This window comes from Felis catus, chromosome A3 (assembly GCF_018350175.1).
Source record: "Felis catus isolate Fca126 chromosome A3, F.catus_Fca126_mat1.0, whole genome shotgun sequence".
Classification (NCBI taxonomy): domain Eukaryota; kingdom Metazoa; phylum Chordata; class Mammalia; order Carnivora; family Felidae; genus Felis; species Felis catus.
In genome coordinates, this window is record NC_058370.1 from 53,472,996 (window position 1) to 53,545,084 (window position 72,089).

The following is a 72,089-nucleotide window of genomic DNA, read 5'->3' on the forward strand; positions in this document are numbered from 1 at the left end:
CTAGCCAGAACAATTAGGTGAAAAGAAAAGAAGGGAAAATAAAGGAAAGAGAAGAGAAGGGAAAGGAAGGGAAGGGAAGGGAAGGGAAAAGAAGAGAAGAGAAGAGAAGAGAAGAGAAGAGAAGAGAAGAGAAGAGAAAGAAGGGAAGAGAAGAAAAGTCATCCAAATCAGAAGGTAAGGAGTTAAACTGCCATTATAGATAATATGATGTGATATACAGAAAACCCTGAGACTTCATCAAAAAACTGTTAGAACTAATACATTCAGAAAGTTTTGGGATATAAAATCAATACACAAATAGCTGTTGTGTTGTTTTACACTAATAATGTACTCCCAGGAGGAGAATAAAATAAAATATTCCCAGTAACAACTGAATCAAAAAGAATGAAATACCTAGGAATAAATTTAACCAAAGAGGTGAAAGATCTGTACTCTTGAAAATAACAAGATATTAATGAAAAAAATTGAAGAATACACAAAGACATAAAAAGATATTCTGTGTTCATGGAGTGAATTAATATTTTTAAAATGTCCATAAACCCAAAACAATCCGAAAACTCAGTGCACTCCATGTCAAAACTCCAATGACATTTTTCACAGAAATGGAATAGTCTTAAAATTTGTGTGGAAACACAAAAGACCCTGAATAGCCAAAGTAATCTTGAGAAAGAAAAACAAAACTGAGGACATCACACTCCCTGATATCAAGCTGAATTACAAGACTATAATAATTATAGTATCAACATAAAAACAGACACAGACATCAATGGAGCAGAATAGAGGACCCAGAAATAAACCCATACATATTTGGTCAATTACTTTACAACAAAGGAGTCAAGAATATACAATGGGGAAAGAAGAATCTCTTCAATAAATGGTTCTGGGAAAACTAGATAGCTGCATGCAAAAGAATGAAACTGGACCACTACCTTACCCTATAGACAAAAATTAACTCAAAATTGTAAAAACCTGAATGTAAGACCAGAAACCATAAAATTTCTAGAAGAAAACATAGGTGATAAGCTCTTGGTGATAAGTGTTTGAATCTGACACAAAAAAGTAAAAGCAACAAAATAAAAAATTAATAAATGGGACTACATCAAACTAAGAAGCTTTAACACAGCAATGGAAAAACAACAACAAAATTAAAAGGCAGATCACTGAATGGGAGAAAATATTTGAAAATAATATGGCCAATGATGGGCTAGCATCCAAAATATATAAAGAACTTATACAACACAATAGAAAAAAAATGGGCAGAAGAGTTGAATAGACATTTTTTCAAAGAAGACATACAAATGGCCAACAGGTACATGGAAAGATGGTCAATATCACTAATCATCAGGGAAATGTAAATCAAACCACAAGGAGATATCCTCTCCCAGCTGTCAGAACAGCTAATATCAAAAAGACAAGAAATAACAAGTGTTGTTGAGGATGCAGAGAAAAGGAAATACTTATGCACTGTTGGTAAGAATGTAATTAGCACAGTCATTGTAGAAAACAGTATGGGGATTCCTCAAAAAGTTAAAAATAGAGTATATATATATATGTATATATATATATATATATATATACATATATATATATGTCCTTCCTCATGTTCATTGCAGCATTATTCACAATAATCAAGATAACAAGATAACCTAAATATCCAGTGATAAATTGATAAATGCATGAAGAAATTTTGGTTCACACACAGGAATATTATTTAGCCATAAAAAATTAAAATCTTGCCATTTATAACAACACGGATGTATATTTAAGGCATTATGCTATGTGAAATGATATCTTTCTCATCTTAACAAGATTATCTCTGAATACTTATCATCAGTTGAAAATATCATACATTGAAAATGTGTTGCATATACGTAAACCACCAAACATCATAGTTCAGTCCAGCCTTAAATGCGTTCAAAACACTTACATTAACCTACAGTTGAGCAAAACTGTCTAACACAAAGCCTGACAGTGAAGTGTTAAATATCTCATGTAGTTTACTGAAAACTGTACTCGAAGTGAAAGACAGAATAGTTGTATATGTACAAAATCATTGTTAAGTTCAGCGGTTGTTTACCCTCATGATTGCTTTGCTGATGGGGATTTGTGGCTCACTGCCATTGCCCAGCATCAGGAGGATATCCTAATGTATATATACCACTATCCCAGGAAAAGATGAAAACGCAAAAAAAACTAAGTTGAAGAATTGTAAGTAGGGGACCTTCCATAAGTCAGGCAGATAAAGGCAAATAATTGTATGAGCTCTCTTGTATGTGGAACAAGAAAAAGAAACACAAGCTTGTAGATACAGATAACAAGTTGGTTGTTGAAAGAGGCATGGGTTGGGGGGTGAGAGAAATGGGCAAAGTGTTGTTATTGTTTTAGTTTAAATAAGTTGAATAATAATTTAAAAATGTAGAATTATACAGATTAAAAAAAGTGTAAGTCTCCACAATTCCATCATCAACACTATTACTACCCCAGAGATTACTATTGTTTAAAATTTATTGTGTATCCTTTTAGATCTTTTTTTATATGCATTCATATATCTCTCTATATATATCCACAATATTTAGAATTGTTTAAAAATGTATCATTCTTGGGGTGCCTGGGTGGCTTAGTCAGTTAAGTGTCTGACTTTGGCCAAGGTCATGATCTCACGGTTCGGGGGTCTGAGCCCCACTTTAGGCTCTATGCTGACATCTCAGAGTCTGGAGCCTGCTTCGGATTCTGTGTCTCCATCTTTCTCTGCCCCTCCGCTGCTAGTGCTTTGCCTCTCTCTGTCTCTCAAATATGAATAAAAGCATTAAAATTTTCTAGTTGTATCATTCTGCAACCCAGAAAAAATCTCTGACCAAAAAAATAAATAATATTTTAGAAGAGACACTTTCTTGTTGTTGAAACATCACCAGAAAGGAGCTGCTATTTATGCATGTAAAGCAGTGGCCCTTCCTATAACAGATACAAAGTTTCAAATATATAAAAGTATTTTGAAGATGGGTTTGCTTTGTTAACAAAATTAACATGAATTTACTTGTTAATAAAAAATAAAATTGTAGGAGGACTCTCTAGTTCCAGTCTGGCATATAAAGAGCTTAGAAATTGTCACTTCCATCCCAAGAGAATATGCTGAACAAAATGAAAATCAACACCTTGTTGTAGAGCCAGCCAAAAATTGAGGTCATAGGCCAGTCTGCTGCCCCCCAAATTGGAGAGGCAGAGAGGCAGGTACAGAGGATCATGACTCACTTCCATAGGCTCTGGTACTGGGCTGGGGATGGGACTCTTCAACTGTAATTGTGGAGCTGCTAGAGGCTTGGTTTAACTCAAGTTTTACTCAAGTTACAAACTCCTGGAGAGGTTTCCAAACGTTAGAGAGATTTATCTCCAGGAGCCCTATTAAGTTCTCACAATGAAGACAAGACATACATCCAGCAAGAAGAGTGGAAAAGCAGTCATTTTAAAACATACTCAGAGTATTCTATTCTTAACTTGAGGCCTGCCCTCAAGGGAAATTACTCTGGCAGAGCATAACTAACTGGGGTTTCACAGCTGTGTCACCTTCTTGTTATATGTAAGGTGTGTGTATGGATGATGTGGGGGGCCGGTTCAGGGCACTGGCTCTATAAAAACATAGAACACTTCTCCCACATCCTATCCCCATGTAAATAGGGATCCTGGGTAGTAATGGGGTGATACAACCAAAAGAACTACACATCTTAGGCTTATTTGAGAAGCTCTAGAGAAACCCGAAGGAAACAGACAGAACAAGGACATCAAGGAAAATTTTTAGCTTCTGAAATCTATAGCTATAGTAAACAATAAATTCAGCCTAACAAGACAAAAAACATAAACCATCACATTAAGTTCTTATTTATCTAAATTCTGTTTACCCAGTATATATCTGGTTTTAAAAAAAATTACAAGGCACACCGAAAGACAAAGAAAAAAAAATGACTCCCCCACAGTCTGAAGAACCAAGCAAGCATCAAAATCAGATTCAGACTCAGATATGGCAGAGATAATGGAATACTCAAACCCATAATTAAAACACCAATGACCACATGCTAAAGGTAATAAAGGACTCACATAGCCAAAGCAATCCTGAAGAAGAAAAGCAAAGCTGGAGTCATCATGATTCTAAACTCAAGCTAAATTACAAAGCTGTAGTGATCAAGACAGTATGGCACTGGCACAAAACAGGCACATAGACCAATGGAACTGAATAGAAAACTCAGACAAGGACTCACAACTAATTTTCAACGTAGTAGAAAAGAATATCCAATGGAGAAAAGACAGTCTCTTCAGCAAATGGTGTTGGGAAAACCAGACAGTGACATGCAGAAGAATAATCTGGACCACTTTCTTACACCATATACAAAAATAAACTAAAAATGGATGAAAGACCTAAATGTGAGGCAGGAAACGATCAAAATCTAGAGGACAACACAGGCAGCAACCTTTTTGACCTCAGTCATAGCAACTTCTTACTAGACATGTCTTTGGAGGCAAGGGAAACAAAAGCAAAAATGAACTACCAGGACTTCATCAAGATAGAAAGCTCTGCACAGTGAAGGAAACAATAAACAAAACTAAAAAGCATCCTACAGAATGGGAGAAGGTATTTGCAAATGATGTATCTGATAAAGAGTTCATAACAAAAAATCTATAAAAAACTTATCAAACTCAACACCCAAAACCAAACAATTGAGTTAAGAAATGAACAGAATACATGAATAGACATTTTCCCAAAGACATTAAGATGGCTATCAGACACCTGAAAAGATGCTCAACACTGCTGATCATCAGGGAAATTCAAATCCAAACTGTGATTAGATGTCACCTCGCAACTGTCAAAATGGCTAAAATTAATAACACAGGAAACAACAGGTGTTGGTGAGGATGTGAAGAAAGGACAACCCTTTTGCACTGCTGGTGGGAATAAAAACTGGTGCAGCCATTCTGGAAAGAAGGTTCCTTAAAAAGTTAAAAATAAAACCCTCCTATGATCCAGGAATTGCACTGCTAGGTATTTACCCAAAGGATACAAAAATACAGATTCAAAGGGGTACCTGTACCCCAATGTTTACAGAAACATTATCAATAATAGCCATACTATGGAAAGAGCCCAAGTGTCCATTGACTGATGAATGGATAAAGAAGTGGTATACATATACAATGGAATATTACCCAGCCATCAAGAAGAATGCAATCTTATCATTTGCAATGGCATGGATGGAGCTAGAGAGTATAATGCTACATGAAATAAGTCAGTCAGAGAAAGACAAATACCATATGATTTCACTCATATGTGGAATTTAGGAAACAAATGAACATACGGGAAGGGGAAAAAAAGAGAGAGGTAAGCTAATCCTAAGAGACTCTTAATGATAGAGAACAAACTGAGGGTTGATGGAGGAGAGTTGGGCAGGAACTGGGCTAAATGGGTGATGAGTATTAAGGAGGAAATTTGTTGTGATGAGTACTGTGTATTATATATAAGTGATGAATCACCAAATTCTACCCCTGAAATCAATATCACACTATAGGTCAACTAACTAGAATTTAAATAAAATTTGGAAAAAAATTTACTTGTTTGAATTATAACCTTAAAAAATAATAGTAATGGTAATAAAGGAAAAGCCAGACAACATATAAAAGCAAATGTAAAATGTAAAGCAGAGAGATGGAAACTCTAAGAAAGAATACAAAAATTCTAGAAATGAAAATCACTGTAGAAAAATAAGAATGCTTTTGATGGGCACATAAGTAGACTGGACACAACCAAAAAATAAAAAATAAAAATCCAGAAGCCTGAAGAAATGTCAACAGAAACCTACAAAACTGAAATGCAAAGAGAAAAAGAATTAAAAAGACAAAACAGCATATCCAAGATCCATGGGACAATTACATGTAACATATACCTAACAAGTATAGTAAGTTGTTAATAATAGGGGTGTGAGGGGGTGTCACATGAGAACTCTGTACTTTCTGTTCATTTATCTGTAAATCTAAAACTGCTTAAAATATAAGGTCTATTAACTGAAACAGTCTAGAAATGAGGCGACTGGGTGGCTCAGTCAGTTAAGCGTCTGACCTCTGCTTAGGCTTACAGCTTGGGATTCAAGCCTCACTTCGAGCTCTGTGCTGACAGCTCAAAGCCTGGAGCCTGCTTCAGATTCTGTGTCTCCTTCTCTCTCTGACACTTCCCCCCCCCCAAAAAAAATGAATAAATGTTAGTTTTTAAAAAAAAAATCTAGAAGCAATGATTACAAACTGTCACATGCACAAATAAAGTTGTAAATGGAACAACAATTCATTGGCTGAAACCAGTAACAGTGAGAATCTTTATAACATTACTATGAGTCTAATATCACAAGAAGACAGAAAACAACTAAGAATATGGTCTGGATACCGTCATTAATAATGATAATTTAATTAACATATTTAAGACGTGTATCCTAGAAATGAGAATACTCATTCTTTTCAAAGGTTTATGGAATATTTACACACATAATGCATGTACCAGACTACAAAAAAAATGATTTTAATAAATTACCCAAGTTCTAGAGTTACAGGTTCTATTATTTAATTAAAAGGCAACAAAAGTGGAAATTTATAGCACATGTTTAAACTCCTCAAATTCCAACCACTTGGAAACTTTAAAACACATAAAATTCTCTTAAATATCCAAGTTTAAGGAGGAAATGTGCAACTGCAGGCTCTCAATATTGATGTGGAATGTAGACAGATCTGTACTCAGAGGGACAGTCATAATCATACTCCTAAGCTTTGACTTCTCTTCCTGCCAACAAACAGGATTTCCCAGGCTACAGTCACCACTAGAAATATGTGGATAAATCTACAGAAATAGTTTTTAGGTAAGAAGTGAAATATAATATTTTGGAAATTGGAATAGAACGATGTATGTTTCCACACATTATAGCAAATGTCTCCTTATCTAGAAATTGTGGAGAAAAAGCAGAGGTTCCAGGAGAAAAGGAAATCAGGGCCTGGCTACATGCCTCAAGAATAATTTTATTTTGAGATGAGTCCATTTGAAAGTTTAGCACTCATTTTTTTGGTTGTTTTTTGTTTGTTTGTTTGTTTGTTTGTTTGTTTGTTTGTTTTGAGAGATAGACAAGGGCAGAGGAAGAGAAAATCCCAAGCAGGCTCTGCACTGTAAGTGCAGAGTCCAATGCAGGGCTCAAACTCACAACTGAGAGATCATGATCTGAGCTGCAATCAGATGTTTAACTAACTGAAGCACCCACGTGCCCCAGCACACATGTTTTTATCTCCTTTCTCTTTTCCTGGTGAACTGGTAGTCAAATTCCTTAGAAAGCCTCAAAAGTTTTGGGGACTACTTGTACCCATATTGCAGTTGATCAGTGGTACATGGGAAGGAGGTAAGAACCAGCTGGAAGCAATAGCTCAGGCTGCGGGAACAAAACGGCAGTGGCCTCCTGTCTGGAGCTCAAAGACAACGCGGGTGAGCTATCAGAGGGTTCTCAGCTCATGCCCAGCAACAGGGCCCAGCAGGCTTTCTCAAGAAGATGAGGAGAGTTGTCCACTACAGCACCTCACTTCCACCACCCTGCCCACCCTCCAACACTGCCTATGGCAAGCAGTCCAAGACACCTGGAAAGCAGCAGCATGTTTGGGACAACAGCTTGCATGGACTGAGTAGAAATTGAGAAAAGGAGGAGGAAATTCATGGGCCGGAAGCACGAAACAAAGACTGTATGATGCACCTGGAGAGGAGTGAGAGGAACGTGCAACTTCACATGTATAATTTTGTACATGGCCCTGGGAGTCCAATTCCTATAGGGATCCTCCTCAGTCTTAGCCACATCACTGCACTCTCGATTGCCTTTTCCTGGCATGAGGGTTGTCCATTCACAAATGTTTGGTGTAGGAGACAGCATAGCCACGGGGGGGCAAGGGGGGGTCTCAAGGGCTTGTCAGGGCATACAATAGCTCTTCTTGTACAAAAAGCAAAGAGTCTCTGGGGTGAAGGATTTGAGATTTGGAAAGGAAAGTGAGAAGCTACAGAATCATGAGTAGAGGAGCTGGCTTCTTGCCTCCCACAGCCATTTTTCCTTTTTTGTTGTTGTTGTTCCCCTTTTCTTTGGGTCTGGTCCCAGCAAATCCCTTTGCCAGATAAAGCACTGAAGTAGAGAAAGCAGCATTTCAGCAGCATTATTGAAAAATGTTCTTTCTTACAGCCAAAACTGAGATAGAAATGCCAAGACGTTTACACCCAAAGAAGAACTGACCATGAGCCAAACACGTGCTGGGTTTACTTGGTGTGGGGGTGCTGAAGGGAAGAGAAAGAACATTCACACAGTGTAAGATGACACGCCAGACAACAGCATTTGCAAAGCAAAATTTGCAATATTAAGCACACTTCTTAGGACCCAAGGGAACCTTCAGAAACGGTAAGCTGCTTGGATTTTAAACAAAAAGATTAAAGTATTCCAATTGGCATTTCCCCTGAGGCCCAAGATGTCCTGTTTTCTGTGCAGCAGCTGTCCCCTCCCACAAAGGCCCAGTGACTAAGAAAAGGGAAAAACATAGTGGCTTCTTGTCAGAGTTCACTTGTGTCTTGGCTTCTCCCAATTTCTTTGGCCTTCCATATATTAAGAACCAATTTGTAATTAGCCAGGCAAAGGGAATAAAAAGGAGAGCTTTAGAAAACAAACCACATTGCTTAGCATGTCCTGACTGTGATCTCCCCAGAGTTTCCCCCATTCACTTAATGGAGAGCAAAGCCAGTGAAAATCCACTTTGATTTTAAAGAGAAATACATGTCTAGCGTCACTTGAATACTTGGAGAAAAGGAGAAGGTCTGGTGGAATCAACAAGTAACAGTGAAATATCACACGTGCTAAATGGTGAGATAATCTAAAATTCACTTGGATTGGGGTAATTTATTTATATGTACAGAAATCACTGTAAGGAGGCCATAGGAATGGAGAGAAACAAATATAACATCTGCTGTGTATGAGCAGCAAACTAAGTCGACTGTTTCTTGAGAGAGAAAAGAAGAATGAGAAGAAGCACAAGAAGGAGGAGGTGGAGAAAGAGAAGGACTAGGACAAGGAGGAGGAGAAGGAGAAGGAAAAGGAGAAGAAGGGGAAGGGGAAAAAGCAGCAGCAGAAGAAGGAGGAGAAAGAGGAAGAGGAGGAGGAAGAAGTGGACAAAGACAAGGACAAGTTGAAATAGGATAAGAAGGGGAAAAAGAAGGGGAGAGGGAAGGTGAAGGAGATGGAAAAGAAGCAGAAGAGGTAGAAGAAGAAAGAGGAGGAGGAGGATAAAGAGAAGGGGAAAAGAATAACATTTCTGAAGAATTTGAAGAATGTTTTCTCTTAGATCAACTCCCTCATAGTTGTTTACCCTCTTGGTTTGTAAATACATGAGACTTCTGTTTAAGGGTGTGGGTGCCTTTAGGTCAGACAGGCACAGTCTTGACAACATTTGATCAAATCAACGCTGGATGGAAAAAGTCTAGGAGATAATATGGCAACCCCCCTAAGGTTCCCAAAGGAAGGCCCATCAACATGGACCAGGAAGACAAAGGCTCCCCCTTGCTCCCAGCTCCAAACCTGGGATGGGAAGTAAGATACCTTCTCAAGCTCCCTTCAGTCAGAGGAAATGTGCTCCCAGCAGTTCCTTCTGGGGAAGAGCATGGCAAAAATAAGGTTTTGCAAAATAGTCTATTAGGAATATGCCAAGTGTTTTTTTTTAATATATGAAATTTATTGTCAAATTGGTTTCCATACAACACCCAGTGCTCATCTCAACAGGTGCCCTCCTCAATACCCATCACCCACCCTCCCAAGTGTGTTCTTAGAAAGTGTTCCCAAAGCAAATGTAATAAAATACAGTCAGCAACTACTTCAACCTCCTCCTTTATGCTTCTCTCTTTACCTGTCTCCCCTTTTTATTTTTTTTTATTTTATTTATTTACTTTGAAAAAGGTGGGGGAGGGGAAGAGAGAGGGAGAAAGAGAATCCCAAGCAGACCCTGTGCTGACAGTGCAGTGCCCCACACAGGGCTCAAACCCATGAACCATGAGATCATGACCTGAGCCAAAACCAAGTTGGACACTTAACTAAGCCAGGCAGGTGCCTCTCTCTCCCCTTTTTAAATCTCTCTTTCTTCGATGGCTCTGACATCATCTTTACCAGTATACTGTGGTCTCAGAAGGATCAGATTAGGGGGAAGAAAAGAACCATTTGAACAAATGAAATTCTAGAGCTTCTGGCATGATAGGCGGATCATCAAAAACGAAGCCTGTCCTACATATTCGCTCCGACTGGCCCACAAGGCTGAGCTAATTGCCTGTGAATTGCTCATTACACCTAACACCATGCTGATACACAGAACATCTTAGTTCAAAACAAAATATTTATCATTGCAGTAGTGTTGGCAAAACAGTGATAGCTTATAGAACTGAAATATTAGGATCATTTAATTTGGAATCCCATTAGAGGGCAGGTACAATGGGAATTGAAACAAGGAGGGTAGCTGAGAGATAGAGAAAAGAACATAATGGAATTTTATTTTAATGGTCAACAGTAATGCAAGTAAAGGCAAGTCCCATCCTTCAAAAGAAGGAGAGACGGCGGTACACAGACCACTTTTACCAGGCATGGCAATGATGATTTGTATGAGGAGGTTACCATATTACATGTCCTAAAAGAATCCATTGGAGTCATACCTCAATCCTAGTCACTACTGACAATGGCTGTAGACCCTACTTTAGAACTTCAGATAGAAGGTTCCTCCCCATCCTGTCCCATGCTTCCCCTTGGGGTTTCCTCCCCACCTCCTTTCCTAGCTGTGCTTGCCTCGCTGTCACCACAGGTGCATGCCTGACAATCCCTGGTGTGACAGACTATGAATACACACTGGCCAAGTAGATACATCACCTTGCCAAATTGACAACTTCAAGATGTTGCTTAAAGATGTTGCTTGAACAGTGCATTCATCCTGACTTGTTTCCATGTTCCCTGCTCAGAAAGTAAAGACTGACAGAAGAGAAGGGATAGCCTTGTGGACCTGGGAGCAGGCACACATAAATATGCTCACGTTAGAAACAGTGATTCTCAAAATGTGGTCCCTGGACCAATGGCATCGACACTGCACAGAATCTTGTTAGAAGGGCAGATTCTCAGGCCTCACTCTGGATCTGTGGAATTAGCTGCACAGAGGAGGAGACCAGCAACCTGTTTTAGCAAGCCCTCCAGCTTAAGTTCCAGAATCTCTAGTCTGAAAGATGTCTCATAGCCAGTACAGCATCTCTGACCCATTCATCTGTTTGGAATGTACTCCCCTATTACCTTCCCAGAAGATTCTCCATCTTTGGTGGACCTTCTAGCATTGTTTTTAAGGACAGTTTGAGATCTTTTGTTTTCCTTCCTGGGTGGTTCTCAGTATCTCCAAAACCTACAATGTAGATTGCTTATTTTAAAACCTGAATAGATTTGAAATAAAACAGAACTTAAAAATATGGAGGAGTTGTGTTATATTTTTATTTCTGCCATGATTGGAGTTGACACTTTTGAGATAAAGGACAAATAGAGGTAAAACAAATAAAGGAGATAAGGACAAGGTAGATAAAGGGATAAGAGACAGAAATTTGAGAATAGCACTTGATACGTTAAATTATTGAAGAGTATTTAGAAAGAACTGTTCTCACAACCAGAGTTAATAAGCTCTCTGAGAGGTAATAAGCTCATCCTCCCTAAGGTGTTCCAAGTGTGGACAGTGGATGATAAATATGAGTTGACAGTGAAGATAAAAACCAATCGATTGGAGGAAATTGCTTGGGACACTGTGTTAAGAAGCATTATAATTGGATCAAGAACTAGCTGGACAATTCCAGTATGGATTACTAATGTCTGCTTTGAGCGTAAGAGTGGGGACTAGGGTGTCATCAAATCAAATCATCTTACCTACGGCTGGTGATGCTAAGTACATACTTTATGTAGCTTGTGGTAGGAGTATATTAAATGACCTCTTAGGAGTGTGCATTTTCGGTGTCAATGACAAAAACAAGAATTTATATCTGGCAGGCACCATAGAAATACAAGGTATTATTTGTAGTATATTGTTAATGATGAGCCACCGTAGAGGAAAGACTGTGTTGGAGATGAGTGGCTTCAGCCAAAGATGGAGTAGGGCAAGTCTGGTTCACAACTGCCAGACTTATAAATAAATATTTTTTACCCTGACATACTTCACAAGGCTATGAACTAACAGTCAAACATAAAATACTTGATGAATATAAATAATTAACAGGAAAGTAATTAGAGGGTTTTTTTTTAAATCTATCTTGATTAATTGATTAATGTAAAAGAGCTTACATGAATGGTTCTCTATAAGACCAAATAGTCATTGTTTCCTTCATTGCCAATGCTAATGATGTGTTTATTCTAATTATTTACAAGCCACAGGGGGACTGGAGAGTTCTGGGTGGCTACTTGAGCTACTGATACCTTGAGTAGGTATTTTAATAAACAGTTTCCTTTCAGCTTACTTTCCTTTTTTTTGAAGGGGAAATAAAGTTGTAAAATGTCCACATCAGGGAGGAAAGTCATCATTTTGTTTTAGAGGCAGTTGTAAAATGGACACTTTCTAAAACATGAACTGGAGACCTCAAAGACCATGTTGATATATTTGGAAGATTATTTTCTGAACTGAATTTAAAACCACTCACATGGTAGTTCCCAGGATTTAAGTTACAAAATCCACCATCAATTCAATATTTACAGACACCAGGATCCCCCTGTTTCAGACACATCCCCAATCCATTCTAAACACACAAGACTTCTTTTCTGACAAATCACTTGATCAGGTTATTTTTTATTATCATTATCACCTTAATGTAACACAGATAAAAAATTCTTTGCCATAAGTCACCTATGATCAGTAGCGGAAAACATTTTAAACAATCTTTTACATACATGTACTTTCACTCTGCCATTGTTTACTATATTCTGGAAAGAATGTTTTGATAACTGGCCTGATGTCATAATAAAAAGAAGAGCTTCATTTGAGCAGAAATGGATAGAAGTGCCAAGAAATATTCATCTTTAGAAACCTGGGTACTTCTTTCTTCAGAAAGAAATATGAAGAGAGCCATTCCATTGATTTTGTGCATGCCTTTGAACTTGGGTCTAACAATGGGTTTCTTCATTGGTAAAAGGGAAAATAGCAAGTAGCTTACGAAATAGATTTAAGGATTTAATGAGGAAAGATACCAATAATTCAGGACTGTATATATAACAACGCAAATATTCAATAAATGTTTGTTATCCCCCTTAATTTCTTACTTTTACATTTGTAAGACAATGGCCACCCCACCAGGGAGGGGTGGGGCTCAGCCCTCTTCTAATCCTTAGGGAGAGAGTATAATGTGATAAGAGGCCAAAACTGAGGTTCAGCAGTCTCCCTCATTGCAAGGCCACTCCTGATTTCAAATTTCAAGACTAACAACCTGATTTCCACCTTGTTATTCAGATTCTGTCTCCCCTTTCTAACTGAAATCTGATAACCAGATTCCTGATTGGGATGCTGTCCCACAAGTGATAGCATCCATCTCTTTGGACATCAGTCCTCCATCCCTACATCATCTTACCCATTTCATCTTCATACATCCATCCTAGAGCCCTGGCTCTGAGAATTACTCAGGAGCAGGGTGGTGCTAGGTGCTATCACACCTCCTCCATACAGAGCACCTGCCTGGCTTTCTAACCATGAATGTTCCTGTGTGCTTGTCGGCAGCATTGGGCCCTTCTATGAAGACAACTCCATTACATCTGTTATATGACCTGGTGTCAACTGTCTAGTCTGTAGCTGCTATCTGTGCTCTCACTTTTAAAAAAAAATTATTTATTATTTATTTTGAGAGAGAGAGAGAGAGAGAGAGAGAGAGAGAGAGAGAGAGAGAGAGAATCCCAAGCAAGTTCTTCACAGTCAGCACAGACCCTGATGTGGGGCTCAAACTCACAAACCTGTGCTCTCACTTTTTGTTAGGCAGGTTCTAAGGAATAGATTGTTGTATTCCTAGAAACTAACACCACTTTTGTCTCTTAAGTGATTGCCTCCCTAGACTGCCTTGCTTCCCTAGTTTTACCATGCCAGTCAAACAAGTTTAATTATTTTTATTTTTTTATTTTTTTAATGTTTATTTATTTTTGAGAGACAGACAGAATGTGAAAGGGGGAGAAGCAGAGAGTGAGGCACAGAATCCAAGGCAGGCTCTAGGCTCTGAACTGTCAGCACAGAGCCTGATGCAGGGCTTGAACCCATGAACTATGAGATCATAACCTAAACCAAAGTTGGACACTCAACTGACTCAGCCACTCATGTGCCCCTAAACACATTTAATTCTTCATCAAATGTTTCTGAAGCATTTACTATATGACAGGTATTATTCAGAGGCTACAGGAAGAATAGTGAGCAAAATAAAACTGCTGCCATTAAGGTGCTTCCATTCTAGTGAAGCTGACAATGGCCAAGTATGTTGTGTATGTTCCATTAGCTCTATCAAATCTTCTCTCTCCCCCCACCCAGTCCATGACCCCAGATACTGAGCTCTGGGGACTACTCTAGTGGTGGTTCTTCACTTGCTGCCTTAGGTGCTTGGTCATGCAATGGCCACCTTTAATGCTGCCCACATACTTTAAATAGTTCCCTATTGAACTCTTTTATATTTACCTATTTGAATGTGCCATCTGTTTACTGCTGTAACCCTGACTACTACACCAGATGAAGAAATATATACCATGAGAGTGCCTGGGTAGCTAAGTTGGTTGAGCGTCTGACTCTTGATTTTGGCTCAGGTCATGATCTCTCAGTCCTAAGAAGAAGCCCTGTGTCAGGGGCTTGGGATTCTCTCTCTCCCTCTCTCTCTCTGACTCTCCCCCACTCACTGTCTCTCATGCTCTCAAAATAAATAAACATTAAAAAAGAAATATATACTATTGTGTCAAGCTGTGGCATGTATTGTGAATTCAAAAATGAAGCATAACATGGTAGACATAGTGCTAGGAAGTGCTCTTTTACATTAAGAATGGTGAGCAAAGACTTACCATAGCAGGTTACAATTGTCAAAAACATGAATGACTTAAGGTAGGGTTGTCAGAAAAATTATGGGGTGCCAGGTACTTTGAATTTCAGATAAATGACAAATAAGTTTTCAGTTTGAGTATGTCCCAAACATGGCATGGGACATATTTATATCAAAATATTATTGTTTAACTGAAATGCAAGTCTAACTGGATGTCCTGTATTTGTTATTTGCAAAATCTGGCATCCCTAATTGGAAGGCATGAACAATATGAATGAATATCTGGAGGAAGAACATTCCAGGCAGAGCAAATACCAATTACAGAGACCTGAGGAGATGGGTCCATTGTTGGTGAATTCATGGAATATTAAGAAACAGTAGCCTGTTGTCTTAGCTATTGTGTGTTGTTAATGGGCCACAGGGTATTATCAGAGGGGTAGGGGAGCTAGGTTTACAATCCTGGGCCATCCCCTGTGGCCTATGCTTTCTCTCCTCTCTCAATAGCTCAATTCAGTTTTTTATGTTAATTACAGTCATGGGGGAAAAGAAAGACAGAGAAGGAAATCAAAGTGCCATAGCTCTCAGTGCAACAATAACAAATGAACCTGAAAATTACTTGCAAGTAGCCAATATCATTTTATGAATAAATACCAACTCTTATGCAAATTACATGCAAATTACCTCCTCTAACTTGTGCAGCTGAGTATAATTCCCGGAAAACCCTGGGACAGCTGTCCTGTTTTCTGTGCTCCTGCTGGTAGGTGAACCACCAGTCAGAGGAAGTCATAACATCCATACTAACCCATAGCAGGCAAAAACTCTCCACTAATGATCAGGTTCATGGCACCCTCCTCTGGCCTAGAGCTTGACCCTGAAGACACTCTTTGCATCCCTTCTCATTCTATTCCTCCAAAGAATGTTAGGCAAGGAGGTACCACTGTCCACATTAAAAAGAAAGAACAAGGCTTTGGCCATAACATCAAGCCTATGAAGTTGATTCAGGCCAGAAGCAAACTGGTAGTTTGACTCAGTGTACTTACCGGATTTGGCAATTTAGCATGAACACTCTGACTTAGAGCCCTGTGTAAACACTTCAGAGAAATGAATTCCAAAATCAGACATTCACTACAAGGCACTCTTAATCGTGTATGTGTTTAAATGAATAAAAAAATTCATAAGATAAATCATAGGAAGAAAACCATTCCTTAAAACATACCATATTTGTAAGCAACACCTCTACTAATGTTTAAGCTCCGAATTATAATAAGTTTGCCCTTTAACATTTGTGTACACTCAGTAAGCACACCATATGGAATAAAGTATGCGAATGGGGCCCCACAAGAAAATGTCTTTGCACAATAAAATAAGATTCACTACCTACAGGTGATTACTTTTCCTAAGATATATGTAAGCATTTTCAATGTTATGTAGTAATAATTTTGAGAAAGGGTGGCTCTTTCTTGCCATTTTTCACATGTGATCCAAAATTAACACGACAAATAAACACACCAGAAGAGCAATATGAGTTGATTTCTCAGTGGTATGGTGTCCTGAATCAGCTACAGGAACAGATGTCCAGACTGAAGTTTGCAGGTAAGAAGTTTACAGTAAGAACTCTGGAGGGCAATGTGTGTGGAACAGCATTGAGCTATGGTGCCAGATGCCTTCATACCAAAGGCCTACTGGTCCCACGGGGAGCTCTGGAGCTGGAATGAGCCTGCAGAGTTGCCCATGTTGGAGCAGAGGGCTCAGGCCTTAAACCCTCCCATGAAGGAGACATCAAGTGCAGGCTGCCCACCAAAATTAGTCATAACCTTGGGCAAGGCAGCTCTTAATTGCTGTCAGAGAAGGCTCAATGTCAAACTGCCAGTTGTAATGACCCCCTTGTTGGGGAAATAAGTGCTCCCCATGTGAGGAGGAAGAGGAGAGTCTATGTGGTGCCCAACAGCATCTCCCATTCCTATACTTATGGGGGGTTAGGAAAGAGCTTCCTTTTTCTATGTCACAAGGGGAAAAAAGTGAAAGGTCTATAGTTTGCTTTTAGATAACTAATTTTTGCCCTATTTGCATTCATTTCTTTTAAAGCTTTTAAAATTGAGGTATAACTGACATATACTATTCTATTAGTTTAAGGTGAGCAACATGATGATTTGATATTTGTGAGCATTGCTAAATGATCACCACAATAAATAGAGTTAACATCCATCACCTGACAGTTACAGATTTGTTTTCTTGTGAGGAGAACATGTAAGATTTATTTTCTTAGCAATTTTCAAATATGCAACATGGTATTATTAACTATAGTTACCATGCTGAAAGTTGCATCCCCAGGACTTACTTATTTTATAACTGGAAGTTGTACCTTTTGATCACCTTCATCCATTTCTCCCACCCGCTATTGCTCCCTCTGGCAACACTAACCTATTCTCTGTATCTATGAGCTTGTTTTTGATTTTGTTTTATTTTTTTTTAGATTCCATATGTGAGATTATACCGTATTTGTCTTTTTGTGTCCGACTTATTTCACTTAGCATAATGCCTTCGAAATCTATCCACATAGTCACAAATAGCAAGATTTCATTTTTTTTATAGCTGAAAAATATTCTGTTGTATGTGTGTGTGTGTGTGTGTGTGTGTGTGTGTGTGTGTCTCACATTTCCTTTTTCCATTCATCCATCAGTGGACACTTGAGCTGTTTCCATATCTTGGCTATTGCAAATAATGATGCAATATACATAGGGGTATATACGCCCTTTTGAGCTAGTGTTTTCATTTTCTTCAGATAAACACCTGAAGAGGAATTTCTGGATCATATGGTGGTTCTACTTTTAATTTTTGAAGAACTTCCATACTGTTTTCCACAGTGGCTGCACCAGTTGGCATTCCCACCAACAGTGCATGAGGGTTCCCTTGTCTCCACATCTTCACCAACACTTGTTATTTCTTGTCTTTTTGATAATAGCCATTCTGACAAGTATGAGGTGATACCTCGTGGTTTTGATTTGTGTTTCCCTGATGTTTAATGATGTTGACCATGTTTTCCTGTACCTGTTGGTCATCTCTATGCCTTCCTTGGAAAAATGTCTCTTCAGATCTTCTTCCCATTTTCAATCATATTTTTATTCTTTATTTTATTTTATATTTTGCTATTGAGTTATATGAGTTCCTTATATATTTTGGATATTAATCCCTTCTGACATATATGATTTTCAAATATGTTCTCACATTTTGTATGTTGCCTTTTAATTTGGTTGATTTTATTTGCTGTGCAGGCTTTTTTTGTTGTTTTTTTTTTGTTGTTGTTTTTTGTAGTTTGATGTAGTCCCACATTTTTATTTTTGCTTTTGTTGCTTTTGCTTTTAGTGTCAGATTTTTAAAAACTCATCACCAAGACCTACATCAAGGAGCTTCCCACTTATGTTTTCTTCTAGGAGTTTTGTGGTTTCTGATGTGAACCAAACCTGAAGCCTATCCCTCTAAATGAAACTCTGGAACAAGTAAAAAGACCTCTTTCACAGAAGGACTGGCAGTGTGTTTCTGTTTCTGTACAGTGCCTCGATGATGGTAACTGCCAAGAACTTTCTGATTGTTACAATCCCACGGGATCCTGGAGCACAAGTTTTGCTGCCACCAGAGTCAAGCAATCAAGGGGTGTCCCTTGATTAGGAGAGGGACAGCTGGGTGGTAGCTGCAAAACTCAGGGTACCAGCAACCCATAAAACCTTTTTTCCATGAAATTGTGGTGCTCAGACGTGCAGCTGCAGGAAGCAGCAAGATGGCACCCACCTGTTTCTGTCTCAGAGACAGATCTTCCAGCAGGTTTTAAATATGTATCGTAAATAAACTGTCCCTCAGGCCAATTTTAATACCAGTAAGTGAATCTCTTTCACATAAAGTCTGAGTGTAATTGGCTGCCTCTGAGCTGAGCCTTGTGTGAGCCTGAGCACAGGAGCCTTTATAAAGTCTTTCCTCAGATTGCTATATAGTCCTGTGGGTCTCATGGGTGCAACCTTCATTGGTTTTCAAAGCTAGATGTTTGGGGCATTCATTTCTCAGGTTCTGGTCTTAAAAGTTGGGGTACATGATGGGTTCACACCCTTCACTCCTCAGGGAGAAGCTCCAGGTTTTGAATTCCTTCCAGTTGTGGGTCACCATGGGAAGTTTATGGCCAGATTGTGTCCCAGCCTCTCTTAATTAGTTCAATGTGTTTTTTTTCCTTCTCATTTTCCTGCTGTATATCATTACTCAGCCAGCCTTTAGGGTTTGTCCACAGGAAATTCTTCCATATGTACCTATAGACTTATTGGGTCCATGGGGGCCCATGGGTCCATGGGGGAGGCAATATTCCTACATTGCCTTCTTGAACCAGAGCTTCATTTATTCTATTATAAATCTAAAAGCAAACATTTTATTTTTAAAGACTTTCTTGAAATAATTTATAATTATCCTTTAAAATTGTATTTAGCAGTTTGCACTGCTGGTGGGAATGCAAATTGGTGCAGCCACTCTTGAAAATAGTATGGAGATTCCTTAGAAAGTTAAAAATAGAACTACCCTATGACCCAGCAATTGCACTCTTAGGTATCTATCCAAGGGATACATGTGTGCTATTTCGAAGGGGTACATGCACCCCAATGTTTATAGCAGCACTTTCAACAATAACCAAAGTATGGAAAGAGCCCAAATGTCCATCAGTGGATGAATGGATAGAGAAGATGTGGTATATATATGCAATGGAGTATTACTCGGCAATCAAAATGAATGAAATCTTGCCATTTGCAAGTACATGAATGGAACTAGAGGGTATTATGCTAAGTGAAATTAGTCAGAGAAAGACAAATGTCATATTACTTCACTCATATGAGGAATTTAAGATAAAAAACAGATGAACACAAGGGAAGGGAAGCAAAAATAATATAAAAACAGGAAGGGAGACAAATCATAACAGACTCTTAAATATAGAGAACAAAGGTTGCTGGAGGGGTTGTGGGGGGTAGGAGATGGACTAAATGGGTAAGGGGCATTAAGAAATTTACTCCTGAAATCACTGTTGCGCTATATGCTAACTAACGTAAATGTAAATTAAATTATGTAAATTAAAAAATAAATACATTAAAAAAAATTGGATTTAGCAGTTTCTATCAATGTACACTAACAATAACTTTTCATGTTTTTAAAGATAAATAATAGTTATAATAGTGGCTAATACTGGATAGTATTGAGGTAACTTTTACTGGTTATATTTATACGCTCCCAATTACATTTTTACATTATTACCTAAACGCTCTAGTACTTGACAGACAAAATGGAACAACATGTTAGTTTTACAGTGAATCCCTCCTATGGTGACAAGACTTCCTTCCTAGTCCTAATCAGGTCTAGTCTGGCTCCTCCAAAAACAAAATAAAACAAACAAAAGGAATATTTAAACTCAATGATCTAAGATTTCGCTTCTAAAAGCTAGAAAAAAATTGTAAATTATGCACAAAGTAAGTAGATGACAGGGAATAATATGAGTAGGAAAAGAAATCAATGAAATAAAAAAAATGAGAGACAAACAATAGCAAAATAAACACAGCCCAAGTTTGTTTCTTTGGAAAGAATAAAAAAATAATAAAAGAATGAGTAAAAGTACTTAGCTTGTTTTATGAAGATAGATAACCTCGATACAAAAGCCTGATAAGGACATTTTGAGGAAGGGCACTTTATACACCAATGTACCTCATGAAAACAAATTTGAAAATCTTCAACAAAATATTAGTAAGTAAAGTTCAGAACTTATATATTTGTATTTAATTGTATTTTTATTATGTGGACTATATACATGTTATGCTTTCATTTTTATTTGTTATGTAATAATAAATATGTGATATGCAGGCATACCTCAGAGACAATGTAGGTTTGGTTTGAGACCACCCATATAAAATCAGATACCATGATAAAGTGAATCAAGTGGCCTTTTTGGTTTCCCAAAAAGCAAAATATTTTAGAAAACAAAAATATAAATAAAGTTATATTGACACTAAACTTTGGTCTATTAAATGTGCAATAGCATTATGTGTGTGTGTGTGTGTGTGTGTGTGTGTCTTAATTTAAAAACACCTTATTGCTAAAAGTGTTAATCATCATCTGAGTTTTCACCAGGTTGTAATCCTTTTGCTGGCGTGGGGTCTTGCCCCCATGTTGATGGCTGCTGACTGATCAGGGTGGTGGTTTCTGAAGGTTGAGTGGCCACAGTAATTTCTTAAGACAAAAATGAAGTTTGTCACATCAGTTGACTCTTCCTTTCATGAACAACTTCTCTGTAGCATGTGATGCTATTTGATAGTATTTTGACTACAGTAGTTCTATCAAAATTGGAGTCAACCCTCTCAGACCCAGCCGCTGCTTTATCAACTAAGTGCATGAAACATTCTAAATCTTTTCTTATCATTTAAGTAATCTTCACAGCATCTTTACCAGGAGGAGATTTCATCTCAGGAAACCATATTCTTTGCTCATCCCTAAGAAGCAATGCCTCATCTATTCATGTTTGATCATGAGAGTGCAGCAATGCAGTCCCATCTTTAAGCCCCACTTCTAATTCTAGTTCTATTTCCACCACTTCTGCAGTTAATTCCTCCACTGCAGTCACTTCCTCCACTGCAGTCTCAAAGCCCCTTAAAGTCATCCACAAGGATGGGAATTGACGTCCAAACTTGCTAATGTTGTTATTTTGACCTCCTCCCATGAATCAGAAATGTTCTCAATGGTGGATTTTTTCCAGAAGGGACATTTGATTTTTGCCAGGTTTTTGTTTTGTTTTGTTTTGTTTTGTTGTGTTTTGTTTTGTTTTGTTTTTGTTTTGTTTTGTTTTTAATGAATAAAACCACTATGAACATTCACATACAAGTCTTTTTATGGATGTATGTTTTCATTTACCCAAGGCCTGCAAGTAAATAATTATGTATGCTTTCTAATGCTAATCCTTATCCTGATCCCCACAGAGGGGAGCCAAAAATAAGGAAGGATCACATCCACTGCCAAGATCTTGATTTCTAATAACCATTATCCAATAAAAAGAACCAAGTTTTCTTAGAGAAATGGCTGATTCTAAGATTGGAAAAGAAATATACAAGACAAGCCTGAAGCATCTTGTAATGTCAGAAGGTAAGGAAGTGTTCAATACACACGTGCAAACACACACACAGTGATTGAGATGTACCAAAGGGGCATAAAAGCCAACATAAACAGTTCCCAATACTCAAATCTGCAATAATTTGAGCAAGAAAATAAAGTAGTATTGGATTATATTCAAAAGTATGAAATAAATATTTATGAACTCATATTGATATAAACAAGTGATTGAATAAGTTGAATAAATACATAGGTGGGAAAAAGTACATCTTCCATGTAAAAGAATGCTAAATAATTTATGTAAACAGTCTCCCCTCCAGAAGGTGTAGCATTCGCTTCATGCTCTTTTTTAAAAAAAAATATTTATTAATTTTGAAAGCAAGAGAGAGCCCAAGGAGAGGAGGGGCAAAAGAGAGGGGAACAGAGGATGTGAAGCAGGCTCCATGCTGACAGCAGCAAGCTCAGTGCAGGGATGTAGGGTTCAAACTCATGAACCCATGAGATTGTGACCTGAGCCAAAGTCAGATACTCAACCTACTGAGCCATCCAGGTGCCCCATTAACATCATACTGTTAATTGTAGGCTGCACTGTTATTTCTTTCCAAAGAGTAAAATATAGGAAAGGAAAGAAAAATAAAAACTTTACAGTGAAGAAACCTGACTAGCACTGCCTAAGCCAAGTGATGAAAATTCACACAAACAGTGATAACTCATATTGATAACATGTACCTTTACTATTATGCAATGAAAATGGAACTTTACCCTTGTAGTCTTCCCTCAAAAACCCCATGATCACCCTTTAATGGTGAGGAAAACATCAGACAAATCCTAACTGGGGGACATTTTACTAAACAACTGATCAGGGGGGAGGAGTCAAGATGGTGGAACAACATGGAAGTTTTTTTGCATCTTGTGTCCATGAAATACAGCCAGATCAACACTAAACTATCCTGCACACTTAGAAAACTGATTTGAGGATCAACACAACAATCTGCACAATCTGAACCACAGAAATCAGCAGGTATGTGGCCCGGACAGGTGAACTGGGGGAGAGAGAAGCCATGGAGGGCAGGGAGCTGTTTTGATTGTATAGAGGACAGAGATGGGAGAGTACAGGAAAAGCACCCCCCCCCCAAAAGCAGCTGGAGAGAAAGTGGAAAAGTGAATAGAATTGCAGGGACTGAACTGAAAAGGGAGAAAGGAGAAAGGGTTTCAATTCCACTAAGACTCTATAAACAGGAGGAGTGCAGAGTCTGAAACTCTGCAGCTCAATACCTGGTGGGGCTCTGGTGGGAAGGACGAGTCCCCAGGAGCAGAGTGAGGTCCAGGGGTTCTCCGGTCACAGGGAAGAGGTGGTTCCCCTACTGGGAGGACATTTGGTAGAGGATGGGCAGCCACACCACAGGCAAAAGTGCCAGCAGACCCTGGAGAACAACCACATTCACTGGTGCTGGAAAAGGTCACTAAGGGTGAAGCCTAGTGCCAGATGTGTGCTGAGATTTTCTATAATCCCTGAAATGCTGCTGCTACACAGTCACGTGAGCATTTTCTGAGATGGGCTGGCACCCAGCTGCAGCCTCTGGGCATCAGCAGCAGCACAGTCCCACAAACATTCCTGGGTGCAGCCGGCATCTGGCCATTGCTTGTGAGACCCTCCCCCAGAAGGTCTGAGCAGGACAAAATCACAGTCCCTCAGCAGTGAGGAGTTGGGAAACACAGCCATATCTGAGATGAAACTCAGGAGGGAGGTGCTGCCTGGCAACCTGATGGCTTGGTCATGGTCAGTGTAAAAGCAGGTAGTGGACAGAAGCCGAAGACAAAGGATGCATGCATGATTGCTCATCCAGAACAGAGTTCTGATACTAGAGACTAGGTAGCTGGGTGACGCCATTTTCGCCCCTCTGGCGCATGCACACACACAACTACAAGCACCACAACTATCCACCCCAGTAAGCAAAGCAGCGCCATCTAGTGGACAACAGAGCCATTACACTAAGCCCTGCCCAACTAGGCCAACCTTGCTCTTCAAAAACACCACAAGTCTGTCTGCCTGCTTAGTTTATGGAGTATACATTGCTTCATAGTTTGACTTGTAGGGGAAAACATTGTAATTTAAATCATATTTCAGTCTGTTCACTGGTCCATCTATTCAATTTTCTTCTTTCTTTTTTCTCTTTTTCATTTGTTTTCTTTTTCTTGAATACAGAAAGATAAAAAATTTATTTTTATTTTCAATTTTTATTAAAAATATTTTCTTCATTTTTCTACTGTATTTTTAACTTTTTTGTAAATTTTTAAAATTCTATTTTACTTCCATCATTTCATTCTATTTCATTGTATTCATTTTTTTCAAATTTTCAAATGTTTTCCTTCCCCCTCCCCTTTTTTCTCTAATCTATCAATCTCCTTTCAACAAGCAGACCAGAACTCACTTAGGATCTAGCACGATTTATTTTATTCTTTTGTGTGTGTGTTGTTTTTAATTTTATTTTTTTACCTTATTAATTCCTTTTCTTCCTTCAAAATGATGAAACAAATGAATTCACCCCAAAAGAAAAAGCAGGAATAAATGACAGCCGGGGACTTAATCAACACAGATACAAGCAAGATGTCTGACCCATAATTCAGAATCACGATAATAAGAATACTAGCTGGGGTCAAAAATAGTTTAGAATCGTTCTCTGAGGAGATAAAAGAAGTAAAAATTAGTTAGGATGAAATAAACAATGCTATAACTGAGCTGCAATCTTGAATGGATGCCATGGCAGCAAGGATGGTTGAGGCAGAATAGAGAATCAGCGATATAGAAGACAAACTTATGGAGAATAATGAAGCAGAAAGAGGAAGACTAAGGCAAAAGAGGACGATTTAAGAATTAGAGAAATTAGTGACTCATTAAAAAGGAACAACATCAGAATCATAAGGGTCCCAGAAGTTGAAGAAAGAGAAAAAGGAGTAGAAGGGTTATGTGAGCAAATCATAGTGGAAAACTTTCCTAGCCTGGGGAAAGACACAGACATCAAAATCCAGGAAGCACAGAGGACTCCCATTAGATTCAACATAAACCGACCATTAACAAGGCATATCATAGTCAAATTCACAAAATACTCAGAAAAGGAAAGTATCATGAAAGCAGGAAGAGAAAAACAGTCCTTAACCTACAAGGGAAGACAGATCAGGTTTGCAGCAGACCTATCCACAGAAACTTGGCAGGCCAGAAAGGAGTGGCAGGATATATTCAATGTGCTGAAGCAGAAAAATATGAAGCCAAGAATTCTTTATCCAGCAAGCCTGTCATTCAGAATAGGAGAGATTAAAAGTTTCAAAGACAAACAAAAATTAGAGTCATCTGTGACCACTAAACCAGCCTTTCAAGGAATTTTAAGGGGGACTCTCTTATGGGAGAAAAGACAGAAAAGAAAACCAAAAGCAACAAAAACTGTAAAGGACCAGAGAACACCACCAGAAACTCCAACTCTACAAAAAACATAATGGCAATAAATTCATGTCTTTCAGTACTTACTCTAGATGTCAATGGACTAATTGCTCTAATCAAAAGACATAAGGTAACAGAATGGATAAGAAAACAAGATCTATCTCTATGCTGTTTACAAGAGACCCACATTAGACCTAAAGACACCTTCAGATTGAAAGTAAGGGGATGGAGAACCATCTAGCATGCTGATGGTTGACAAAAGAAAGCCAGAGTAGCCATACTTATATCAGACAATCTAGACTTTAAAATAAAGACTGTCACAAGAGATGAAGAAGGGCATTATATCATAATTAAGGGGTCTATCCACCAAGAAGAACTAACAGTTGTAAACATTTATGCTCCAAATGTGAAAGCACCCAAATATATAAATCAATTAATCACAAACATAAAGAAACTCATTGATAATAATACCATAAGAGTAGGGGACTTCAACACCCCACTTACAATGATGGACAGATCATCTAAACAGAAAATCAACAAGGAAACAATGGCATTGAATGACACACTGACCAGGTGGACTTAACAAATATATTCAGAACATTTCATCCTAAAACAGTGGAATATACATTCTTCTCCACTGCACATGGAACGTTCTCCAGAAAAGATCACATACTGGAACACAAATAATCCCTCAACAAGTACAAAAAGATCGAGATCATACCGTGCATAGTTTCAGGCCAAAACCCTGTGAAACATGAAATCAACCATAAGAAAATATTTGGAAAGATAACAAATACCTAGAGACTAAAGAACTTGGATAAGTAAAGAATGAATGGGCTAACCAAGAAGTTAAAGAGGAAATTAGAAAGTACATGGAAACCAATGAAAATGGTAACATCACAGCCCAAAATCTCTGGGACACAGCAAATGTGGTTATAAGAGGGAAGTATATACCAATCTAAGCCTTCCAGAAGAAGGAAGAAAGGTCTCAGATACACAACTTAATCTTACACCTTGAAGAGCTGGAAAAAGAACAGCAAATAAGACCCAAAACCAGCAGAAGACAGGAAATAATAAAGATTAGAAATCAATGCTATTGAAACCATAAAAAAACAAAAACAAAAACAGTAGAACAGATCAATGAAATCAGAAGGTTGTTCTTTGAAAGAATTAACAAAATTGATAAACCACTAGCCAGTCTGATCAAGAAGAAAAAGGAAAGGACCCAAATAAATAAAATCAAGAATGAAAGAGGAGAGATCACAACCAACACAGAAGAAATACAAACAATAACAAGAGAATATTATGAGCAATTATATGCCAATAAAATGGGCAATCTGGAAGAAATAGACAAATTCCTAGAAATATGTAAATTACCAAAACTGAAACAGGAAGAAACAAAAAATGTAAACAGATAAACAACCAGTAAAAAAAAAATCGAATTACTAATCCAAAATCTCCTGAAGAACGAGTCCAGGACCAGATGGCTTTCCAGGGGAATTCTACCAATCATTTAAGGAAGAGTTAACACCTATTCTCTTGAAGCTGTTCCAAAAATAGAAATGGAAGGAAAATTTCCAAGCTCTTTCTATGAAGCCTTGATTCCTAAACCAGACAGAGACCCCACTAAAAAGGAGAACTATAGACCAATATCCCTGATGAACATGGACACAAAAATCCTCAACAACATATTAGCCAATTGGATCCAACAATACATTAAAAACATTATTCACCATGACCAAGCAGGTTTTACCTGGGATACAGGGCTGGTTCAATACCACAAAACAATCAACGTGATTCATCACATCAATAAAAGAAAGGACAAGAACCATATGATCCTCTCAATAGATCCAGAGAAAGCATTTGACAAAATACAGCAGCATCCTTTCTTGATAAAAACCATTAAGAAAGTAGGGATAGAAGGATCATACCTCGAGATCATAAAAGCCATATGTGAAAGATCCAACACTAATATCATCTTCAATGGGAAAAAACTGAGAGCTTTCCCCCTAAGGTCAGGAACAAGACAGGGATGTCCACCCTTGCCACCGTTATTCAACATAGTATTGGAAGTCTTAGGCTCTGCAATCAGACAACACAAAGAAATAAAAGGCATCCATATCAGCCAGGAGGAGGTTAAACTTTCACTCTTCACACATGACATGATACTGTATTTGGAAAACCCACACAGAAATTGGTTGCATTCCTATTTGCCAACAATGAAGCAACAGAAAGAGAAATCAAGGAATTGATCCCATTTACAATTGCACCAAAAACCATAAAATACCTAGGAATAAATTTAACCAAAGAGGTGAGAAATCTATACAATGAAAACTATAGAAACCTTATGAAAGACATTGAAGAAGACACACAAAAAAATGGGAAAATATACCATGCTCATTGATAGGAAGAACAAATATTGTTAAAATGTCTATACTACCCAAAGCTATCTACATATTCAATGCAATCCTTATCAAAATAACACCAGCATTCTTCACAGAGCTAGAACAAATAATCCTAAAATGTGTATGGAACCAGAAAAGACCCTGAATAGCCAAAGCAATCTTGAAAAAGGAAACCAAAGCAGGAGGCATCACAATCCCAGACTTCAAGCTATACTACAAAGCTGTAATCATCAAGACAGTATGGTATTGGCAGAAGAACAGACACTCAGATCAATGAAACAGAATAGAGAACCCAGAAATGGACCCACAATTGTATGGGTAATTAATCTTTGACAAAACAGGAAAGAATATTCAATGGAATAAAGACAGTCTCTTCAACAAGTGGTGCTGGGAAAACTGGACAGTGGCATGCAGAAAAATGAACCTGGACCACTTTCTTACACTATACACAAAAATAAAGTCAAAATGGATGAAAGACCAATGTAAGGCCGGAAGTCATCAAATTTTTGAGGAGAAAGCACGCAAAAACCTCTCTGACCACAGCCACAGCAACTTTTTACTCCACATGTCTCAGGAAGCAAGGGAAACAAAAGCAAAAATGAAGTACTGGGACTTAATCAAAATAAAAAGCATCTGCACAGCAAAGGAAGCAATCAGCAAAACTAAAAGGCAAAGAAGATATTTGCAAATGACATATCAGATAAAGGGTTAGTATCCAAAATCTATAAAGGACTTATCAAACTCCACACCCAAAAAACAAATAATCCAGTGAAGAAATGGGCAAAAGACATGAGTAGACACTTCTCCAAAGAAGACATCCAGATGGCCAACTGACACATGAAAAAATGCTCAACATCACTCAACATCAGGGAAATACAAATCAAAACCACAAGAAGATACTACCTCACCCCTGTCAGAATGGCTAACATTAACAACTCAGGAAACAATAGATGTTGGCGAGGATGCGGAGAAAGAGGATCTCTTTTGCACTGCTGGTGGGAATGCAAGCTGGTGCAGCCACTCTGGAAAACAGAATGGAGGTTCCTCAAAAAATTAAAAATAGAACTACCCCACGGCCCAGCAATTGCACTGCTAGATATTTATCCAAGGGATACAGGTATCCTGTTTCTAAGAGACACATGCACCCCCATGTTTATAGCAGCACTATCAACAATAGCCAAAGTATGGAAAGAGCTCAAATGTCCATTGATGGATGAATGGATAAAGAAGATGTGGTATATTTATACAATGGAGTATTACTCAGCAATCAAAAAGAATCTTGCCATTTACAACTATGTGGATGGAAGTAGAGGGTATTATGCTAAGCGAAATTAGTAAAGAAAGACAAATATATGACTTCACTCATATGAGAACTTTAAGATAAAAAACTGATGAACATAAGGGAAGGGAAGCAAAAAGAATATAAAAACAAGGAAGGGGACAAAAACATAAAAGACTTAAATATGAAGAACAAACAGAGGGTTACTGGAGAGATTGTGGGATAGGGAATGGGCTAAATGGATAAGGGGCATTAAGGAATCTACTCCTGAAATCATTGTTGCAGTATATGCTAACTAATTTGGATGTAAATTTAAAAAAAATTAAATTTTAAAAAAAGAAAAAAAACTAAACAACTGATCAGTAGTTTTCAACACCAGCAAGGTCGTCAAAAACAAGGAATGTCTAAGCACCTATAACAATCTATAAAAGTTTCAGGAGACATGATACTAAATGTAAGCAGTGTCCTAAAACCAAAATTTTTCAAAAGGATAGTAGACAAACACTAAGGAAATCTGAATAAAGTATTTTAGTTAATAATATGTATCAATATTGCTTTGCTAATTGTAACAAATGTAACACAGTGATATAAAATGTTTTAATAGGGGAAACTGGGTATGGGTTTATAGAAACTCTGTACTATTTTCCCGTTTTTTTTTTCTTTAAATCTAAAATTATTCTAAAATTAAAAATTTACTTAAAACATAAAGAAGGAAAAACTGGATAAATTTAAACTCCTTCTTTACCAATATATCTTCGTCACCTAAATGATAGGATAAATTTAGAAACTTAAAAAAAGTGTCATGAATCCCTTCCATTCAAGTACTGGGTTTGATTCACTTTGGATATAACTAGATTGGGGAGCCAGGGTGGCTCAGTCAGGTAAGCGCCAGACTTTGGTTCAAGTCATGATCTCATGGTTCATGGGTTCAAACCCCACATCAAGCTTGATGCTGTCTGTCAGTGCAGAACCTGCAGCCTGCTTCAGATTCTGTGTCTCCCTCTGTCTCTCCCTCTCCCCTACTCACACTTTGTCTCTCTCTGTCTCTCAAAAAGGAATAACGATTAAAAATATGTTAAAAAAGCAAATATAACGAGATTGTAACAGAGGAAAAATATTTGTTGAATTAGTTAATTTCTTGAGTATCTGGTTTGAGGACTTGTCCCACATGCAATTCACCTTATTAAGGTTGATAGGTCCACAAAATAAGAAGCAAGTCATAAAATCAAGCTCATGTCATAAAATTGCATACAATATGGAGAAGTGTTTTGCATTGCATTTAAGCAACTTTTTAAATGCTATTTTAAACATAAGTGTTGATTATGTTGAGAGGAAGATACTAATGTTGACCAAGTTTGTAGGGCAAGTATTAGTCAAGGAGATATAACAAGACATAGATATTGAGAGATTAAAAAATTTGAGGGGCAGCTGGACAGCTCAGATGGTTGAGCATCCGACTTTTTTTTTTAAGAAAATCAACCAGTTTTCCTTCTCTTTTTATTATTTATTTTTGAGGGAGAGAGAGAAAGAGACAGAGAGCAAGTGGGGGAGGGGCAGAGAGAGAGGGGACAGGAACCTGAAGCAGGCTCCAGACTCTGAGTTGTCAGCACACAGCCTGACCCGGGGCTCAAACTCTTGAGCCACAAAATCATGACCTGAGCCAAAGTCAGACACTTAACTGACTGTACCACCCAGGGGTGCCCTGAGCATTCGATTCTTGATTTAAACTCAGGTCATGATCTCATGGTCTTGAGATTGAGCTCCGGGTCAGGCTCCATGCTCTGACAGTGCTGAGCCTGCTTGGGATTCTCTCTCTCTCTTTATGCCCCTCCCCTGCTTTCTCTCACTCTTTCTCTCTCTCTCAAAATAAACAAAAAAATTGGGGGCATCTGGGTGTCCCATCTGAGCGTCCTAGACTCTTGATTTCAGCTCAGGTCATGATCTCAGGGTTTGTGAGATCAAGCTCCATCTGTGCACTGATTGTGTGGACCCTGCTTGGGATTCTCTCTTTCTCCTTCTTTCTGCCCCTCTTTTGTGTGAGCACATGCACGTGTGCACTCCCTCTCTTTCTCTCAAAATAAATAAATAAACTTAACAAAAACTGAAAATTGGAGAAAAGGAGATTGTCCCTTCACATTGCTTGAGAATAAGCAAGAAAATAAGTATGGTCTTTCCTTGTTCAAGAAGCAGGAAAGAAAATGTGAGCCTCACGTTATGCAAACAAGTTGAAAAGAGTGAAACAGTCTAGATCTGATACAAATTAGCAGTCTAGAAATAGTATTGGTCTTGAACAGAGAAGCAGCAGCAAGGAGCTGTGTTTAGAAAAAAATCTAGAAGATGGGCATTGCGTGTAGAGTGAGACAAGGTGGAAGATATCGGGAGGTTGCTAGGATACAGGACAAGTACGAAGGGAGAGGTCGAGGCAGATCTGACAGATGGCAATGCATAACTCAAGTGGAGATCACAGTGACTTGGAGCTAGTGATGGAAATACGGATGGCAGAAGACATATATATATTTACGTATAAAATATACTGTAAGCCTCAGTAACTAGCAGAATGTTCATAACATTCTCCAATTTGTATAGTCATTGAGTTCCTCATTCAAAGCAAATTATGTCAGAAATGTGAAAAAAATGGGATGGATTGCTTCCTTAAGGGGGTAAGGTAATGAGTTCAGTTTGATTCCTTGACAAATCTTGAAAACTTAGCAAGGGTTTAAGGAAGAAGAGCTCAGAAACAGTTTTGAATCGTATAGTTTATTCCTAGAAGCTTCTTAAAGAAATACTTTGAAATGTGTAAGAAATTGTGGTTTCACTCTCTTTGGCTCATGTTCTAAGGTTTACTGAATTCCTGTAAAGTAAAATGACTCAGAAATATGTCTTCTTTAAAAGTGATTAAGGCCACTAGATAGCAATGTGAGATGAGTTAGACTAGTGCTTAGCTTATTAAATGAAATGTAAGTGAAAACATGACCTAAATCTTCTCCAAGTTCATGACTGAGTTTGTCCATGTGTTACAGTTGTTTCTTTCATCTCCTGGGGCGTTTAACCTGATTTTTCTGCCCATAGCCTTAAATTCTTTTTTTTCATTTGGATTTTTCCCCAAATTCATCACTGAGATGGCCTTAAAGGCAGGGCTTACTGTACCAGGCCATGAAGCTGGGTTATAGAATTGCAAAGAATGAGCACCTTGGGGGATATCATTCCTGACATTGTGACTCAGGGACAAGAGAAAGTATTTTTAGGCTTTTTCCTTGAAATTTATATCATCTTATGGAGGAATTAGATCAAAGACCATTAACTGAAGGAGAAATCTGAATTAGAATAAGTTGAAACAAATACTTATATATGTATACACACATATCCATAGGTAATGAGGTAATGAAACGATTTTCAGTAAGCAGAGAAAGGTATATAAATCCAAAGTGAATATTGTTGATTCGGTCCAAGGGACAGATAAAGAATCATTTTTGTAAGTTATAATGTCCCTAAACTTTCAACATGACGTCCCGCATATCCAACAGGAAAAAATAAAGTTTTGTAACTGACTGAAATTTAGTACAATGCGAAAATTGAGACGATATGAGTCAGTGATGAAGAGCGGGGAACATAATGGTAGTTCTACTTGAGAGCAGTGCACAGTTACTTCACAGGTGCAAGGAGGAGGCTGGAGAAGGAGCCAGCCCTCTCCAGGGACAGACTTAGTGGTCTGGTGCTCAGTTTCTAGAACAGAGCACTGCTTCCCACCCTGAGTGTGCCTGGGAATCACGTGGGGCACCAGAGTGTCTGTCTGGTTCCGATGGTCACTGGAGGGCCCAAACTGCATTTCTAAGTCTTCCTGCCCCCACACTTGTGTTGCAGTAGCAGTCCATCAGGGTGCCGATCTCACTTAAATAGTCCCACCCTTGCAATTTTTGACCCTGTAGAACTAGGGGCAGAGCCCAACAGTCTGTACTTCTGACATGTTTCCAGGTGATGCTGGTCCAGGAAGCACACTTCCAGAACAACTGCTTCAAATTCTTAAGCAGACTATAAATCATGCAAGTTCAGGTACATTATGTCACAATTATAAGTCTTAATTTCTCTATTGGAAAATAGGGAACATGATAGGATCTAATCTATTAGGGTTGATATGAGGATCTAGTGATCAGCTAGGAATCTGCCAACCACGGTCCACATCTGGCCCATTGCCTATTTTGGTGCCAGTGGGAGCTAACAATGGTTTCTATAGTTTTGATGGGCTGCTTATAAGAAGGAAGAAGAGGGGAAGGAGGAAGTGAAGGGGGAAGAGGGGAAGAAGGGGATAGGAAGGGGAGAGGAAGGAAGGGGAAGAAGGAGAGGGGGAGGAAGGGGAGGGGGAAAGGAGGGAAGGGAGGACAGGGAAGAAAAGAGGGGAGGAGGCGACAGGAGGAGTGAGAGGAGGAGGGAGAGGGGAGGGAGAGGAGAGGGAGAGGGGAGGGGAGGGGGGAGGGAGGAGGGAAGCAGCAGCAGCAACAGAGACTGCATGTGGCTACAGGCCAAAAATATTTACTACTTGGGATTTGGAAAAAGAAATCATTGCCTCCTGAGTTACAGCTCATAAAGAATATAGAGGCATCCATAATATTACCATCAACTCATTATCAGTGATAAATGTTTGTTGTCATTACATTGAATCCCCTTTTACTTGTCTGTTTTTCCCATGTAGCCCAAAGTGGAGTATTTCCTGCTCACTTACACAGTTCATAAAGGCAGCCTATGGAAGGGGTAAACACTGATCTGGTAATAATCATAATGATAACAATAACAACGGTAGGAGTAATAATAGACGAGGAACTGAGGTGACTTCATTACTGTCCCTTTAACTATTTGGATTAGGGAGTAAAAATATGTGTTTTTACATATCAAAAATGATGTTTCCGCTTCAAAACAATTTTATCATCCCACATTAGGAAAAGCCCTTCCAGCTCTTTGGAATTGTCCTCAGAGCCTTGGGAGAGTCTTTGAAATATCCTCCATGATGGCATGTCTCTCTTTTCTGAAGGTGGAGGCATTATCATATTTAAAACATAGGAATTGCTTAAAACCAAGTTTGTTTCCAAATATCACATGAAGAAGATAAGGGAAGATCACATTAGGAAATGTGGGATAACATCTAGAAAACCAGGCAATTCCTAAAACATTTTTAAAAATGTTTCAGGCAATGACAGCTGACTAGCACTGTGCCTGGTGTCCCACTACGATGTCTCAGGAAGGACTGCTGTGATTGCAAGACAGAGGGACACCATTCTCTCATTCACTCATGCCTTCATTTAGCAAACACTTCATTAGCGTTCTCCAGAGAAACAGAGCATTTATCTTACAGGCAGACGTTTATTTTAAAGCATTGGTTTATATGGTTATGGAGGCTGGCAAGTCCAAAATCTGCACACAGTGCACAGGCAGACTAGAGACCCAGGGAAGAGCCTAGGGTATAGTTCAAGTCTGAGTGCTATCTGCTGGCAGAATTCTTTCTCACTGGGGGAATGTCAGCCTTTTGTTCTACTCAGGCCTTCAACTGCTTAAATAAGGCCCACCCACATTAGGGAAGACAACTTGCTTTACTAAAAGTCCACCAATTTACTCATGGATCTCATCCAGATCCCCTCTCACAGAAACATCCAGAATAAAGTTTAACCAAATATCTGGGCACTAAGGTCCAGCCAAGTTGAGACATAAAACTAACCTTCATAGAGACCCGACTTTTGCCAAATGTAAGTGAATGAATAAAACAGTCTCTTTCTCTGATGAGTTCACGTCCTCAAATATTAAATTGCATTTTGTCTGAACTTTGGTGGCAGGTTTTGAACCCTTTTGACAGTCCAGGTAAAGCTATGAACTTCTTCTTTGCAGAATACGCATACATACAAACCTCTGCTTATAATTTCAGGCATGGTTATATACACAGCCATCTTAAAGGGAGCTTTCTGTGAGTCACACGTCCCCACAGGTGCACGCTGTAATATGTGTGTTTGTGTTTCTATGCTCAGAGGGTTTGCTTCCTAGCCAGCTCTTGAAGATATAATCTCAAACAGTCATGCATTTATTTTAGATACAGGCTAAACATTTCAATGACATTTATTATTGGGATTTTTAAAGGCTGTCAGATGAAGGATCTTTTAATAAATAAAGGATCTCTCTAGTAGATTTAATATTGTTAAAATCTCTGAATATCTGTCAAATGAAAAGATGTTGTGACATTTTCTAATACTCTTATTTCATTTGAAACACAGCTCAGATGTGATTGTTTCTTGGTACTTGAGTCTGCAGCCTATGTATCTATAAAGGCACTTTTAACTCTTATTATGTTTTAGTCAAATGGTTATTGTCTAATTTCTCATAAAAAAGGTTTAACTGCGTACTCCATTTAACCATGTTTTTAAAGAGCATACATATATTTATGAAATCATTGCCTCCTTAATTGATAATTATAACTATATTTCTTTTTATTATAAATATAAGAATATGTGCATGTCATTACTAACCTAAGCTTGTTGGCCAAATGGCTACTCCAGTTAAAATTCTATTCCAGTTAAAATGCTTCTCATTAGACTGTCAGCTCTGAGGTCATAACAGAGAGAGTTCTGCTCATAAAACCCCAGTAGAAACAGAAACAATTCCTTTATGAACACTTCAGTGACTTCATTCCCTAGAGAAAATGGTATTGTTTATTCCTTTCTTTTAGAAAAAAAAAAAAAAGGATACAGTATTCTCTTTTGTTGTTGTTTGGTTGGTTGGTTGGTTGGTTTGGTTTCTTAAAAGGGTACAGGTTTGTTTGCACAGTGCTTTTAACAGTCTTAGTAGACAGACGGGTTATTGCAACAAAGTATCGATTTAGACAGCAATCTGTTCTTGTTCCCTGAATTGCGCTACTTCATGGTGTGTGCTCAGGCTACATCTTTGAGTGTTACTGGGGTCTGAGTCGGGGGGGGGGCATGCAAACCCAGAAGCCCCCAGAACGACCTGCATTGTCCCTGAGACAATGCATAGTCCTTGCTCCTCTCAACAGCACCCCCCACCCCAGCGGCCAGTGAGTCTGTGTGCGCCTCCCCTGTACTCCCCCGTCCAGAGCCTTTGCTTCTGCAGCCTCTTGGCTGAGCTGCTGAGGGTTAACCCCAGGAACAGAGACGGAAGATGCCAGTTGCTGCTTTTAGCCAATCACATGTTGAATATCAACTAATTAAACGTATTCGCTGTTTTCTGAACTTGTTGCAATGAGAAGCTCACCTGACTTGTTTTGCATTCTCTGGAGCAACACTGAAGAAAGCACTCACATGGAAATACAGTCAACCTAGCTGGCTTACAGTGTATCAGCGTTTCCGGCCTGCAAACATCTGTGCCCCTGCACACCTCCACGCTTTCCTTCAGTCTCACTGCTCATTGTACTGCCTATGCCAACACATTCGAAAAAACAGTGACTCCAGTCCCGAGTAGCTGCTCTTGGAAATTGGAAGTTCTTGCCCCCAGATAAATCTGAGTCGAGACTGGCAAGTGTATTTCTTGTGCATACTCTGAAATGTGTCCGTGGCTTTGAGAGAATGAGGGAAGAAAAATCCCAGCGGATTTAGCGGATTTAGGCCGGGGACCGCGCAAGCGCCACTGAGCATGCCTTGCCCCTCAGGCTATTTTAATGGGTCAGCGGTCCTCTCTCCCTCCCAGAGGACGCTTTCCTCTGAGAAATCTGTGCCGTAGGAGCACAATGATGGCCAGCTCCTCAGGCATGCTTGGCGCCAGGGTGCAGAAGGAAACCCTGCAGACACACATTTGTGTCCTCAGCCACCTCTACATCCACCCAGGGCTCATGGGTGGGTACGGCTGCTGTAAGACCTGTCCCCAGTTCAAAGATTGGCCATGGCTTCTAGCAGTTTCTTTTTCTTTTATTTTAATTTTGAAAATGTTTTTTAATTTATTTATTTTGAGAGAGAGAGAGAGCACAGGGGAAGAGCAGAGAGAGAAAGAGGGAAAGAGCATACCAAGCAGGCTCTGTGCTGTCAACGGCAGAGCCCTATTTTGGGCTCAAATTCATGAACAGTGAGGTCATGACCTGAGCCGAAATCAAAAGTCAGAAGTTGAACAAACTGAGCCACCCAGGCGCCCCTAGAAGTTTATTTTTAGAACAGAGCTGAGGGTGTGTCTATCAAGTTGCCCTTTATCTAGCACTCTGGCAGCTTGGAGCTGTGTGCCAGTGAGGATCCCAAGAAAGGTTGCTGATGGATAAGCACATTGTGGAGAATAACGACTGGAGTCATCAGCCTCTCCCGTGAACCAAGACTGTGGCGATCCTCCAGGAACCCCTTGAACTGGGTTGTCATTTACTGTCAGTGTGCTTAGCTCTGGGCCACCACCTGTATAAGAGGCCACAGCTGACAGTGCCACACCCATAACTGTCCCAGGGAGTGGGTCGACTGTTCCTAATATTTAGATGATTGTATACTGATGATTTAAGGAATATTTGTAGTCCTACATATCATCATCCTGCCAAAGACACTAAATATGATGGATGTGTTTTTAAGTTGGCCAAGTTGGGTGTCTGTGTAGTTCAGTTAGAATTTATACCCTAGTTTGGAAAATATTTGTGTTTTTGTTTGTTTGTTTGTTTGTTTTTGGGAGGGGGGCTTTGCTTTTGCTTTATTTTTATTTGTTTGTTTGTTTGTTTGTTTGTTTGGTGGCAAACTATCTCTTCTGTATTGATAATAAGCTTTTTTATGTAGCTTGACCTGAACATAATTTTGTTCTTATAAATTTTTCTTTTTTAGTTTACAAAGTTCTGTAATTTTTGGTTGGGAAGCAATCAAGTCAAAAGAAACGTGATTAGCCAGTGAGCTCACAAGAACAGCATAGCTTTGTCAACTTCAAAGAAAAAGAGAGTGAAAGAGAAATGGCTCAAATCACATTTTAGCCTCCAGAGTATTTGAAAAGTAACAGATGGAATTTACAGGGGGAAAATACCATCAGAGGCTATTTTTCCAATCATTTATATTTGTTGCCAGTGAACTCCTGAATAAATGCAGAGCTTTTGAGATGTCATGCATGAAAGAGTAATGCTGTGTTTGGCTGAGCAGTTTGGAACAAAAGAATAGAAGAGAAAGAAGAACCCAGCAGCTGGGGTGACTGAGTTTCTGCCTGAGTTCATTCAGATGAATCACCCCATTGAGTGACATTCCTTGCCATCATGGCCACTTGCCAGGCATCCTCTTAGGACTGAACGTGGTACTTGTGAGCACTTCTCATGGAGATCTACGTAGTTTTAGGTTTCTCAACCCAGGATACAAGTAATTGAAATGCTCTCCTTCTCAGTTCTAGATCTGAATGTCAGTGACATGCACGCCTCCTGGGACAAGGTGCCCTGAGAAGATCCATGGAATCCAATACTAGCACATGATGTCCTCTTAAAGGCTTGCTCTAAGTCCATTTGCAATGCAGAAGCTTACGGGCTTCCTCCCTTGACAAGGACAATGCAAAGCTGTCCAACCTGCAACCTGTGTGAAAACCACCTGGTTATTTTTGAGCCTTGTCAAAATTCAGATCCATTACACAGCAAGTGATCTATCAGATACTTTTAACTGTATTTCTAATTTGTTTAACCCTTTGTAACATGTCCTTCATAGTGCCAAACCCTTGCTGGCGAGAATAAAGTACATTTTAATTCACTGCCCTCAGTGCTGTAATAACTCATGTTACTAGCCTACATTTTGAAAGCATTTTATTGTTGGGAGTTTTCAAGCTATGTTATAATTCTTAAACAAATTATTGGTGGGAGTTAGGCAAGTGTGGAATAAATATCAAGCAGTTTTCGAAATATTTCCTTCTAACACATACTAGCTTTACATATTCTGAACTGAATGAATTTATCAACCAAGGCTGAATTCATGAAACGATTACAGTCCATACATTCATGTACTTTTCTCAAAATAAAAACATTAGTGTATACAAAGTAATGAATACATCTCAAACATAACCTCTCAAATCTAGAAAATCCTACCTGCCTGGGTGACTTAAGACCACAGCTGTACTTGAAGCCTTGAATATTTTTTTTACAGAGCTCTGGGATGAGTCATGTACATCCCTCAACATGGAGATTCCCTCACATTAGCGAGCAAACCAACATCCCATGGAACAAAGCAAGGATTTCATTGATTTTTTCTTTTATTGTGTTCCCCAGAATTCTGGGATAAGTCAGGAGTAAGACCGAAGACTGAACAGTTCCATACACACGTCCAAGTCTAGATCCTGTGACCTACCTCAGGGAATGGCAGCCTGTGCCAGAAAAGGGCCTTAAGACAAGCCTGTATATTTCTCTTTCCTTTGAAATGTGGCACGAATAATTTCTAGTGTTCCTGAATTGCTGAGTGAGCAAATATTCCAAACTTTATTACTCTTCCTCTCACTCATCATGATATATATGTATATATAGAGAGGTAGATATATATGCACAAACATACACATAGATACACATTTACATATATATGCAGTCAATCTGTGTGTGTGTGTGTGTATATATATATATATATATATATACACACTATACAAATCTGTATCTTGGTGTGTGTGTGTGTGTGTGTGTGTGTATATATATATATATATATATATACAGATTTACCTATGTATCATATATATCATATGTGCAACATCATCATATATCATATTATATATGGAATCATATATATAATATGTACTATATATATAATCAAAGAGGCTGACCTAAAGCCTGTATGTTGGTATACTATATATATATATATATTTACATATATACAAACATGCACATACAGACCCCATGTATACACATATACATATATACATTTATACACACACACACACACACACACACACACGCATATGTTAAAACATACATATGTTGAAAACATTTACAGCATTTGCTCTGCATTCCTAACGTAGAACCTGGTATCTGGCCCCCAACCCTCAACCACCCTCACTCACTACCAAAGATATTTTCGTTCATACCAGATAGTCAAGGTAGAGTTCCTGGAAGAAAAAGAGTATGAGCCAGCCCTTTAAGGAAGCAGTAACTCACATCAATGAAAAGAGAGACAGAAGGGACATTTTTACAGCACACGTACCTGATAAAGGATTAATATGAGAATTATGAAGAATACTTAGTAGCAAACAAAACAAGATTAAATTTAATTATGCGAAGTTCAAAAACATTCACAAGCGAAGTATATATTATAAAGGAGACAAAGTTAGAAAGAAAAGGAGTAATAATTTTAAAATCCAAGGGATGATTATCTTTGAAGAAGGATCAGAAAAGGAAGGGATTGTGCTATTAACCTTTTACAATTTGGAAATTGATCCCCTGAGTCAGAGGGGCTGACTCAAAGTCAGTACTTCACAAAGGCATAGTTAACAAAACAAAGGCGAGAATACTGATGGAAGCATTTGGGTGTAAATAGAATGGCTGGCCTCAAGAAGTGAGGACACCCAAAATAAGGTTTCTGGTTGTGTCTAAAGCTCAACTTGGCGATGTTTCCAAGATACGATGCAGTAACTTCGCCTCTCCTTGTGTATTCAAAGTAGCCAAAGTGATTGAAACATTCAAGCAAACTTCAAGAATTGTCACTTACACTCTGCTGTTGGAATTAATACAAACTCTCCCATGTGGTTTTTTTTTTGTTTGGTAAGTAAGAAAAAAAACCACTAGATATTCTGAAAAGATTTACTTACTTGATGTTTATCATCTTACTTGTAAGCAATTGTGAGATGGATTCTGCATCACAATGCCATAAAGATGCAAGCTATAATTATGCGCTTTCTGGTTTCAAAATAAGAAGTTAATTAAAAAATGTTATGCATGGGAAGTATGGCTCTTATCCCTTCTGAAAGATTTTACATACTACTTCCTTAGCTTCAAAACCAGAAAGTAATTTTTTCAGGAGTCTTATTTCTTTGTTTTATTTTCTAGAAAGATAGAAATTTCCTGAGTGTGGTGTCAAGAGAATTGGTTAAAACAACAGTAAAACTTCTTTTCTTTTCAGCAACTTAAAAAATGTATTTTATCTTTGTTTCATTAACTGAAGATTATACCTGATTCTCTAATACCTTTTCATAGCCCGTGTTATGTATTCCCCATGTTCGCATGGACAGTGCAAGTTATTGGAAGCTTGTATGAGGCACAGGTTTACATGTCATCTGTGTGAATACTGTCATTGACAAGGCATAGAAAGACCCTTAAAAATTGTCATGCACATGAACCCCACCAGTCTACTCTACCAACGTATCATTAGAAGAAAATCAAAAATGTGGTGAAAGACTTGTAAGCCAACATAGGTACTTATGTGCTAGCAAAAAATATGAACAGCTAAAATATGCACCAATAGGTGAATAACAAATAAGTTATAGTGCATTCATACAAAGAAGCAGTTTATAGCCATTAAAAAGAGTCTTCAAGAAATATTTAATGACATGGAAAAGGCTGCTGGTATAATATAAAGTGAAACAAATTAGTAATCAAAACTCTGTGGACCTAATGATCCCAATTATGGCAAAACACATCTGCACAAGACAAAATGACAATACACTAAGTGAAATGTAATAAACTGGCAAAACCTTCTAGGTAATGGACTTATAGTGATTATGATCTTTCTTTTTTTCCTATCACTTCCCAAACTTACATGGAGAGCATTGTTATTTTTCTTATAAAATCATTACTTTAAAAAACAGTTCCATGGATAGATAACACAAATTTCTGCCATATACTTAAAAGTAAGCATTAAATCTAAAGTAAAATTTAGTTTTTTTGATGCATAAATCCTACATTTGTATTTCAAAACTTACTGTAACATGGTACTGGATAGAATCTGCTGTGTGTGTGTGTGTGTGTGTGTGTGTGTGTGTGTGTGTGTGTGTAAGTTTGTATGTGTGTATATGTGTATGTGATAGGTACGTGGGTGATAGAGAGAGAGGAGAGGGCCAAGAGACAGCAGAACAAAAGGCTGGTGACCCTAAGCTTTGAAAGCAACCTGACCTGGCGGCCAATTCTCATTCTATTGCTTGTTATCTCCGTGATTCCAGACAAGTTCTCATTTGTAAACTTGGGATAATCGCAGTTTTTAAGATTTTGTAACTGCCATGTGAGGTCTTTAGTAGAACGCCCAGTTCAAGGTAACCTTGCAGCTGTTGAGACCATCACTCTGATTAGGAGAGGCCAGGGCCTATCTAGTGCCCAACTCCTCATCACGAGGGACATGACCAGGTGGGTGTCAGTACAGGCACCACCTCCTCCAGTCACCAATATATCGATAGTGTTCTCATAGCACTCTCTTTTCCTCCTGCTTGACTTTCTCCAGGGACAAGCTGTGGTCGAGCTGAACCTGTTGGGCTGGGTTGGTGTGGAAGAAGATATGGTGGCCAGGACAAGCCCCATGGGCAATTCCTAAAGCAAAGGTCCTCCCCAGTTCCAGTGATTGTAGTAGGAGCCAGACAAGCCACACGGCACCAAACAGCACAAAACTTAGACGTGAGATTTTACAGGCACCTAGGAACTTGTGGGATCACAGGCTAGCTTTAGAAACACCCTAAAACAGTAGATTTCTCCATGAATGAATGAAGCAGCCCAATTAATCAGCATTTTCAGTCACATGACCTAAAATACAAGTTACACTAGCATACAGATAAAAAGCAGTGTTTCCTTAATTTGAAGCCCACATAGTGGAATAATATCTCATTTGTTATGTGATCCTATATGCAGAACATCAATTATCCAAACACACAGCTAAGACCTAGGATATGGACGCATACAAACTCCAAGCAGGACAAAAAGGTTTCCACAAAATTCCAAAGCCATGCATGGATGTTGATGCACTTTATCCCCAGCTCCCATGCTATGCTCTGTCAGAAGAATCGGGATTCTGGTGAGGTGGATGCTGCTGTGTGCTGGCAGAGCTCTGCAGGTTGGATGCCCCACTCTGCCAGATGCGGACAAAGCTCAGGTAGCCCTCTGCTCATAGCTGGAGGGCCTTGCTCAGGGTCAGGCAGCATCCAATATGTGGTTGATGAAAAAGTATAGATGCCCAGTGCCCTCCACCCAAATGGCATTAACTGAGATCCATGCTGCTCCCTCTGAGGCCCTTGATGTGACTGTGCTCACTCCCCGCTTCAGGCTCTGCTCCATCAATGCCTTCACTCTCCCGCACACTTTGATTCAACTGCGCTCCTCAATAAACTCCCTGCCATGGAGCTGTCCTAGCCTGGGACACCTGACCCATGGCATCTGATTCCTACTCCATGTGAAATTAGAAGTAGCATATTAGAATGGCTACACTGGTACTTCTGGAAGCAGGAGAGGTCACCTAGAATCCTGGTGGGTAAGAGCAGAACAATAATTAATAAAAGCGATGAAAAATGTACGTACAATATTTAAAAAATTGATGCCATCTTTTGCAGTTACAAATAGATCTATATAATCCAATATTCCCTAAGGAACTCTTTATTCATAATAAATGAGTCTGAGATATAAAGAAATGATTCATTTATGTTTGAAAAAGTAAGGAACTGCGTGATATTCTTTGTTTACATTCTTGTCAGAAAGTAGTTTATGAAAGATGTGCAGGGTAACACTCTAGTATAGCTTTAAAAAGGATAATGATTTCCAAAGGATACTAGGTTAAATGGATATTTGTATGGAATATCTAATAGGTGTGACTGACTCCTACCTCTCAGTGTACACAAAGATTAATGCCAGATGGATTAAAGATCCAAATATGAAAGAAAAAATACAGCTTTTTGAAAAAATCATAAAAGGACTTCTTCATGACTTTGGGAAGACAAAAAAAAACTGCTTAACTAGAGAGCACGAGATGTACTAATCATAAAAGAAAAAAATTCAATATATTAGACCACATTAACATAAATAACTTGGATTCACCAAAAGTCATCATAGAATGATAGAGTAAGCCATACATATTTGACCAAGGACTCCTACCCACAAAATACAAAGAGCTCCTACAAATCAATAAGAAATAGGAACCCAAGATAAGGTTATCCAAGTAGCCACTAAACATATGAAAAAATGCTCAATTACACTAGTGATTAGTGAAATGGGAATTAAAACCACTATATAATAGCAAAAAAATTTAGAAAGACAAAAAGTACTAATTATTGTTAAGGATGTAATTCTCAGACACTTCTAGATCAAGCATAAATTGGTCACTGTTGGATCATTTTGTCCAACAAAATGGAAACTCTTTGTCAGTGTCTACTAAGGCTGAACTCTTTCATACTCCGTGACTCAAAATTCTACTCTTATGCTAATACCCCTAAGGTTGTGTACATGTTTTCATCAAAATACATGTCATAGCGTAACTAATTGTAATAGCCAGAAACTGGAAATTACCTGAATGTCCATCAACAGTGGGTTGGGTGAAGAGATTGTGGCATATTCATACAATAGGATACCATAATACTATGTGAATAAAACCAATATGGGTCAATCTCATAAACATAGCAGTAAGTGAAATAAGCCAGACAGACTAGAATATAAACATTAATAAAATACAAGCATTTGTAGTTCATAAAAATTACAAAGATAAATAAAGCTAATATAAGCTGTTGGATGTCGGAATTGTGGTCCTCTCGGTGGGAAGTAGTGATTAAAAGGGGCCCAAGGAGGGTTTCTGGAATTGCTTGGGATGTTCTGTTTCTTGAGGTGCTGTTTACATGGGGACATTATATTTGTGAGGATTTCTTTACGATATGTGCAATTTTCTGCATACTGTATACTTCAGTAAAAGGTTAAGAATGCAATGGCCCATAAATTATTAGAATTTGATTTCTGCAAAACTCATTTGGGATGAGATGTTCCAGTAATTTAGGTGGTATTAGATCAAGAAAGAAAGAAGGACTGGACGAGGGAGGGTGGGAGGTTGACTGAGATCAGCACTTGCCCTCCCCTCTTCTTCACTGCTCCCAACAATGGCTTTCTTTGTGTGTAGTTTGGAAGGTCATTGAAGGACAAATGTCAGAAGTACAGTTTCACAGAGAAAGCCTGGTAGAAGCCAGGCAGGCTTATCTGCTTTAGTTTGCACAAAAAAACTAAAAATATTATAATTTTTAAAAATAGAGAAAATTAATGAATTATACACAATACGAAATGACCTAAATGCCACACTAAATGCTTCATGTCTGTTAAGATTTCCTTTTTTTTTTTTTCCTAGCAAATTCAAGTTTGAGCTTCAGGAACCTGTGTTTGAAGAATGTGCATATATGCTTGTGTTTTTGTGTGTGCATAGTGTGCCTGTGTGTGTGCCTGTGCCTGTGTGTATACCTGTGTGTGTGTGTGTGTGCACGCATGTGCCTGTGTGTATGTGCCTGTGCCTGTGTGTGTGCATATGTGTGCTTGTGCCTATGTGTGTGCATATGTGTGCCTGTGGGTGTGCCTGTGCCTGTGTGTGTGCATATGTGTCCCTGTGTGTGTACGCCTGTGTGCCTGTGTGTGCCTGTGCCTACGCATATACATGTGTGTCTGTGTGCATGCATGTGCCTCTGTGTGTGCCTATGCCTATGTGTGTGCATATGTGTGCCTGTTTGTGTGCATATGTGTGTCTATGTGTGTCTGTGTATGCACGTGCCTGTGTGTGCATATGTGTGTCTGTGTGTTCCTGTGCCTATGTGTATACACGTGTCTCCGTGTGCATGCACATGCCCATGTATGTGTGCCTGTGCCAGTGTGTGCGCGTATGTATGACTATGTGTGCATGTGCCTGTGTGTGCATATGTGTGTCTGTATGTGCATGTGTTTCTGTGTATGTGCATGTGCCTGTGTGTGTGCATATGTGTGTCTGTGTATGTGCACGGTCCCAGTGTGTGTACCTGTGTGTGCATGTGTGCCTATGCGTGTGCATGTACCTTTGTGTGAAATTTTTCTTTGAAGACACTGGGATCAAAATACCTCCATTTTCTATTTTTCATTTTTGTTTAGATGACCCACCGGGGATGGATGAGTTTTCTGTTGCTGGCATTTTGTATAAATTTCAAGTGGATGTTTCTTTACAATGTCTTGCTGGCATGGGTATTCTCGTTCGATAGGGCATAGTCAGCCAGGTCTGTAGCATGTAGCACAGCCATTCAGTATTGAAAGCATTCATCAGGAGAGGCAGACAGAACATGTTCATGGCTGAATTCCCTGTAGCCATTCCCCACATTTGTAGAAGTGAAGTTTGTCAGAATCATCATGCACATCAGGACTTTAGAAAGCTTAGCTTTGGAGCAAGAAAATAGGTGTGGTGTGATGTTTAAGAATGAAAAATGGAAAATCAATTTTCCCAGAATCCTGAGCAGTGCTGCAATGAATGAGGAGGGAGAGGGTCTGCTGCAGGTTGGAAGCTGCCCTGGTGGGAACCATCCTAGCAGAAACCGACAGCAACACAAGCTTAAAAAATGCTTACCCCTCTGCGTCCTCCCCGTACCCATGCTGCCAGAGTGGGCTTGCTCACTTTTGCTTTCCTCACTGAAACTTCCATCCTGCAGTCCCTCCAGACACTTGGCACACACAGCTCAGACCAAAGAGGCCACTCGGTCCCTCTAAACAGTCCCTGGACTGCACTGGATATTTTTCAACTAAATATCTCCCTGTCAAAAAACACACCCTAATGTATGTGCATGTTTTATTTTTAACAGCAAGGGGCTTTATTTTTCTTTTTTTCTTTTCTTTCTTTCTTTTTTTTTTGAAAGTTCTCTGAGAAAGGGGGTAATAAAAATCCACTCAAGATAATACAAAGGCAATTGCCTCTCAGTTTCCCAAGATCCCATCTGGGCTGAGACAGTTGGAACTAAATCTTGGAAAGAGAAGCCTCCAAATGCTTCTCCCCACAATGGCTGGTCACTGTCATTCATTCCCCCTGCAGGAGAGACTGGTTCTGTTCACAGGTGTGTGCAATGGAGAGGCTTGCACACGTCTTCAGATGCAGGGTGCCTGTCCACCCTGTAGGTGAGGAAAATGATCGCCCTGCAAGTGCCCACTCTCAGCGGCACAGTTGGTGACCCTCTCTACTGTCCAATTCACAGTGTGGACCAAAAGGAGACTCTCATGTAATCGACATTTTGTACACATTGCAACATCTTAATTTTATGGTGAAAGAGTTCTCTAGACTCAGAAATTTATTTTGGTATCTATTGAGCTAATTAAGCTTTCCAGTTGGTCTTGTTTCATTACAATGGCCACTACCAAGGGTACTCAGTCTATCGAGTCACATGGAAGAAAGTACGAGAGGCAATCTTTCTCCAGACCCTCAAAAGTCAATGTCATCTTTTTCCCAGTGATGTACCTCTAGAAGACGAATTCCAGACTATTGACAGCAACCTTACGATGTGAGAGCACTTTGCTATTTACAAAGATTTTTCAGGTACTTCCTTCCTCTCTTCATCTTCCAGTGTAGGTAACAAAACCATTATCCCTACTTTGCAGATGTTAAAATTGAGGCTTATGAAGGGTTGGTCTGTTGAAAGTCACATGGAAGAGCAAAACTCCAACCCAGACTTCTATTGTAACTCGGGTGTTTTTATTTCCAATATACCAGGTTTCCTCATGGCAGCAGAAGTGTGGAGACAGAAAAATAAAACCATTTTGTTTCCTAAAGTTCCTTTCACTGTTTCAGTATGAAGAAAGGTATTTGATCAATAAAGTTGTTAAAAATTAAAAAGTTCCCCCCTGGTTGAGTAGATGTATCTTTGAAAGAATGTGTTAATCTTCACTTCATTTTTTAAAAGCAGGATATATTTATATACATATAATCTCCATACTTCTCCCATGTCTTTTATTTACAGTAAGCAATGTTCATAAAACTTCCATCAAGATACCACTCCAAATTGGTTCACACCACTCTTAGGTAAGCAGATTTTAAAAAGGAAAGCGTTATTGTTGAAGAGAGCAAGATAAGGTGAAAAAGGAATTAATTAGGGAAAAAAATAGAATGAACAATGGAAAATGACCACAGGCAACAGCAACTCTTGGGATCTTGAATTTCTCTCAACTTTCAGGTAGAAGACAAGGCTTCTTTTTGTTCTCATTTTGTTTTTCTTGCTGAAGACCATGGCTTCATATTCAAAGGCGGCACTTGACTGTATACAAAGTGGATCCTGAATTGTTTCACCCCAAATAACCCCATACAAACATTTCAAGTGAATTACAGCAGCTAATCTGAAGGTGGGTTATTGCTTCTCTTAAACCTGATCTGTTTTATTGCTCAGCTCCTCCAACTTCAGAGAAAAGTCTTTCTTGAAAAGGGAGAGCAAAGAAGGCACAGGAAGGGGAGGAGAGGAAGGGAGGGAGAATTAATCAGATTCAGAAGTAATCCTATAAAGTAGCACACTGGCTTTTTTATTGCTTCACTCTATTCTCTATTAAATCTCTAAATGCAGTATTTAAACCTTTTTTTTCTCTTAAAAAAGAATTCAGCATAGTGATTCAACTGACAGGAAAATGCTTTCTATTTTATTCATTTTACACTCTGGTGAAAAACTATAGGGAGGACCCCCATCTTTCTTAGCTTTCAAGAAACTTAGAGCTCAAATGACAGAGATAATTTTTTCATGATTGTATAATAAAAATTGAATCCATTATCATAACCTTGTGGCGTTGCAAGAGTCTATACTGACTTTTGTCAGTACAAGAACATAATGTGTTTGGTGCCTCTTTAGGGCTAAAATGCATTTTTATATATTATAAATCTCTGACTATTACCAGTCTTTATGTAGAAAGAATTCTGGTGTCATGTTTAGTGAATTAGAAAATGGGATTATGATGGGGCGCCTGGGTGGCTCAGTCGGTTAAGCGTCTGACTTCAGCTCAGGTCATAATCTCACAGTTTGTGGGTTCGAGCCCCACGTCAGGCTCTGTGCTGACAGCTCAGAGCCTGGAGCCTGCTTCAGATTCTGTGTCTCCCTCTCTCTCTGCCCCTCCCCTGTTCATGCTCTGTCTCTGTCTCAAAAATAAATAAACATTAAAAAAAAAAAGAAAATGGGATTATGAGAGTACTAAATGTGGTTAGGGGAGAATTGATTTCAGAATAGGTACATAGTGCATTAGCTAGTCTCTGGAGTGGAGGTAGGTGACCCCTGACCTGCAGTTTCGCCAATGTCTGAGGAGCAAATGTTCCACCCGTGGCAGATTTCAAGCTGCTAGGCTGGTATCACTGCATGCAGATACAAGAAGAGGTGTGTAGACAACCATCCCTCTATAGCGTTTCCACCATGTATATGCAATAAATAGGAATAATCTCAAGAGGCAAGATATTAGCACAATGTAAAATCATGAGGAAGTCATGTTTTTTTAAGCATTTATTACCTTTTAATAAAATCCATTTAATTGTAGGCTTATGTAATTTAAATTTTAATAATGGCTGTGTTTAACACTGGGCTCACAAAATTTCTGAACATTTTATAAGCCCTGTCATGATCCACTAAGAGCTGGCTGTAGACATCGCTAATTGCAGAATGTGTGTAGAAAACAAACAAAATATATACTTGAACTTATTACTTGAGAAGTTCTATCAAGCTTCCACCCTTGACAATTGCATTTAGTTGTTGGGAGATACAAAGATGGGTGAGAAATGGCTTCTGGCCTCAGGAAGCTCAAGATATAGAAGACAGGAGAGGCCTGGGAGACTCCATCAGTTAAGCAGCTGGCTCTTGATTTTGGTTCAGGTCGTGATCTCACAGTTTGTGGGTTCTCAGCCCCATGTTGGGATCTGTGGAGCCAGATTGGGATCCTCTCTCTCTCTCTCTCTCTCTCTCTGCCTCTCCCCAGCTCGCTCTCTCTCTCTCTCTCTCTCAAGATAAGTAAATAAACTTTAAATAAAAATATCTAGGGTTGTCTGGGTGGCTCAGTTGGTCGATCATCAGACTTTGGCTCAGGTCCATGATCTCATGGTTCATGAGTTCAAGCCTTACATCAGGCTCTGTGCTGACACTCAGAGCCTGGAGCCTGCTTCAGATTCTGTGTCTCGCTCTCTCTCTCTGCCCCTCTCCTGCTTGTTGTCTCTCTCTCTCTCTCTCTCTCTCTCTCTCTCTCTTTCTCTCTGTGTGTGTGTGTGTGTGTCTCTTTCTCTCTCTCTCTCTCTCAAAAATAAACAAACATTAATTTTTTTTTAAGTTGTAGAGGAGAGGACAGGCAGTGCCAGGGAAGATTTGGATAAGTGCCATAGATAGACTAGGGACATACACATAGTACCTGGCAAGGACCCACCCTAACAGGGGGGCTCTGAGAAGGACATTACAGGTAGTCTTTAAGGTGTGGACAGGATGATAGTTCAGACAGAGAAAAGGGAAAAAAGATATTCTTTGCAGGAAACACAACAAATGCAAGATCAGAGATAACACTTTCCTCAATTTTTTTCCCAAGCATGAAGACTATGGTTAAGATCATAGCTGGATGTGACTTTTAGATTTTTTACATACTAGCCAGGTTTGACATCGACTTAATCACTCTTTCTTCTAAAAAAGTGTAACTAATAAAGGACTATCTTTAGAACTCAGTACTTGCTTGGCATTTGAGATGCACTCAACAACTATGGCGGAAGGAAGAGGAGAGAAAGCAGAAGCAGGAGAGGGCAGGAACAGGTAATTGCTTATAAGGAGCAGGTTGCTCAAGTCTGATCTCTTTCAACAATAAATGTTTAGTTGGTGTTTGTTATTATTTGGTGGGGTGGGATGGAAAGGAACAATAGAGCTCCCTCCTTTCAGTTCTTAAGTTGGTTAGAAGTTCAAAGACTTCAGATATGAAACTTTAGCTGCCTGTTTTCAAATATGTCCCATCCTGCTGGAATCCCAACCTAGTTGGATTTCTCACAGTTTTCTTTAGGGGCATAAACTAATGTTTGGGGCAACTCTTCTGAAAAGAGATGGTTAATATTCATATGTGTTTTCTTAGACAGTCTGGAAGATCTCCAGATCTTTGAGTTTCTTGGGTTTCTTTGAGCTCTTTTCCAAGGAGACATTAAATGATCTCCAGTCCAATTTGAACCTGAGAGTGGAATATCATTAGCATGTTACAACTTGGCTCCTGGTAAGTATTACAAATCACTCTCAGCCTATACTATTGCTTTGCCAATTCGTCACTTGGGTACAACTGCATGAGTTTACTTGTACATCAATGCAACAAAAAGTTCTTGTGTTGATTTTAACAAGGACCAGCCAAATGAGATGAAGAGTGATGAACAGAACTTGGTTCTAATTGCTTGGAAGCAGCCATGATGATCCATTTCAAGATGCATATTATAGAAGGGTTCCCTGTTCATGTGGTCAAGACACTGAATCACTGAAGTGCCGTTTAAGAGTTCACATCCTAAAGATGTTTGCATCTTAAAATAAGCAAATGGCATTTTGAGTGTACGGTGTTTTGTTAAATCTGAGAAATGCCTTTCATTTTTAAATTTTTTTTTCAACGTTTATTTATTTTTGGGACAGAGAGAGACAGAGCATGAATGGGGGAGGGGCAGAGAGAGAGGGAGACACAGAATCGGAAACAGGCTCCAGGCTCCGAGCCATCAGCCCAGAGCCTGACGCAGGGCTCGAACTCACGGACGGCGAGATCCTGACCTGGCTGAAGTCGGACGCTTAACCGACTGTGCCACCCAGGCGCCCCAAGAAATGCCTTTCATTTGACAAAGTAACAGAAATGTAAAGACTGTTATTCTAGAAACAGGAATGCCTTTGAGATCGAAGTTCTTATGGGAAGTCAATTCCTTTGGCATAATGTTCCATACTCTTAAAAGAAAAATATCTTTTTTATACTTTTCAACATGGGATACAGCATTCCAAACATTTTTAAATTGGTATTCTATCTTAATTTCTGTGTCAAAACCTTGTACAGAATTTTAATGTCATGGGTAATTTTAGGCTAATGATTATCACATCATAAATACAAAGTTATAGAATTGAACTGTGTGTATACATATATGTTTTTTTCTCTTGCAAACATCGTTATTATACATGTCTTTCTCCAATTTTATTAAACTGTAATTAACATCATAATTGTGTAAGTTTAAGGTATACAGTGTGATAACAATACGCATACTCTGCAAAATGTTTACCACAATAGAGTTAGTTAATATATCCTTCACCTTGCGTAGTTACCATGGTGTTGTTGTTATGGTGAGAACCTTATAAACTTTCAAGTATACAATACAGTATTCTTAACTCACATGCTGTATATTAGATCTCTGGAATTTGCTCAACTTACACGTGAAAGTCTATACACTTTGACCACCATTTCCCCATTCCCCCCACTCTCCAGCCCCTGGCAACCACCATTCTACTCTATGTTTTTATGTATTTAAATTTATTTTTGATTCCATGTAGAAAGATAGTAGGCAGTGTTTATCTTTCTCTAGAGGCTTATTTCACTTAGTGAAATGTATTCAAGGTCCAGCCATGTCTCACAAATGGCAGGATTTCCTTCTTTTTAATGGGTGAATAATATTCTTATGAGATATATATGTATATTTCATTATATGTAATATGAAATACATATGGGAAATATATATACTTCACATATATATATATATATATATATATATATGTATGTATATATATATTGATCTTGGTGTATGGCCCTTTTAATGTGCCATTGAAATTGATTTGCTGTTTGAATTTAATTTTGTTGAGTTTTTTTATGTCTATATTCATCATGGATACTGAGCTGTAGTTCTTTTTTTGTAGTATCCTCATCTGGATTTGTTATCAGAGTAATACTGGCCTCTTAAAATGAGTTTGGAAGTATTCTGTCTTCTTCAAATTTTTGTAATGGTTTGGAAAAAATTATATTAATTTTTTTGTCTTTTCAAGAAAATAAATACTTTTATTAGCATGGTAATTTTTTTATTACACCTGAAAGGGTTTTGACCTCATACACTTGTCAGGTCAGCTACTGAAATGAATTTATAGCAAGACAACTTATGAACTTCAAAAATACCCAGTCCCTGTGCACATTAGAGTCCAATGCAGACAGTCCTCCTAACATTCTCCAGCCCCTCAAGAGCCTTTGCAAATATCTCTTCCTATGCCCAGAATCCCCTGAAATGCATCATGGTATTACATAAATTTGTACTGAATACCACGATCAAGTCTCCTATTCTAGGAGTTGGGCTAAGTCCAAAAAAAATGACCAGACAGGTTACATCAGATAGTGTGTCACATAAAATTTAAATTTTCAACAAATTACATCTCTCCTTCTTTGTTGCAGACATTGATAGCAAAATTCTGGAGAAGTGGGAGAGAATATGGCCCTTAGATGTCCTTGAGCTGGCAGAGCTGGAGGAGGTGAAAGTGCTGGAGCCTGAGGAAGATTTCCAACAGCTCCTGCTGCCAGTCATCAATGAGATGCTGGAGGACAGTGTGGCTCTCACCCAGGAGTGGGGGAGAGCATACATGCAGAAGCAGCAAACTATGGCAGATGGACAATATGCTCATCCAAATAAAAACACAGGTGGAGGGGAGGCCTCAGAGGAGAGCACCCTGAATCATCTTCAGAATCCAAATGATGGAGTCAAGGGCAGAGTGACCAAAAGGAATAAGAAGGCCGAGGAGAAGGCCAAGGAGCCCATGAAGATGGCAGAGATGTTGGTGGAGCTGGTCCAGTGCATAGAGAGAGGTGAATCATCTTGAAGGAAGGCCGGTGGTTTACAGCCAATGGGTTCTGGCCAGCCAATGGAGATTGGTCCAGCTGAGTTTGGACAGCCCAAAAGCTGAAACCAGAGGGCTTTTGTTTTCTCTCTCTCTCTCTCTCTCTCTCTCTCTCTCTCTCTCTCTCTCTTTTTCCTCTGTCTACACTCTGCCCTCACCTACACCACATTTATGCACTTCTCTGTGTTTGGTTGATGACCTCAGTATAATTTTTGACTGTTAAATGTTTTGGTTTGGAAAAGTAACTTGTATTTGGAAAATGCTCTCACATGAGAATTAGGGCCTAGAAGGTAAGGTCTTGGAGCAACCACAATTGTTCCTGGGCTTTGGTTATTTCTAAATTCTCAGGTGCTTTGCTCTTTGTTGTGTGACTTGATAGCTCCCTGGAACTTTGAGTGACACGTGAGACTCAGAGTTGGAGTTTTCCACTTCTAGAGGTGCTAAAGAAGCTGTGTTACTTCTAAAATATTACTTCATGCAGCAACTGCTAAAGAAGCTGAAGAAGGGACTAGACTTCATCTGGGAATATGAATGGGGCTAATGAATCAGAAGGGGTGGAGGATGGTAGTGTCTGTATTTCTGGACTTTAATTTCTGTGTGAGACCAGATGTTAACTGTTTTTTTTATAAGTTTGGTAGAATTCACCCATAAAGCCATCTGGTCCTAGGCTTTTCTTTGTTGGGAGACTTTGATTACTAATTTAGTTTCCTTTCTTGTTAATTCAGATTTTCCATTTCTTTGTAATTCGGATATAGCAGATCATATATTCCTAAGAATTTATCAGCTTTTTCAAGATTATCTAATTTGTTGGCATATAATTGCTTTAGTATTCTTTTATGAATTTTTGTATTTCTGTGGTATCAGCTGTTATGTCTCCTCACTTATTTCAGATTTTTTGTCGTCTTTATTTTTTTTCTTGTACTATACCCAAAGGTTTTCCAACTTTGTTTCTTTTCAAAAAAGCCCACTTTATCTTTGTTAATCTTTTCTTTTTAATTTAAATTTATTTATTTAAACCCAAGTTAGTTAACATACAGTGTACTATTCATTTCAGGATAGAACCCAGTAGTTCATCTCTTACATATGATGCCCAGTGCTCATCCCAACAAGTGCTCTCCTTAATGCCCCTTGACCATTTAGCCCATCCCCACACCCAAAACCCCTCAATCAACCCTCAATTTGTTCTCTGTATTTAAAAGTCTCTTACAGTTTGCCTCCCTCTCTGTTTTTACCTTATTTTCCTTCCCTTCCCCCATGTTCACCTGTTATGTTTTTTAAATTCCACATATGAATGAAATTATTTAATATTTTTCTTTCTCTGACTGACTTATTCAACTTAGCATAATACATTCCAGTTCCATCCACATTGTTTCAAATGGCAAGACTTTGTTCTTTTTGATTGCTGAGTAGTATTCCATTGTGTGTGTGGTGTGTGTGTGTGTGTGTGTGTGTGTGTATACATATATATACCACATCTTTGTCCATTCATCAGTCGATAGACATTCAGACTCTTCCATAATTTGGCTATTGTTGATAACACTGCTATAACATTGGGATGCATGTTCCCCTTCAAATCAGCATTTTGGTATTCTTTGGACAAATACCTAGTATTACAATTGCTGGGTTGTAGGGTAGTTCTATTTTTAATTTTTTGAGGAACCTCCATACGATTAATCTTTATTTCATTTATGTGCACAGATAATTGTTATCTCCTTCCTTCTACTAATTTTGGGCTAGTTTTTCTCTTTCTTTGGAGTATAGGTGAGGTTGTTTATTTGAGAACTTCCTTATTTTTAATATAGGAATTTATTACTAAAAACTTCCTTCTTAGCACTGCTTTTGTAGCATCTCCAAAGTTTTAGTATGTTGTGTTTCCATTTGTTTCAAGATACTTTATTTTTCCTCTTGGTTTTATTGTTGGCCCATTGGTTGTTCAGGAATATGTTGTTGAATTTTCACATATTTGTTAATATTCCAGTTTTCCTCCTGTTACTGATTTCTAGTTTCATACCACTGTGGTCAGGAAAGATACTTGATATGATTTCAATCTTTTTTTAATTATTTTTTTAATGCTTATTTATTTTTTGAGAGAGAGAGAGAGAGAGAGAGAGAGAGAGAGAGAGAGAGAGAATGAGTGGAAGAAGGGCAGACAGAGAGAAAGAGACAAAGATCTGAAGCAGGCTCCAGGCTCTGAGCTGTCAGCTCAGAGCCGACATGGGGTTCAAATACACAAAGTGTGAAATCATGACTTGAGCTGAAATCGAGTGCTTACCTGACTGAGCCACCCAGGTGCCCTTAATTTCTTTAATGTTTATTTATTTTTGAGAGTGATTTCAACCTTTTAAAAATTGGGTTGTATTTGTTGAAAGTTCTAATCATGAAAGGATATATATGTTTTGTGCTCTAATATATGACCTATCTTGGAGAATGTTCCATGTGTGATTCGGAAGAATGTATATCCTGTAGCTGTCGAATACAGTGTTCTGTATATGCTCCAAAGTGAAATTCAAGTCCATGGGGGACTTGTTGTCTTTTAACCCTTACACCAGAGTTAAGTGCTTAACACACTACCACATTACAGTATTAGAGTGTTCTGAATCTGACAATACACTATATACTTTTACCACTGTGCTGTATACTTTCATGTTTTAAAGCTATAGTAGCATCTTTTATTTCAATTTGAATAATTCTTTTTAGCTTTTCTTAAGGCAGGTCTAGTGGGGCTAAATTCCCTCAGTTTTTCTTTGTGAGGTGAAGTCTTTACCTTACTGTTACTTCTCAAGTACAGTTTTGCTGGAGAAAGTGCTCTTGGCTGACAGCTTTTCCCTTCAGTACATTGTATATACCACCCATTCTCTCCTGGCCTGGGAGGTTTTTGCTGAGAAATATGCTGACCTCATCGAGGTTTCCTTGTATGAGATAATTTTTTTCTCCTGGTGTTTCTAAGATTCTCTCTTCATTTTTGATTTTAGACAGCTTTATTATATGATGTGTCTTGTCGAATATTGTTTCATTTTGACATTTTGGGGTAACTATTAGCTTTGTGAACTTGAATGTCTTATCTCTTTCTAGATTTGGGAAGTTCTCAGCCATCATTTTTTAAAATAAATTTTCTACACTTCTCCTTCTAGGACTCCAGTGATGTGTAGGTTAATAGTACACCTGAAGTCCTGTAAGCTTTCTTCATCCCTTTGTATTTTTTCTTTTTGCTTTTCTGACTGAATAATTTTAAGTAATCTATCTTTGGGCTCACTGGTTCTTTCTTCTCCTCAATCTAGTTGGTTGTTGAAGTTCTGTTGCATCCTTCAGTCATTGTATTCCACTGCTCCTAAATTCCTGTTCAGTTATTTTTTATATTTCCATCCTTTTCAAGCTTCTAATTTTGTTCTTTTATAGTTTTCCTGATTCCATTATTTTTTTATTATTTTTATTTTTAGGTAATCTCCACACCCACTGGGGGCTTGATTCCCAACTCTGAGATTAAGAGTCACATGCTTCACTACTGAGCCAGCTGGGTGTCCCATGATTCCATTGAATTTTATCCAATCTCTTATATATATATATATCTCTGAGAATCTTAATTTGGGGGTAAATTTTTTTGGAAAATACAAATTTTTTTTGTGTGGCAATTGCTGTATCTCTATTTCTTTGGGATTAAGTACTAGAAGCTTCCTATGTCCCTTGGATAGAATCCTATTTTTTTGATTCTCATTGATCCTTGTAATTCTGCTAAGTTGTCTGCACATTGGAAGAGGGAATTGCCTCTTTCAGACTTTACTGACTGACTTCGGTAAGGACAGACCTGCCCCTGAGGTTGGGGGCAGGCCAGAGCACACCATGACTCTGTGTCCAGTGGTGTTCATCATCAAGTGCAGTGATATATAGCTGCTCCAGGTCCAGAGGGCATGGTGACTTGTTGGCTCAGGCCAGCGGAATCCACAGCATCAGCAACTGTGTGGTCATTGAAGATCGCTGCAGCAGATCCATGGAGGCCACAAAAGGTTGGTGGTATCCTCAGCAGCACCTCCAGGGTTAGTGGTCAGGGACCAAAGCAGACAGTGGTAGTGACTGGAGCTAGTGATATGCACACACTGGACTAGAAAGAACAGCTGTAAGTGCTCTTATAATGGCAGAGGCTGGTTTCACACACACATAGAGTGGTGGAGACCAGAGCAAGCAGCCAGTGTAGGAATGAACTGGAGGCACACTGGCAGTTGTGAGGCCCTTGGCCATCAGTTTGCAATACCGTGGCTGCTAGTTCTTGCCATGTGTGTACAGAAGCCCTGGATGGTGTTGGGAGACAAGTCAGGGGCATGCAGGTACACAGCTGGAGGGAGCAGCTCAAGATGAACTCAGTGGTGCAAGCTAGTGACAGCAGATAGGGTCGGACCCAGGCCCACAAACTGCTGTGGCGGCTACAACTGTCAGCATGCTCTCCTGTGTCTGCGCAGTCTCCCCAGGGGCATGTGCACAGCAGTGGAGGCCAGTGACAGGGTCTCACATGGACATGCAAGTGCACAACTTGAGGAGTAGCTACAGGTGAGCCCAATGTTACAGGTTAGTGACAGGCAATAAGGCTAAATCTGGGCCCCAAACAGCCAAAGGAGCTTGGTCTATTGGTGTGCACTTCCATGGCTCAGAATCTTGCCAGACGCGTGCACATGGCAGTGGAGTTTAGTGTATCAAGCCAATAGCATGAAAGTGTGCAACCGTAGGTGCTAAACCAAAACACACTCAAAGTAGTGGGGGTCAGCCACAGGGATCCAGGCTTGCTGCCAGTGTGCATCCTTGGTCTAAAGAGGAGGGTTGTGAGAGGAAGTAGGGAGGGACACAGGTAATTGATACATGCAAACGAGAGTAGGCGTGGGGATAAAACTGGTGAAATCTGCAAGGAGTGTGCCTAGGCTGTGCTGGCCTTTGATTACGTTAGTGACAAAAGCTGCTGGGACTGGCTGTGAAGCAGGTCACCAGGAATCGTGGTCACTTCTGTTGTATGGCTGATCCTGGTAGTCCCTGCTTTTCTTCCTTGTTCCCAACTGCCTATGTCTCAGGTTTGCGGGTCTCTGGGAGGGGTGAAACTGAAGCAGGTTCTTCATGAGATGCCCCCCTAAGTCTGGGGAAGCTGACTGCTCACTCTGTCTTCTCTTCCCCAGAGACGGGACTCTTTCTAGCTGGTGAGGCACTGAGCAGTGTGGACTTGGGGGACAAGATAACAAAGGCGAAAAGAGGCTGCTCTTCCTTCCTTTTTGTGCAGTTACTCTCAATTTTTATTCCATTTGGCTGCTGAAGGTTCCTTATTAGACTCCAGAGCTCTCCGAGAGCTGTTTTTGTTGATGAATAGCTGTCCAGTGTTTTATCTTTGTGGGGAGTTGGAGGCTGGGGTCTCCTCCTCTGCCATATGGTTATATCGCTCCTATATATTTTTAAATATTCTTTTTTGTTTTGTGTAAGAGATAAACAGTTAATTTTAAATACAGAATTAATTTTTTAAAGCCATGCCATCTAATATAAAATATAGGATGTGGTACAAGTTACCATAAACTTTTCCTCCCAGGCCTTTGTCTAATTGGTTGATACATTTTGGCAACGATTTTCAGTATTTTTGTTCAAACTATCTGACAGCTTTAGATATGGACAAATCACCTACACTTCAATCACCACACCCAGAGGAGCTGTAGGCTGGAGATGAGAGAAGGGAACGTTTATGTCTGTACGGAAAGAAACTGGCTTGAGAAACACAAATGGATAGGAGGCAATATATAGCAATGTCAAAGACAGCCATCAGGAAACCAGGCCCCAGATAATGATATACAAAGGAAAAAAACACATCCCTAAACAGACAGAATTGGAGAGAAATAAAGAGAGGGAAAAACTGAAAAACATGGCCACTTCAAGTATTTGTCTGTACAATAATCACTAGCCATATGTACCTACTAAAATTTAAATTAATTAAAAATAAATTGAATTGAAAATTCATTTCCTTAGTCACATTTGCCCCATTTCAAGTGCTCAATAACCATACTGGCTACTGGCTTTTACAGTAGACAGTGCAGATATAGACTATTTCCTTCATTGTAGAAATAATGAACACAGATCATGAACTGCATTGGACTCTATTCCAAAACTAACATATTCATATATGTGTAATATGTGTACACACAGACACACACACATATATATATATATATATATATATATATATATATATATACATACAATGAGCACCTACTGTGCACATTTCTCTTGGTAGTTTCGTAGGTGGGAGATGGATGAGGAAGTATTGGTTGAGACTCTGGGACATTGCTTCATGGTCCCACACTAAAATAATTATGGGGAGGAGTCTATATTGCTAAGCAATGACAAAATCATTTTGAGAGTGCAGCATGGAAAGAAATCTCCCTGCCTTGACACAAATGAAACAGAAATTTATCCTGCAAAACGTTTCCTGTCAGGAGGCTGCAATCCCACATAGAAAAGTCAGCATGGAAGGAAGCAAAGCCTTCCCTAGTAACTAATCAATAAGACTCAGTACTCAAAGCAGGTAAGAAGCAAGATCTGGAAGAAAGGGCCTGAGGCCTGAACCACAAATCAGTCATTCTACCATATATGATAAGAGATTGAGTAGCTCACAAGTAACTGAAGAAGATCCAGAAGGTCAAGACAGCCCTGAGCAGAGATCTGGCTAAGATCTCTCAAGCACATAGTGTACACCCTTTACCATTAAAGTTAGAAATCTGTGCATTGAATGGCAAACAGCTATTACAAGGTGTGGGTTCAATCATTCTCTTTTTTTAAATGTCTATTTAATTTTGAGAGAGAGAGAGAGAGAGAGTATGTACTCACATGAGTGGAGGAGGGGCAGAGGGAGAGGGAAGAGAAAGAATCCTAAACAGGCTCCACACTGTCAGCACAGAGCTTGAAGCATGGCTCAATCTCACGTCCATGAGACATGACCTGAGCTGAAATCAAGAGTTAGATGCTCAACTGACTGAGCTACCCAGGCGCCCCGAGTTAAGTCATTCTATAGTAGAGTTTCTCAACTCATCTTGTACATCAGTATCAAACCAGAGCTTTTGAGTACCCCCCACCTAAGCCATACCCAAGCCAAGCCCATTTACATCAGATGCTCTGGGTGGGACTCAGGCATCAGCCTTTTTTAAAACTCCCTAGATGATTAGAACATGCAGCTGAAGTTGAGAAGGGATACCTATACAAACTGACATGAAAAAAACCTCTAGAGACATTTATAGAAAGAAGCAAGTCAAGGACTTATGGTTTCCAGTCCTCCTTAAAACCTTGGAAATCATTATTCCCATCTTCCCAAGAAAACTGCTGAGGAAATTGAAAAGAATTCTTCTTAGATTCATCAGAGAATTAAGGTCACAGGGCAAAGCGTCACCCCAAACTGAAGATGGACACAGAGTCACAACCCACTGGGAACAAAAAGTCGCTGGTGCCTTCAGGGGTGAGTGACTAATTGCTGAGACTCAGCTCCAGTCAGCCTGGCAGATTAAAACCCTGGGGGGCCCAATCTGAGGAGGGGGTGTTGCTGGATGTTGAGAATTTTACCTCCAGGAGCCCCAACAGTTTCTAAGGGTGAAGATCTGAAAATCAGGAGAAAACCCTCTCCTGCTTCCGGATGTAGGAAGGGAAAAGTAATTTTTCCGAAACCTACCCAGAGCACTCAGCTCCGTTTCACAGAGCTTGTCCTCAGGGAAATTATCTTACCGCATCCTAGCTGATTGGAATCTTATTAGAGACTAACCATCTTGGATGATGGACTATGGAGAGTGGGCGTGGCTGATGAGAAAAAGGGAGTGTAGAGGGATGAAGCCTGAATTCTGGTTTCACTGTCTGTAACTGCTGGAGCAGTAGGGCATTCGGACACATGGTGCTTCCTGAGGCAGATGTGGCTTGCCTGGGAAAACTGGGCACATCACCCTCAGTGTGATCAATTGCCAGATGAATCTCAGCCAATAAATATATCCAACTCAGAGGGGGCAATAACACTCTAGCCTGAGATATGCGGTTAAGGATTTTGGAGAAGGTAGAGTCTGACCTTGATCCTGAATCCTATGTTATCCTGCCTTTCAACCGAGAGCATCCACCTAAAGACAGTGATTCCATCGAAGGTGAATGGTCAGGACAGAGAGGTGTGCTGAGCCGCATCAAGTGCACCCTCTCTCACGCCACGTGAGAAACAGGGACAGCCACTTCCTGCAGTTGGGAGTGTTGAGGAAAGTACAAGGTCAGGAGAAACTCAGGTGAGGGGACAGGAGCTGCAGGATGAGGGAAGGAAGCATGGGAACTTGTGTGTGATGCCGTGCTCAGAGTCCTCCTGGAGGTCATGAGAAACCACTAGTGATATCTTTTTTGTTGGAAATTACATACAAAAGAGCAGCCAACATAACCAAAACAGCAGCTTATTCCATCATTTCGGTGGTAATCCATGAGCTAAAGACCAGGGGCTATGGTCCCCAGCAGGAAAGTTTCCCACTGACTCTTTAATTGTACAGGCTGCTTCTCCTTTCAAAAATAAAACCATAGGCAGTCTCTGCTGCTAGTTTATAGATGCTTCACGGGGCAGTAGGACATGGACCTACCATGTCGTTATGTTGTTTGGTTTGTATTTCTGTGATGGCAGTCACCTCCAGGATGTCACTTAAACTCCAGCCTCCTGGTCAGGAGCCTTTCACCTATAAACTATGAACTTCCACTGAATGAATGAATGAAACAATTATAGGTAGAGAGAAGTTTCATTATATGTATACATATACATATACATATATGTATATACATATATATACAAATATATGTAATATATATTTGTATATACATACATACATAAATATATACATATATACATAAATATATGCAATATATATTTGTATATACATATATATGCAAAAAATAAGCATCAGCTTTGTTCACCACCAACAGATGGTAATAGTCGTCACTTGTGCAGAATGATTTTGAACTACACCTTTTGTTCCCAAGTGAAAGTTTCTATATTGAATATTCAGTAAATATTTACTGACAAATTATTTCACTACATCAATCTTGCCCTTTCCGTGCATAAATAGGCAACTAGAGTCCTAAGGTCTCTTGGTTTTCAATTTTTATTCTCTAATGTATCAAAATCTGTTTTAATTAATTATTTTCCAGTAATTAACTGATTTTACCCTATGTTGATCTTCATTGGGCAGTGCCTTCTAAGACGTGGTCCAGGTGCCCTGGCCCTCCTTTAGTGCTCTATAGACCTGCATGTGGGACCAGTACTGGCCCTCTCTTACCTGCGGGCCTGCCAATTGCCTTGGTTCTTCACCTGACTGTTGCTATCTGACTCCATTCATTACCTTGCTTAAAGGTCACAACTGCTACAGCTCCCCATATCCTGTCCCTTCCCAGTCCTTACCCCTGCTCTCCTTTTCTCTGAGCACTTTTCATGACTTGGAAACCCAATACGTGTGTGTTTTCTTGATCACTGTGGTTTTGTCCACTAGAATATAAACTTTAAGAAAACATAGGCTTTGTCAGTTTGGTTCACTACTGCATTCCCATAGCCTAGAAGAGTACCTAGTATAGGGTAAACCATCAACATTTAAAAGAACTAAAGAATGCTCAAGGAGCTTCCTTACTAAGCAAAAAATATTATTTTATATGCAAATAATCAATTTTTAATTTATCTTACTTATTATGATTGAGTCAGCCAAAGTTGGAGGTGTCTTTTTTCAGAAAGGCCAACAGATTTGGCCTTTGTTAAACCATCAGAATAAAGACAGGAAGCTGCTGCTGGTGAAGACTTGACCTACTTGTAGTTGAGCATGGGAGTTTATAAAATAATTCCCAAGGGGACAAACAGAGGTGACCTGCAAATGAAGCTCAGGTCTGACATGGAACACACACCGGGTGAAATTTCAGAAAAGAAAAAAAAACCTTACCTGTCACACTCCTATTTTGGCCAACTTGGTTACTACTATGTGGCAGGTATTTTCCTCCTGGAAGAGTGAACTGATCAAAATAAATTGTCACATTCTGATTATTCAGGGTCATTGCATAGTAGCCATAAAGAAGAGGAAAACAAGGATGGGGCTCAGTAAAATTCAATGAAGTGTGCTTTATTTGCATAATGCTTCCCAATGTCTCATGGGACTACACTGAAGAGCAGTTTGCATGGTTGGACAGTTAGAGTGTCTTAAGAGCATTCTACTGTATTCTAGAGTGTGCAACGAAGGACACCAGGGCTAGATAATCTATAGCTTGTATGGCTTATATGTTTTATGACTATGGGCTTCTCATAGTCCAGGTCAAATACCAAGGGGACTTTGCCGTTTGTAATGGCAAAAATTTATTAATATTTTCTGAACACAAGATTAGTAAAGTCTTGTATTTTCTACAAAGTAACTGTGGAAATGAGGGGTTATATTAAATACATAAAACTAAGAGATTTTCAAATATATAAAACTATATTTTTCAAACCAAAGATATGGAAATTAGGGAGATGTGTTTCAATACCCATGTCAATGAGCAAGGTGTTACTGGCACGTGAAGAGGTGACAACCATACCTGAAGGTATTAATGGGCTCAGTAATTGATCACTGCCATCCTCATCATCATTTCCTTCTTTTACATTTCATCTTCACCGGAAAGGAAGAAATTGATTAACAGAGGGCATATTTCACAGCAAAAACCTCATTGTGTAAAATCTGTAAGGCCCAGGTGGCAAGCCTACGTTTTGAACCTTGTTTGGTCCAAATTTTAGCCTGATTTTACTTAGAAACATGTCTTTCCCTTTTCCTCTTTTGATCATATCACAAAAATGCTGACTCATACTTTTTAAAAATTTTTACTTATTTTTATTTTAGAGAGAGAGACAGGGTGAGTGGGAGAGAAGTGCAGAGGGAGAGAGAGAAAGCATCCTAAGCAGGCTCCACACTCAGCATAGAGCCCGACGTGGGACTCGATCTCATGACCCTGGGATCATGACCTGAGCTCTAATCAAGAGTCAATAAACCAGCTGAGCCACCCAGGTGCCACTAACTCATACTTTCAATAAACACTTCCCAATAGCAAATTTCCATTGCTCTACCAGTGTCCAGGAGGTTTGGCCAAATAAAGGTGTGGTAGTTCACCATGGCTTTACCTTCTGCTGGGTGATGAAAGCTCTTAGATTCTAGTGATTCCATCTTTGCCTCTGTCCTTCCAGCATTAGGTCATAGCAATGTTCGGCTGTTGCCAACTTCTGGTGGCAGCTCCATCCTCTTTCTGGCACCTCAGCACTTCCAGTACCTGTGACCAATTCCACACCTTAAATTCCATCCATTTAAAGTACATAGAGAGGGGCACCTGGGTGGCTCAGTCAGTTGAGCACTGGACTCTTGGTCTCTGCTCAGGTCATGATCTCACAGGTTCATGGGATTAAGCCCTGCATCAAGCTTAATGGTTGACAGCATGGTGCCTGCTTTGGATTTTCTCTCACTGCCCTTCCCCTGCACATTTTCTCTCTGTCTTTCTCTCTCTCAAAATAAATAAATGAACTTTAAATAAAATAAAACACATAAAGAAGTTTCTCCTTTCTTTTTCTGCTTGAAAAGTGATGCACACTTGAGTGATGCACACTGAAAGTTCATACACCTAGGGACATTATAAACTATAACCCAGATAACCTAGCCAGACAGAAATTCTACAAGATAACTTTTACAATAGGATCACACATCTATGGAGTTTTATTCTCTACAATGTACTTTTACATATATTATGATTTTATCCTTCTAATTATTATTTGAAGTCTGGAAAGTAGACACTATTTTTATCATCTTACAGTTAAAGAAATCAAGTATAGACAGGTTCAATGATTTTCCCAATTATGGAATGATTGGTGGAAAATGAATGGTGGAAAAAACCATACCTCTAACACACATTTTTTCAATAGCAAATTCAGGATTTATGATGCAGATTATACTGAAATTGACATGGGTGATGGTGGGCTAAAATTTGTGCCAAGGGGACATGGTGATATAGAAGGAAAACAAACCAAGGAAGTGGAGCTTCTGCATTCAGAGTTACTTTCTCTGGGGCTTCATCTGTGTACTTCATTACCTTGCAACAGGAAGAGGTATGTTGATGCCTCACTAGGAGATATAATGCCAGCCATGGGTCCAAGAGCCATGAGAATTCCACCTCTCTGCTGTGGATGGAAACTCTGACTCAGTATCTTCTCATTGTGCTATCATGGAACTCCCCAACAGCTGTGTGTTCTAAGCAAGTTACAAATAACTTTTTGATACTCATTTTATTGGTCTATTACATCTGCCCCATAACTGTTCTCATGACTTTTTAAAGCTGAGTTGGAAATATTCAACCAATTAGTAGTCATTTTTTAAGTTTATTTATTTTGAGAGAGGGAGAGAGAGACAGAGAGTGAGCATGTATGAGTGGGGGAGGGGAAGAGAAAGGGAGAAAGAGAATTCCAAGCAGTCTCCGTGCTGTCAGTGCAGAGGCTGATGTGAGGCTCGATCTCAGGAACTGTGAGATTATGAACTGAGCCAAAATCCAGAGTCAAATGTTCAGCCAAATGAGCCCCCCAGGCACCCCCAGTTAATAATCATTTTAATAGAAGCAGTGGTTTATGATGTATTTTTTTTACCTAACATCATGATCCAAGAAGCCAGCGACAGGAATAGAGATATTATTGTCTGTATCTAATAAAGGAGGAAATGGGCTCAGAATGACTTACTCACCGTGCTGCATGAGTGCCAGGGCAAGAACGTGATCCCAGACCACCTGACTCTAACAACAGTGCTCTATTCTGTGATAGAAATATTCCCAGAGAAAGTTAGCATCGAGTAATACAAAATCTCTTCTTCAGCTTTGTAAGCAAACCATAGACATGCCTGTAGCATGATCTAAAATAAAAAATCCAGCCTATATTTTGAAACCCTATGAATTTTCAATGTTATACAAATAAGTAAACAGTTAAGTTCACAGAATTTTAAAGCCTAAAGAGACCCTCACATGTTGAAACAAATGTTCTCCTTTTTTAAAATTTATTTATTTATTTTGAGAGAGAGAGAGCGAGAGCAAGCACGGGTCAGGGAGGGACAGACAGAGAGGGAGAGAGAGAATCCCAAGCAGGCTCCACACTGTCAGCACACAGCCTGACATGGGGCTCAAACTCACAAACCATAAGATCATGACCTGAGCCGAGATCAAGAGTTAGACGCTTAACCAACTGAGCCACCCGGGCGCCCCTGAATGTTCCCCTTATCTGAATCTTTTTGGTAGCAGGCAGACAGTTACATATGTATAGACAATGGTCAGAAATTCCCCCCTTCCAGATCACATGCTTTATTTCCTCATGTCCGATCCTGACCACTTCTAGCCTGGTGCTGTTGTTGGCAGGTGAGTAAAAACACTTCATGCAGTTTCAAGTAATCCTCTCATAAAACAGTGTAATTTGACCCAGTGCTAATGTCCATCAGGGTATTACCAGAACATCTTGAGCCAAAACTAACTTCTCCATCTGTTTTCCAAGATCTGAAACATTGTCAACCAAAACAAATCATTTTATTTCATACTCTTAGGTCCCGGTGTAAAGCCTAACACCTCTGGCAAAGGTTTAAAGCATGACCTTCTTCCTGTGCTCTTTAAGGCTTTCTGGGTTCCCTTTCCAGCGTCACCTTCCACTGAACACCCCCCTGTGTGTCCTTCTGACTCTTGGCTGCTGAAGGTCTACCAGGAAGTCCCCATCCCCTGACTGTTATCCACTCAGTCACTAAGTCCTCTTGTACCCTCCATCAGCTATGCTCTGGCCTGTGAGTGTTCTTTGTCTCACTACAATTATTCCTAAATTCACACATACAGCATGAGACTCGATTCAACTTCCAAAGCCTACCTCTAAATGCTACTTTCTCCATGATGTCTTCTGAGATCTTTTACTCTGTATCTGAGGTTTTCCATAATGATCTACCACCATCAAGTTTCCTTATGCAATGTAATTTACCGCTTTGAACATTAGCTTTTTTCTTTTCTTTTCTTTTCTTTCTGTTAAATGAAGAGATTGGACTAAGTCACTAGTTCTGAAAGTTGGTGGCAAATCAGTTGGATGTGAAGAGTTCATTGATAGTACAAATTTCTAATCCCTCCCGACTCCTAATGAACCCAAATTCTTCGAGGAATACAAGGGAAGAAAGGGAAATAAGACATGAGAAGCCTCACACATAATAAATTATTTATTCTTACACAGCCTGTCCTACAACATTTGGAAAAATATGAGGGGCCTAAGATAAACTCAAACCTAAACGTGCTAGTATTATTATTATTATTATTATTATTAACTTGATTGGAATTATTGACAGAACTAGATCCAACACTGTTATAATTGCTTGGTTGTATGGAGTTGATTTAAATTGGATATTTTCGGGGCGCCTGGGTGGCGCAGTCAGTTAAGCGTCCGACTTCAGCCAGGTCACGATCTCGCGGTCCGTGAGTTCGAGCCCCGCGTCAGGCTCTGGGCTGATGGCTCAGAGCCTGGAACCTGTTTCCGATTCTGTGTCTCCCTCTCTCTCTGCCCCTCCCCCATTCATGCTCTGTCTCTCTCTGTCCCAAAAATAAATAAACGTTGAAAAAAAAATTAAAAAAAAATTTATATAAAAAAATAAATTGGATATTTTCTTGTAATATTACCTTAACTACTCAAAATGTCCTAAGGACATTAAAATAAAGCAAAAGACATATAGACATGAGGAAAAAAGCACTCTTTCCAACACAAAATCTTGTCCAGATCCTGACAGCAAAAGATCGTGAGCATTTTTGACATGCCGACATTCCAGTCTGATGGGGAAGCTGTACCCTCGGTGTTCCAAACTGTAACCTACAAATTATATTGCTGCCCCAGGCAGACAAGGTCACAGGTAAGACCATTTACCCAATGAAAACAATTTAATACCAAAATGGTAAAATGCAGATATTGATTTTTTTGCAATGCAAAGTAGTACAGATCCTTGTGCCTTCTTAAATGACAGCTTATTTTTTCTGGAAGACTAAGAAATCATAAAGGTGAAGAGCATGGATGATTTTTTGCCACCACCCTAAACCCCCAAAATCAAAAGGAAAGAATGGGAAGTAGTCAGTTTACCTGCTGCTGTGATGAAGTCTGTTTCCAAACCGGTTTTGTGGCAGCACTGCTCACTGGTAATCAAGGCGCTTCATGATTTAATGTACCTTGATTAGCATAGCAATTTGCTATACCTTCCTCAAAAAGCGCTAATCAATTTTAGCAACTGGTAGAGTGAAAACACCACACAAATTGCTCTCCTGGCCCCAAATTGCTAATCAATTTTGAAAACCTAAATCAATCTGCATTTTATGCTGTCATTCCTCACTTGACATTTTTAATATCTCTCATGACTCCGAATTCGGAGGAATGAGTTTTCATGGCAAATAATGAACAGAAATGATATTACATTTTGGCTTAAGGATTGTCATTTTTTGCTCCCAACATATACGCCTCTCGCTTGTAAAGCGTTGATGTGTGTGTGTGTGTGTGTGTGTGTGTGTGCAAGAGAGAGCAAGTTATTTTAATAATCAAGGCACTGATGAAGTAGCTGTGCTTCCCTTCCTCATTTCAAAAAGGAAATTGCTACATTTATAAAAATTTTGGGTAAACTATATGAATGAGATGCTGGTGCATTATTAATTGAATGGTGAGAATATTAAAGCCACAGCATTTTAGAATCGGGAAGGGGTTGTAGGAACCATCCCTTGGCTACAGAGGTCGTCACAGAAGTATTCAGCACCTGCCTCCAAGCCTCCTGGATCCAGACCCAGGCTAATGGCCTCTACCATGCATGAAAGTTGTCCTCAAGTACCACGTTAGTAGGTATGAAATTACTGCCAAGAGGAACCGAGAGGCTTCTAATGCACCACATTAGCCATATGCCCTGCAAAACTGCTCCTCTTAGGTGATTTCAAGATGCACTGATCTCATTCAACCCGTCAAAATGTTTGCAATATTTTAAGTGGGGTAAACCTGTTTCCTAAATTGAGATTTCTTTGTTTCAGATAGGAGTAGATTAGGTTTTTTTTTCCTCCCTTGCTTAGCAATTGAATTAAATCAGCAACCATCTGGATCCTCCAGCAATAACACATTTATTACAGAAAGATTGGGACAGCTTTTTGGAAATGAGGTCTGAAGACCAAAGTTATGCATGTAACAGTTCATTTGTTAGCAGAGTCTGGAGATAAAAAGTACTCTGAGATTCTCTGCTTACTTATAAAGATCTGAATATCAAATTTCAAATTACAAATTGTTGTGTCTCAGAGTAACAGCTGTGGATTACTGACTCAGGGCAAGAAGACACCGCTGGGAAGACCAAGACAAGCCAGGGATGGAAAACAAGGAATGAGCAGACCATTAGGTCAAGGATTCCAAGGCACCCAAAACCCAAGATGTCACCCTGAAGTTAGGCAACATGGAAGTTCCAGACACTGGGGTGGGACAATGTGTTGCAAACCAGGCTGGCCAGTGTGTCAATGTAAGGAAATAAAAGCTGCAGAGAGATGATGATACTTGGGATCCTCTAAACATGTAGACCAGAGTTAATTAAGCATCGTTTTTCTTTTCATGAGCATCTCAGGTGAATGATGATTTTGTTTTTCCTTAAAATGAGTTTTCAGTGAACTATGCTTCAGTTAAAAATAAAAATTAAAAATTAAAATAAATAAATAAAAGGAGATTATTCCATTTTCATTCTTCAGGGGTATTTTCCCTTTAAAGAATTCTAGGTTGGCAGCCATTTCTTTCAGCAGGAAAGATTATTTCACTGCCTCTGGCTTTTTACTATTTCTGTGGAGAAGACAATGCTCTGTCTGGTTCTGACGGGTAAGCAGATATTTACAGTCCTAGTTAATCTCATCCAAGGTACTTTCTAGTTGCCAAGGGGAGAATAGTAACTTCACAGTGGGGACATTTCAGACACCATGATAGTCAAGAGATTGAGATTACTATCTCTATAAGAGGGCAAATTGGTATTCTGAATCTCCTGACATGATGTCGAGTAAATGATACAGCATCCCCTCTGTGGTATTCTAACCTAAAAGGCAAAACGTGGATCGAATCATGAAGAAACAGCCAACAGACATAAACTGAAAATACTCCAAATAACTGCCCTCTTCTTTAAGATAGTGGCATGAAATGTACGGGAAATGGAATAACTTGTCCACATAAAAAGAGATTTAAGAAGATGAGGAGACATGATGGCCAGGTGAACATGTGGTCGAGAACTTTCTTCACCATAAAGCACATTACTAGGATACTTGGTGAAGTTTAAATAATTTTGAGAGAAGATAATATGATCGCATCAATGCCATTTTCCTAGTTTTTAGTAATTGCACTTCCATTTGTAAGAGAATGTCTTTGCTTGAAAGTCACACTGATATATTCAGAGAAAAATGGACAATATGCCAATAATAAACTGACTGTCAAAAGAATTTTTATAGATTATTTGTGTATGTGTCATGAGTGGGAAGGAGAGAGAGACAAAGAGAGCAGAATAAAGCAAATGTGATAAAATGTAAATATTTGAGGAATCTTACAGACTATATGGAGATTATTTGTAGTCTTCTTGCAATTATCCTTTAGGTCTAATGTAAAAAGCTCAGATAATAATAAAATTAGAAAAACAATAAAAAGAATAACAAATTAGAGATCTTTGAAGATGTCACTCTTTTTAAGCTATAGTAAAAACTGCTACCCCTTACTCATTGATAGAGACATAAGTAAAATCTTCAAAGAGATAAACTTGTGAGTATACATCTTAGAATACTAATTATAATAATAATATATGGAGGGCTTAGAACAGATATGGAATTAAAATAGACTGCAAGTATAGCATAAAGCCTCATACGAATATACACAAAATTAAAGACTTCTAAATTACTCACTTTTTCAAGAAAAGTAAGAGTACACAGTTGCATTAGATTTCATAATTCAAGGATGCATTCTATTGAGTAACAACTAAAAGAATAATAATAATAATAATAAAGAAATTGACTTAAGTACCAAAGCATGAATAAGCAAAGAAAAAGAAAATGAGAAATGTAAAACTAACAGGACAAATG

At 39.0% G+C, this 72,089-nt stretch overlaps 1 long non-coding RNA gene and 1 pseudogene across 1 annotated transcript; one reads left to right on the plus strand and one right to left on the minus strand.

Moving 5' to 3' along the window:
- Positions 1-47,225: 47,225 nt before the first annotated feature.
- LOC101098860 lies at positions 47,226-53,951 on the plus strand (annotated as a pseudogene).
- An 8,944-nt stretch (positions 53,952-62,895) lies between these two features.
- Positions 62,896-66,170, minus strand: LOC123384213. Its single transcript, XR_006594939.1, has 3 exons — positions 66,069-66,170; positions 65,113-65,258; positions 62,896-64,606 (listed from the first exon to the last, which is right to left on the minus strand). It is a non-coding gene; the product is annotated as an uncharacterized LOC123384213 (long non-coding RNA).
- Between the last annotated feature and the right edge of the window lie 5,919 nt (positions 66,171-72,089).